Consider the following 69,171-nt stretch of genomic DNA (forward strand, 5'->3'; position numbering starts at 1 on the left):
CTGGCAAAATTCATTAGGCAAATGAGTTTATCCATGGGTACAAGCATCAATGTTCAAGGTAAATTCATCAACACTGGCTTTTAAAATTATTGTAGGCTACATTTCTATATTATAAAATTATTATTAGTTATGGAAGTAATGTTATGGTTTCATTATGTGGTATTGTATTCTAGTTTATTTATTATGAAATCTTGAAAATTATTTAACTATTAAAAAAATACATATGTCTAGCAAAATTTGGTGAACTATATGAGATTGCAGTGCTAAGGGTTTAAGATTTCTTGATGGGTGATGATAATAGTCTTCTTCCTCTTCTAAATGAGAATGAATCTTCAGATCTTAAATTGTCAACCAAAAGTTGTTATATAGAGATGAGTAAACTTTAAACAAATCATGTAATTCAATTCTTTGAATTTTAAAAATGATACCCTCTTCACCTTTTGAATGATAAGGAACCCTAGGATCTTCGATTCAAAAGTTATTGTATAGAAATAAGAATATTTTGTTTAACTATATTAATATTTTGAGATAAGAAAAAAACTACTTTTTAGAATTAGCAAATCAGATGGTTTTACAAAAATATAAATATCATATTACCTATAGCTATGTAACATTCAAAGTTTTGCTTTCTATTTTTAAAATAATCATCAATAAAACATAAAAATAATGCAGAAACAAAATAAACATTTTTCAAAAAATAATGTGAACACAAAATAAATGTGTCTCACAAAATTGACTTGTTAAAAAGAATATAATATTAGCAAGATGTTTTAAATTATTCAAAAAGTATATATGTTACAATTCATACTAATAGTAATTGAGACAACTTATATGTGTTCTTAAGAAGAAAGAATATATATATATATATATATATATACTCATTCAATTTTTTTTTTATTATTGATTATGTATGATCAAGCATTTTATTACGAGTAACAACTTACACACATTTAACATTTGTAATAAATTAAAATGATTATTGATTTTCAAAACCAAAATGTTAAAGGGATTAAATGAAATCAATATACTTCATATAAAGAGCAACACAAGAATATTTATGTGTGACATTCCACAATAATTTTTTTAACATAAGAAATCCTCAATACAATTATATATTCATTAAAACCTTAAATAAATAAAAAAATAAAATAAAAGGAGCTCCTTATATATTTTTCTTTCATTTTCATATATGTAGTTTTATTATTGAAGATTTTTGTCCATCTTTTATGTCGGCATAGGCTATAATAGACTATACACAACCATTATTGTATTGTTTTTTTTTTAAATTGTGGTTTGTTCAATGTTTACCCCTCCCCCTCTTTTTGTACTAAAAAGATAGATGCATGTAGAATGACGATGAATTTGATCTAAAACTGATTAAAATATATTCTAATTTGTAGTATTTCACGATCTACTATGGTCAATGCTTCTTATGTTTTTTTTCCTTCTCGAAACTAGTTATGTTTTTCCGTTTTATCAAGTTCTTAACAAACAATCTTATATTGAGAATAATATGCCAACCAAAAAAAAAATCAATTAATTTGTACAATTGCGAATTTGTTTGATTTTTCAATGGATCTTCATTTATTTATCTTAAAAAGTAGTTGTAAATAGCATAAACAATAAGATTACCATTTTATATTCTAAAATAATTTAATTAAAGAATTTTTTGTATTTCTAAATTAGAAATATCATGATTGTTTGAGATTTTATGATATCTTATCCTTTTTTAAGCTTTTATTTTAATGATTTCTAGATTTTATAATCGTAACTGACAATTCGGATGGAGATGATTCATCAAAAACTCATGGATTATCAAATGTTGCTGACAAAGAGGTTAGTATGTTGAAGCATTTACTTATATATTATCACTTGATATCTTAATATTAACGTAGTCTTATATGAAAAATATGTGTGCATAGTATTTACTTAATAATTGTGTGATAATTAAGTGAATGAAATGGATCTACATTTGACTTTTGAGTGTTTAGATTAAGGTGTCTTAACTATAGTTTGCAAAATGCTAAAAAATATTTTATACTAATATAGACATTGATCCATGGATTTGACGAGTTTAGTGAAGAAGTTGATGAAGAAGTCACAAGTCATTTGACCAAGACTTTGCAACCTGTAGAATCACATCATTTGGCATCATCGTCAAGGTAATTGTATCTGGCATGTTTAAAAATAATTAAGTTTAAGTTATCAACACATTTTAAATTGTTATTGTTGTTGTTAATTAGTTTGGTACTTTAATTTATAATAGGACAATTCGACTTAAAGATAAATCCTCACGAGCAGTAGCAAGAGGACCTGTGATATCAAGAGGGAGCAATGCAGTCATCATTAGAAAGCCTTATAGATCCCAACGAATGAGAGCGAGTAATGACCCCGAGGTCATAGAAGAAATGAGGAAGAGAACGACAAAGATGTGTGCAACTTCCAAAAGAAAGAAATTTGCTCCATGAGCGTCTTGAAAAATTCTCCAGATCAGAGAGCTATAATTATATCGTATACTCTTCATTTGATTTTTATAGAAATTGTTGGTTGTTTTGTTTGTTTTGACATATGATTATATCTAGTTCTCAACTTTGACAATATATTTTTTATGTGACTGTAAAATCGATGGAGGAGTTAAGATTTTAAGCATCTAAAAATTTTGTGTTCTCTTAAACTCGTCAGTTCAATTTGTGTGGGTGTGTGTTGGTCTTTTTTAGTATATATATACCATGGTTGAACTTTTATTTTCATCATCAAATGTAGTTTCAACAAGTATGTTCACACTTATAGTGTATTAATTTATGTTTAGCCTTATTGTTGATATATATATATATATAGAGAGAGAGAGAGAAAAATTGACGAGTTTTGAACCTTGTGTCTGCAACGAAAGTCATTGATTTTTCTATTTTAACATGATTGCTCCAAAGTCCTTCTTTGAATCACCAGGAAACAAAGTATGATTCACAAACTAAATGTGTTTATCTTCAGACAAAAAAGTTTTTCGAGTTTTCTTATTCTCTTCTGGTTTGTGTTCTCTTTTTTAATTGTTTTTTACGTTGTCTTTTAGTGTAAAGGCAGAAATCGTTTTATCAGGAAAGGTTGGGAAATTTTTTATTTACCAAACTGTTCGCCCTTTCATTTTTTAAATAAGAGATAATTAGTTTCTATCTCTTCTCAAAAAACTTCTTGGATCGGGTCAGGTCGGTCCACATGGGTGACCCACGACCCAAAATTACATCTCCCACTTCGTACATGGTGGACAAGACCCAAGCCAATACAATATCAACTAGACACACAATTCATAAAACAAATAGTTCATGCAATATGTGAGCGTCAAGAGTTTAACCTTAATGATTTCCAAACCTCACATAAGAATCTAATCACATTTGGAAGGAATTCACAACTTATTTGAGAATACTCTTACTCATAGTATTCCAGACTTCATTCATTACTTTAGTAGTTATTTATTCGGCCCCTCATACTCTAAAAGAGGTAAACTCGACTTTATGTTAAACTTTATACACACATTTACACTTAATGCCAATATGGTTAGTGCAATAGTCGTCTTGTGCATACAAGTTTATCATTCAATTAATCGTCTTTCCTTTGTACTCGAAAATATCTATTCAAATTCAATCGATTTCCTAGACATGCATTGTATTGTCGAATGGCTATGGAAATTTCATGCGTCTCCGAAATGTGGCTCTGGACTCAAATAGTTGGCAGATTTCTTTCTTCCTCTTCCAAACTCACTTTAATTAAAAATCCCAATGCAATTTAATTGAAATCCCACTCAGATTTTATCAACAAACACCACTCATTCGCAAGACCCTCACCTCAAGAACTCAAAACCTCTATTGTTAAAGAATGGGGTTAAAACTGAAGAACTTTTCAATAATACTTAACATAAACAATTTAATGAAAGATTGACATGATTGGGGTGAGGGTGAGAAAATCCATCACTATGAGAAAACTCACATCCCTGGAAGAACAATGTTCTTGAAGAGACTTGAAGGAAAAATCTTGGAAGATGAACGGGTTTTCAAGTTCTTGAGCGTAGAATTTTGAAGTCAATGAGAGGGTTTAATTTGGAAAATTATTTTTTCTAAGAGTTTAAGGTAATTTAGATTACTTGCCAAGGGTTTCTAGGAATAAAATACCCTTAAAAGATAAATAAAACTAGCTGGAAGTCAGGATAATTTTCCAGTAGGTAGTGAGGTACGTATTCGCTCCGTAACGCGAAGCCATCGCAGAGCTGCTGCCAGGTTAGAGCGTCTCTAGTAAATCAGTCATATGTTTTTACTCAAAATTCAGATTGAGCCAAACTTGGTGGCGTTGGAAAGAGATCTCAAAGACCTTCGATTTGATACTAACTCTTTATTTTCTAAAAGATATGGTTGTTTGAATCCGACCCAAAACTTGAAAACTGACCAATTTTCAATGTTTTACAATATCTCCTCCTTAGGAACGTTCGTTCTCGAATGAGATCGCACTAAGTTGAATAAGGGGGGAACGAATTTAACCACCCCAACTCAAGCACCCAACATGCAATTTACATAACTTAGTATATCAACTTAAAGACTACTTTACAAAGAGTAAGTACCATGGTTAGAAATTTGTTCTGAACGAAAGAGATGTGCGTATCTCCTCTTCATATCTTCCTCAGCCTCCCAAGTAGCTTCCTCAACATATTGATTCCTCCATAAGACCTTGGCTGATGCAACCTCTTTGGTTCTCAACTTATGAACCTGACGAACAATAATCTGAACGGGAAGCTTCTCATAAGATAGGGTGTCTTTGATACCAATATTTTCAGTAGGTACAATAAGTGAAGGATCTCTCAAACACTTCTTTAACATGGATACATGGAACAACAGATGAACTGCTGCTAACTCTGAAGGTAGCTCCAACTCATAACCTACCTTGTTAATTCTCTTGGATATCCTATAAGGACCAATATACCAGGGACTAAGTTTCCCCTTCTTACCAAATTTCATAACACCCTTCATAGGTGAAATATTTAAGTAGAACCAATCATTAACCTAAAATTCTAAGTCTCTTCTCCTATCATCTGTACAGGATTTCTGATGTCTCTGTGTTGTTTTTATCTTTTCCTAAATAATCTTCACCTTCTCCATGGCTTGATGAACCATGTTTGGCCGTATCAACTCAACTTACCAACTTCAAACCAACTAATAGGCGATCTACACTTTCACCCATAAAGAGCCTCATGAGGAGTCATTTGGATACTACAGTGATAACTATTGTTATATGCGAACTCTATAGAGGCAAGTGATCAACCCATTTACCTTTGAAGTCTATGACACATTCCCTCAACATATCTTCTAAGGTATGAATTGTGCACTCTGTTTTACCATTAGTGTTCCTTAGTGCAGGTGCACTAGTAGATGATAGAGTAGCTCCATTTAGCTTTTGTTGAAAAGATGACCGATTCACATTGCTCTTCTGCTGCCCGAACTCATTTCCTGTTGTCTTATCCTTCTAGTTCTGAAACTCTTCTCTATCTCTCAACTTAACCTCCTCAACCTGTTGCACATGGATTATAAGCCTTGCTATGTTTGTGTCTCCTATCAACATAGTTATCTTGCCCTCGTTACTTGCCAAGCGACAACCCAGATACAAATAGACTCATCCTGCTCCTCATGTCAACAAGCATCTTCGAAGCATAACAGGAAAATTGAGTGAACTTGAGGATATACTCATGTATTCCTACTTCAACTTAAGGAATTCTCTTACCTTTGCCTCCTTCAGCTCATGGGGTAAGAAATGGCGAATAAGGCCTCTTCGAACACAGCCCAGCTCACAATTGGTGCACCCTCAACTCTACTCTTCTTCCATTGGTCGTACCAGACTCTAGTAACACCCTTCAATTGGTATGCAACTAGTTCCACAAGTTCAACATCAGCAACATGCATCACCTCAAACACTTTCTGCAACTCTTCCACAAAGTTTTTCCGGATCCCAGTGAAACTTGAACCGATAAAGTATGGAGGATTCATCCTTAAGAACTCACGGATTCTAGATGTACCAGCCACATCCTGCCAAACCCCTCTCTGTTGCCCAGCTTGATTGGTCACAACTTGACTCGACATCCGGATATCATCCCAGAACTCAGCATTAGTGATCTCTACTTGAGGTTGCACTTTTGGTGCATTGGGGACCCTTTTATCATAACGATCAACATTCCTACTAGAAGGACGACCTCGAACAACTCTTCGTGGAGACATGATCTAAAATATATGCGCAAGCACCAATTAGAATGAAATTTTTATAGAGTTGAACTCTATCATACGAAAAGAATATGAAAGAAGTGAGATATTTCCTAAATGTCGTAGACTCTTAATTATAGATGTGGCGTGATTCTCACCGATAACTAAGACTCTATAGAAATAGCTTCATAAACTTCCTAGGACTCTTGAAATCTGTGTTTTGATACCAAGTTTTACACACCCCAAGCCTACACCCTGAACGTAACTGGCACTCTAGAAATATTGTTGGCCCAAACCGAACCATAGGTCTGGCTTAATACTCCACAAAAGACTTACTCAACAATATATGAACTCAATTGCAAAGATTTAACTCAATTGTCTTAAATAAATAACTCAGAATATATAAGAATATTTAACTAGCCAGAAATAGGCAACTCAAGTCTTTCAAACATTTAATAAAAGATATGGAAAAGACTCCTCAAAACACTACTATCTATGAAGCCTCTATTGATAACGATGGAAGTTGGGACAAGATCCATGACATACTAACAAAAATGAAAAGTAAATGGGAATCCTCCAGAAGAAAGGATGCTCACCAAAGCAACTCTGGAACTGCAGGTGGTATCAACAGTGCGCCAGTTGATGACCCTGAACTCCTATGTCTGCATCAAAAAAGATACAGGCCAAATGGCGTAAGTACCTGGAATGTACGAGCATGCAAGGGGAACTCTAAAACACAGACATAAGTTTGAACTTGATAAAAACGAAGAACGTACTCACCTCATCTCAACTCAACTCTACTCAAAGATAGTCAAGGATACTCAAAGGTACTCAAAGATACATTATAAAGAAAGATTTTAAAATAGTAGATAACAACTCAAACGTTTTTAAAAATACAATAATAAACCTTTTTACCCCTATTTGGGAGATTCTCTAATCGACAACCACTACTATAAGCTATGTGGTGATACAATATCTCGCCCATACTGCCAGAACTGTCCTATACCTTGCCGGAGTATAAGACATCTTCAACTAAGTTGATCCAATAAGCTATGCTAAAAAGCAATAAGGAATCATCTAAAAAGTAGTACCATTTACCCATGTTGTCATACAGGGTTTTAGAGGACTTTGAGTTGACTCAACTCGTCTCAATATCGGTGCTCAATACTACTCTCAATAATATAAATCATGTTAATATGTTTAAAAACATTTCCACATCCTCAAACTTTAAGATTATTACTCAAAAGGGTCTCTTAAAGAGATAGTGCTGAAATCCTCATAATGAACTCATTTGGATATCGAAGTTTCCTCCCATTTTAAATGTAAAGACATTTACTCTTGGGATTACTTAGTTCCCATATATTCATTTTGAAAAATGAAACTCAACTCTCGTCATCCTCATACACAAGTCTTAAAACAAGTTTTAAAAGTTGGTAAAGGACTTCTTAGAAAGACTCGAAAGACACTCTCAAACTTGACTCTTAATTTTCTATTAAATTTCAATTATAAATTCAAGAGTTACAATTCATGATATGATGGATCTCATGATGAGTAAATGTAGTTTATATCGCTGGGATTAAGAAAGGAATAAAAGCTCGACTCAAAGGAAAAAGTACGGAACAAAAACGATGAAGAAAGTGGTTTGACACTTTGTGGGGCAGGGGTGGGGCGCTGCGCTAGGCCTCCCCTTACTGGGGCTGGTTTCTGGCGCACAACTGGCACCCTACACCAGCCCTGTTGGTGCATCGGGGGGCGCAACGCCCCAACCTATTTCCAGAACATCCCGACAAATTTTTCTTCTCGACTTTTGGCCCTATTTTCCTAGAATAGGATGGTTTCTTCAAAACTCTATTAGATTCGAATATTCAACATAAGTACATGAAATTCTACTAAAAAAAACCTCAAACTCATAACATTCATCTCAAAAACTCATCAAAAACCCATCATTGACAATTTAAAAACGAAACTTCAAGAAACTCATTAAGAACTTTAATACATGGATTATCATGGATGAAACTAATTGAAGAAACTTATGATTGGTGTGAGGGTGAATGGACCCATCACTATGAAAGCTTACATACCTCGTAAGGATCAAATTAGCATTTAAACTAGCAATTATGGAGGTGAACGTGAGGGTGAACGGACCCATCAAAGGTCTACAAGAACTTGGAGGCTTGGCGCTCTGCTCCAACTATGGGCCAGGGTTGTCAGGCCCTTTTCTCATGCGTTCTTCGTCCAATGTGTGTTCTTTAAAATTGTGTTTTCGCTCTTTTCTTGATTTTAACTCTTAAAGTCTTGTTTACTTCTTGAGAGATCCTCCATATCATAATAACATCTCTTAATTTCATTTCAAATTAAATTAAAGTTAAGAGGAAAGTTTAAGAGGTCCTTTTGTGTGAAAGTTGAGAACTCTTTTGCTATTAACTATAGTTTTGAACTAAGTCCTTGAGTTTGAGTTGTCTATATTGTTATTGAGGTCCTTGAGTTGATTCGTTCATGTCTATAACTCAACATGAACTCTATTTTGAGTTATAAATCTTGAAAATCCTTTAAAGCCAAAATTTGTGATTTGAACTGAGTTCTTTGAGAAAAGTTTAAAGAGACAAATTTGAGTAAAGTTTAAGGAAACTATGTATTCCCAAATGTATCATTTTTCCATTGAGAAAAGAGAAACTTTGATTTCTAAAAAGAGTTTATGAGTTTAAAGATATTTCAAGAACATTTATTTATTTTTAGAGGATAATTTGAGCAATTATCTCAAACCAGAGAAAGAGTATGTTTTAATACATTGAGGATAAAGCAATATTGATTATTTTGGAAATAGTATTGAGCACCGAATTGGGTTAGAGTCTTTATAATTTGCAAGTTCCAGAAGATTACATAGCCACCGTAGGATAGGATAGCATTGATTCTTCGTGCAATTCCTTTTTGCCTCTAAGAAGGCCTATTAGATGGATCCATAGTCATAATATCAACCTGTATCTTGATAAGGTATAGGATGACCCTTGCAGCGTGGGTAAAATATTGTACATTGCTAGGACTATAGTAACGGTTGTCGGTTAGAGAAACTCCCCACAAGTACTGTATTATATTTTTTTATATTGTTTCTATATTTTATATTGTTGTAAAGTTAAATATTTTTACTTCATGTTCGTGTATTGATTGAGTTGAGTGATATCAGCATTTCAGTACAGTCATCTACGCTTTCAGGTCTCCTTGCATACTCGTACATTCAGTGTACTGATGTCATTCGACCTGCATCCTTTTATGATGCAGATACAAGTGTTTAGGATTATCAACAGGTGCTTAGTTGAGATCACTCTACACTCCAGTTAGCTTTTGGGTGAGCCTTCTTGTATTCTGGAGGACCTCGCATTTACTTTTAGTTAAGTAGCTTTGAGATGTCCTGTGTCTTCTCCTGATATCCTTCTTTAACAACAGAGGCTTCATAGATAGTTATAATTGAGGAGTAATTCTGTATTTACCTTCTTTTGAGTCATTTTAGAAACTATAAATATTGTTATTGAGTACTTTCCAGACTTCATGAAGTTTAGTATTTGAGTTTTAATGAATTTAATTCAATTTTATGCCTATTATTGCTCGAATTAATTTTTCGCTTGTAGTCAGCCAGGCTGAAGTTTTGCTTGTGGACCATCATTGATTTTTGAGTGCCGACCACGCTCAGGGTATAGGCTCAGATCGTGACATCAACCATATATGAGGTGAAGCAAAACTAAGGGCCCAAACATTTTCAAATCTTTGTGGTGCTTTGGGGGTGGGGTGGAGTTGTAAGCGCTTATGGTGAAAATATAGTGTTTAAAGTTTTTTACATGAATTATGGCATCACAAATCAAATATAAATTTTAGATATATACTATTTTTAAAGATTTTTGGTCAACTTTTATATTTTCTGATAAACTTTAATTATAAGAATTTGATATAATTTTTATGCCATAGATATCCAAATGTTTTATTGTGTGTTCATACCATAACACAATAACTAGAAATATTATAATCAATTTACCATATTTATCATGCAGTCCTTTTGGTTTGTTAGAATTAATGTTTAGATTAGATCGTCCTATATTTAATTTAAGACATTGATTAATAACTGAGTATTTTATAGTATTTTATTAATAATTAATTAAAACTATAAGTGAAATATGATGGAAATTATGGTAATCTCAATTTGACACAAATATTCATTATAAAATTTGTGAAAGATATAACTCATTTCAGTTTTTTCCATTTCAATACTTTCTTGTGAAAGGTATGAGTGTTTTAATTTAAATATCCTCATCTCTTTTTATGAACTGTAAAAATACAATAATTTATATATGTATACACATCGGTTTATATAGATCTTTCCTCTTAAATCATCAAAATTAATTTTTTTTCCTCAATTTTTTATCAGCCCATCAAAATTCATTTGGCAAATAAGTTTATCCATGGGTACAAGCAACACTGTTCAAGGTAAATTCATCAACACTGGCTTTTAAAATTATTGTAGGCTACATTTTTATATTATAAATTTATTATAAGTTATGGAACTAATGTTATGGTTTCAGTATGTGGTATTGTATTCTAATTTATTTCTTGTGAAATCTTGAAAATTATTTAACTATATTTTAAAAAATAAACATATGTCTAGCAAAATTTGGTCAACTATATGATATTGCAGTGGTAAGGGTTTAAGATTTCTTGATGGGTGATGATAATAGTATTCTCCCCCTTCTAAATGAGAATGAATCTTCAGATCTTAAATTGTCAACCAAATGTTGTTATATAGTGATGAGTAAACTTTAATCAAATCATGTAATTCAATTCTTTGAATTTTATAAATGATACCCTCTTTTCCTTTTGAATGATAAGGAACCCTTGGATCTTAGATTCAAAAGTTATTGTATAGAAATAAGAAAATTTAGTTTTACTATATTAATATTTTGAGAGAAGAAAAATAATACTTTTTAGAATTAGCAAATCAAATGGTTTTACAAAAATATAAATATCATATCACCTATAGCTATATAGCATTCAAAGTTATGCTTTCTATTTTTAAAATAATCTTCAATATAAGATAAAAATAATGCAGAAACAAAATAAACATTTTCAAAAAATAATGTGAACACAAAATAAATGTGTTTCACAAAATTGAGTAGTTAAAAAGAATATAACATTAGCAAGATGTTTTAAATTATTCAAAAAGTATATATGTTACAATTCATAATAATAGTAATTGAGACAACTTATATGTGTTCTTATGAAGAAAGACTATATATATATATACTCATCCAATTTTTTTTTTTTTATCATTGAATATGTATGATCAAGCATTTTATTACGAGTAACAACTTACACACATTTAACATTTGTAATAAATTAAAATGATTATTGATTTTCAAAACCAAAATGTTAAAGGGATTAAATGAAATCAATATACTTCATATAAAGAGCAACACAAGAATATTTATGTGTGACATTCCACAATAATATTTTTAACATAAGAAATTCTCAATACAATCATATATTCATCAAAAACTTAAATAAAAAAAATATAAAATAAAAGGAGCTCCTTATATATTTTTCTTTCATTTTCATATATGCAGTTTTATTATTGAATATTTTTGTTCATCTTGTATGTCGGCTTAGGCTATAGTAGACTATACACAACCGTCATTGTATTGTTTTTTTTTTTAAATTGTGGTTTGTTCAATGTTTACCCCTCCCCCTCTTTTTTGTACTAAAAAAATAGATGCATGTAGAACGACGATGAATTTGATCTAAAACTGATTAAAATAATATAGGCCAAACAAACAAAAACAATCAATTAATTTGTGCAATTGCAAATTTGTCAGATTTTTAAGTGGATCTTCATTTATTTATCATAAAAAGCAGTTGTAAATAGCATAAACAACAAGATTACCATTTTATATTCTAAAATCATTTAATTAAAGAATTTTTTGTATTTCTAAATTGGAAATATCATGATTGTTTGAGATTTTATGATATCTTATCCTTTTTTAAGCTTTTATTTTAATGATTTCTAGATTTTATAATCGTAACTGACAATTCAGATGGCGATGATTCATCAAAAACTCATGGATTATCAAGTGTTGCTGATACTGAGGTAGGTATGTTGAAGCATTTACTTATATATTATCACTTGATATCTTAATATTAACGTAGTCATTATGAAAAATATGTGTGCATAGTATTTACATAATAATTGTGTGATAATTAACTGAATGAAATGGATCTACATTTGACTTTTGAGTGTTTAGATTAAGGAGTCTTAACTAGAGTTTGCAAAATGCTAAAAATATTTTATATTTACTTTTATAGACATTGATCCATGGATTTGTCGAGTTTAGTCAAGAAGTTGATGAAGAAGTCACAGGTCATTTGACCAAGACTATGCAACCTGTAGAATCACATCATTTGGCATCATCGTCAAGGTAATTGCGTCTTGCATGTTTAAAGATAATTAAGTTTAATTTATCATCACATTTTAAATTGTTATTGTTGTTGTTAATTATTTTGGTACTTTAATTTATTATAGGACAATTCGACTTAAAGATAAATCCACACGAGCACTAGCAAGAGGACCTATGATATCAAGAGGGAGCAATGCAGTCATCCCTAGAAGGCCTTATAGATCCCAACGAATGGGAGCGAGTAATGAACCCGAGGTCATAGAAGAAAAGAGGAAGAGAACGACAAAGATGTGCGCATCTTCCAAAAGAAAGAAATTTGCTCCATGAGCGTCTTGAAAAATTCTCCAGATTAGAGAGCTATAATTATATCGTATACTCTTCATTTGATTTTTAAAGAAATTGTTGGTTGTTTTGTTTATTTTGACATATGATTATATCTATTTCTCAACTTTGAGTATATATTTTTTATGTGACTGTAAAATCGATAGAGGAGATAGGAGTTTAAGCATTTAAAACTTTTGTGTTCTCTTAAACTTGTAAGTTCAATTTGTGTGTGTGTGTCTTGGTCTTTTTTAGTATCAATTTATGTTTAGCCTTATTGTTGTGATATATATATATATATATATATATATATAGAGCAAAATTGACGAGTTTTGTACCTTGTATTTGCAGCGAAAGTCATTGATTTTGCTATTTTAACACGATTGCTCCAAAGTCCTTCTTTGAATCACTAGGAAACAAAGTATGATTCACAAACTAAATGTGTTTATCTTTTGAGTTTTCTTATTCTGTTCTGGTTTGTGTTCTCTTTTTTTATTATTTTTTACGTTGTGTTTTAGTGTAAAGGCAAAAATCGTTTTATCAGGAAAGGTTGGGAAATATTTTATTTACCAAAATGTTCCCCCTTTCTTTTTTTAAATAAGAGATAATTAGTTCCTATCTCTTCTCAAAAAACTTCTTGGATTGGGTCAGGTTGTTCACCATGGGCGACCCACAACCCAAAATTACATCTCGCACTTCGCACATGGTGGACAAGACCCAAGACAATACAATATCAACTAGACACATAATTCATAAAACAAATAGTTCATGCAATATGTCAAAATCATGAGTATAACCTTAAGGTTTTCCAAAACCCACATAAGAATCTAATCACATTTGGAAGGAATTCACTACTTATTTGAGAATACTATTACTCATAGTATCCCAGACTTCATTCATTACTTTAGTAGTTATTTATTCGGCCCCTCATACTCTAAAAGAGGTAAACTCGAGTTTATGTTTAACTTTATACACACATTTACACTTAATACCAATATGGTTAGTGCAATAGTCGGCTTGTGTATACAAGTTTATTATTAAATTAATCATCTTTCCTTTGTACTCGAATCTATCTATTCAAATTCAACCGATTTCCTAGACATGCATTGTATTTTCACATGGCTATGGAAATTTCATGCGTCTCCGCACGTGGCCCTGGACTCAAATAGTTGGCAGATTTCTTTCTTCCTCTTCCAAACTCACTTTAATTAAAAACCCCAATGCAATTTAATTGAAATCCCACTCAGATTTTATCAACAAACACCACTTATTCGTAAGACCCTCACCTCAAGAACTCAAAACCTACATTGTTAAAGAATGGGGTTAAAACTGAAGAACTTTTTAATAATACTTACATAAACAATTTAATGAAAGATTGACATGATTGGCGTGAGGGCGAGAAATTCCATTACTATGAGAAACCTCACATACCTGGAAGAACAATGTTCTTGATGAGACTTGAAGAAAAAATCTTGGAAGATGAACCCTAGCCTTAACGGATTTTGAAGTTCTTGAGCGTAGAATTTTGAAGTCAATGAGAGGGTTTAATTTGGAAATCTAATTTTTCTAAGAATTTTGGGTAATTTAGATGACTTGCCAAGGGTTTCTAGGAATAAAATATCCTTAAAAGATAAATAAAACTAGCTGGAAGTCGGGATGTTTTTCTAGTAGACAGTGAGGTATGTATTCCATCCGTAACGCGAAGCCATCGCAGAGCTGCTGCCAGGTTAGAGCGTCTCTAGTAAATCAGTCAAATCTTTTGAGCCAAAGTTGGTGGGGTTGGAAAGAGCTCTCAAGAACCTTCGATTTGATATCTCATGGTCCACCTAACTCTTTATTTTCTAAAAGATATGGTTGTTTGAAGTTGACCCAAAACTTGCAAACTGACCAAATTTCAAGCTTTTACACTATCTCCCCCTTAGGGACATTCGTCCTCGAATGAGATCGCACTAAGTTGAATAAGGGGGGAAAGCATTTAACCACTCCAACTCAAGCACCCAACATGCAATTTACATAACTCAGTATATCAACTTAAAGACTACTTTACAAAGAGTAAGTACCATGGTTAGAAATTTCTCCGGAACGAAAGATATGTAGGTGTCTCCTCTACATATCTTCCTCAGCCTCCCAAGTAGCTTCCTCAACATATTGATTCCTCCATAAGACCTTGGCTGGTGCAACCTCTTTGGTTCTCAACTTGTGAACCTGACGATCAAGAATCTGAACGAGAAGCTTCTCATAAGATAGGCTGTCCTGGATACCAATATTCTCAGTAGGTACATTGAGTGAAGGATGTCTCAAACAATTCTTTAACATGGATACATGGAATTTCAGATGAACTGCTGGTAACTCTGAATGTAGCTCCAACTCATATGCTACCTTCTCAACACTTTTAGATATCCTATAAGGACCAATATACCAGAGACTAAGTTTCCCCTTCTTACCAAATCTCATAACACCCTTCATGGGTGAAATATTTAAGTAGAACCAATCATAAACCTTGAATTCTAAGTCTCTTCTCCTAACATCTGTATAGGATTTCGGATGACTCTGTGTTGTTTTTATCATTTTCTAAATAATCTTCACTTTCTACATGGCTTGATGAACCAAGTTTGGCCTATCAACTCAACTCCACCAACTTCAAACCAACTAATAGGCGATCTACACTTTCTCTCATAAAGAGCCTCATGAGGAGCCATTTGGATACAAGAGTGATAACTATTGTTACATGCGGACTCTATGAGAGGCAAGTGATCAACCCATTTACCTTTGAAGTCTATGACACATTCCCTCAACATATCTTATAAGGTATGAATTGTGCACTATGTTTTACCATCAGTGTTCCTTGGCGCAGGTGCGCTGTAGATGATGGAGCTGGTCCATTTGGCTTTTGTTGAAAAAATGACCGGTTCGCAATCCACTTCTGCTGCCCGAACTCATTTCTTGTTTTCTTAGACTTCTTTTTCCGAAACTCTTCTCTATCTCTCAGTTTATCTTCCTCAACCTGTTGCACATGGATTATAAGCCTTTCTATGTTTATGTCTCCTATTAGCATAATTGTCTTGCCCTCGTTACTTGACAAGCGACACCCCAGATACAAATAGACTCATCCTGCTCCTCATGTTAACAACCATCTTCGGAGCATAGCGGGACAATTGAGTGAACTTGAGGCTATACTCATGTATTCCTACTTCAACTGAAGGAATTCTCTTACCTTTGCCTTCCTCAGCTCATGGGGAAAGAAATTGCCCAAGAAGGCCTTTTAGAACACAACCCAGCTCAGAATTAGTGCACCCTCAGCTCTACTCTTCTTCCATTGGTCGTACCAGACTCTAGAAACACCCTTCAGTTGGTATGCAACTAGTTCCACAAGCACAACATCTGCATCATGCATTACCTCAACCACTTTCTGCAACACTTCCACAAAGTTTTTTCGGATCCCAGTTAAACTTGAACCGATAAAGTCTGGAGGATTCATCCTTAAGAACTCACATACTCTAGATGTATCAGTCACATCCGATCGAACCCCTTTCTGTTGCCTAGCTTGGTTGGTCACAACTTTGCTCAACATCCGGATATCATTCCAGAACTCAACATTAGTGACCTCTCCTTGGGGTTGCACTTCTGGTGCATTGGGTACCCCTTGATCATAGGGATCAACATTCCTCCTAGCAGGACAACCTCGAATAACTATTCGTTGAGGCATGATCTAAAATATACGCTCAAGCACGAATTAGAAGGAAAAATTTATAGAGTTGAACTCTATCACACGAAAACAGTATGAAAGAAGTGAGATATTTCCTAAATGTCGTAACCTCTTAATTATAGATGTGACGCGCTTTACACTGATAACTAAGACTCTATAGAAATAGCTTCATAAAAACATTACGACTCTTGAAATTTGTGCTCTGATACAAAGTTTTATACATCCCGCGCCTACACCCTAAAGGTAACTGGCACTCGAGAAATATTGTTGGCCCCAACCGAAATATATGTCTGGCTTAATACTCTACGGAAGACTTATTCAACAATATATGAACTCAATTTCAAAGAATTAACTCAACTGTCTCAAATAAATAACTCAGAATAGATAAAAATATTCAGCTAGCCAGAAATAGGCAACTCAAGTCTTTGAAACATTTTACAAAAGAAATGGAAAAGACTCTTCAAAACACTACTATCTATGAAGCCGCTAATGATAACGATGGAAGTTTGGACAAGAACCACGACATCCTAACAAAATTGAAAAGTAAATGGGAATCCTCTAGAAGAAAGGATGCTCACTAGAGTAACTCTGGAACTGCACGTGGTATCAGTAGTGCGCCTGTTGAAGACCCTGAACTCCTATGTCTGCAGGCCAAATGGCGTCAGTACGTAGAAGGTACGAGCATGCAAGGGGAACTCTAAAACACAGACATAAGCTTGAACTTGATAAAAAAGAAGAACATACTCACCTCTTCTCAACTCAACTCAACTCAAAGATACTCAAGGATTCTCAAAGGTACTCAAAGATACATTATAAAGAACGCTTTTAAAATAGTAGATAACAACTCAGATGTATTTAAAAATACAATAATAAACCTTTTTACCCTTATTTGGGAGATTCTCTAATTGACAACCATTACTATAAGCTATGTTATAATACAACGTCTCACCTACATTGCCAGAAGTGTCCTATACCTTGCCGAAGTATAAGATATCTTCAACAAAGTGCATCCACTAAGCTATGCTAAAAAGCAATAAGGAATCATCTAAAAAGTAATACCTTTTACCCATGTTGTCATACAGGGTTTTAAAGGACTTTGAGCTGTCTCAACTCGTCTTAATATCGGTGCTCAATACTACTCCCAATAATATAAATCATGTTAATATGTTTAAAAACATATCCTCATCCTTAAACTATGAGATTATTACTCAAAAGGTTCCCTTAAAAGATATAGTCCTCAAAACCTCGTAATGAACTCATTTGGATATCGAAGTTTCCTTCCATTTTAAATGTTTACTCTTGGAATTACTTAGTTCCCATATATTCATTTTTAAAAATGTAACATAATACTCGTCATCCTCATACTCAAGTCTTAAAACAAGTCTTAAAGGTTGGTGAAGGTCTTCTTAGAAAGACTCGAAAGGCACTCTCAAACTTGACTCTTAGTCTTTTCTTGAATTTCAATTATAAATTCAATTGTTAGGATTCATGATATGAAGGATCTCGTGATGATTAAATGTAGTTTATATCGCTAGGATTAAGAAAGGAATGAAAGCTCGACTTAAAGGAACAAGTACAGAACGAAAATAATGAAGAAAGTGGTCTCACACTTTGAGGCACAGGGTGGTGCACCATGCTAGGCCTCCCCTTACTGGGGCTGGTTTCTTGCGCACAACTGGCACCCCATGCCAGCCCTACTGGTGCAGCGCCCCAACTTGTTTCCGGAACACCACGACAAATTTTTCTTCTCAATTTTTGGCCCTAATTTACCTAGAATCGGATCGTTTCTTCAAAACTCTGTTAGATTCGAATATTTAACATGAGTACACGAAATTCTACTCAAAACAACCCTCAAACTCATAACATTCATCTCAAGAACTCATCAAAAACCCATCATTGACAATTTAAGAACGAAACTTCAAGAAACTCATTAAGAACTTTAATACATGGATTGTCATGGATGAAATTAACTCAAGAAACTTATGATTGGCGTGAGGGTGAATGGACCCAACACTATGAAAGCTTACATACCTCGTAAGGATCAACTTAACATTTAAACTAGCAATTATCGAGATGAACATGAGGGTGAACGGACCCATCAAAGGTCTTCCAGTACTTGAAGGCCTGGCACTCTACTCCAACAATGGGCCAGGGTTATCAGGCCCTTTTCTCCGGCGTTCTTGGTCCAATATGTGTTCTTTAAAATTGTGTTTTCGCTCTTTTCTTGATATTAACTCTTAAAGTTTTCATTACTTCTTGAGAGATCCTCCATATCGTAATAACATCTCTTAATTTACATTTCAAATTAAATTAAAGTTAAGAGGGGAAAGTTTAAGAGGTCCTTTTGAGTGAAAGTTGAGAACTCTTTTGCAATTATCTATAGTTTTGAACTAAGTCTTTGAGTTTAGAGTTGTCTATTTTGTTATTGAGGTCCTTGAGTTGATTCGTTCATGTCTATAACTCAACATGAACTCTATTTTGAGTTATAAATCTTGAAAATCCTTTAAAGCCAAAATTTGTGTTTTAAACTGAGTTCTTTGAGGAAAGTTTAAAGAGACGAATTTGTGTAAAGTTTAAGGATACTATGTATTCCCAAATGTATCATTTTTCCATTGAGAAAAGAGAAACTTCGATTTCTAAAAAGAGTTTATGAGTTTAAAGATATTTCAAGAACAGTTACTTATTTTAGGAGGATAATTTGAAAAATTATCTCAAACCAGAGAAAGAGTATGTTTTAATACATTGAGGATAAAGTTATATTGATTATTTTTGGAGTAGTATTGAACACCGAATTGGGTTAGAGTCTTTTATAATTTGGAAGTCCCATAAGACTACGTAGCTCCCGTATGATAGGTTGGCATTGATTCTTTGTGCGACTCCTTTATGCCTCTAAGAAGGCCTATTAGATGGATCCATAGTCATAATATAACCCTGTATCTCGATAAAGTATAGGATGACCCTTGCAGCGTAGGCGAAATATTGCATCATTGCTAGGCCTATAGTAACGGTTGTCGGTTAGAGAAACTCCCCACAAGTACTGTATAATATTTTTTTATATTGTTTCTATATTTTATATTGTTGTAAAGTTAAATATTTATACTTCATGTTCATGTATTGATTGAGTTCGGTGCTATCAACATTTCAGTTCAGTCATCTACGTTTTTAGTTCTCCCTGCATACTCGTATATTCAATGTACTGATGTCATTCGACTTGTTTCCTTTTTTGATGCAGATACAAGTGTTTAGGATTATCAACAGGTGCTTCGTTGAGATCACTCTATACTCCAGTTAGCTTTTGGGTGAGCCTCTTTGTATTTTGGAGGACCGAGCATTTACTATCAGTTTCGTACTTTTGAGATGTCCTGGGTCCTGTCCCAATATCCTTCTTTAACAGCAGAGGCTTCATAGATAGTTATAGTAGAGGAGTTGTTCTGTATTTACTTTCTTTTGAGTCCTTTTAGAAACTATAAATATGGTTATTGAGTACTTTCCAGACTTCATGTAGTTTAGTATTTAAGTTTTAATGAATTTAATTTAATTTTAAGCCTATTATTGTTCGAATTAATTTTTCGTTTGTAGTCAGCCAGGATGAAGGTTTGCTTGGGGACCATCATTGAGTCTTGAGTGCCGGACATGCCCAGGGTGTAGGCTCGGATCGTGACATCAACCATATATGAAGAGAATCAGAACTAAGAGTCCAACCATTTTCTAATCTTTGTTTGTGGTGCTTTAGGGGTGGGGTGGAGTTGTAAGCGCTTATGGTGAAAATATAGTGTTTAAAGTTTTTTACATGAATTATGGCATCACAAATCAAATATAAATTTTAGATATATACTATTTTTGAAGAATTTTGGTCAACTTTTATATTTTCTGATAAACTTTAATTATAAGAATTTGATATATTTTTTATGCCATAGATATCCAAATGTTCTATTGTGTGTTCATACCATAACACAATAACTAGAAAGATTATAATCATTTTACCATATTTAGCATGCAGTCCTTTTGGTTTGTTAGAATTAATGTTTAGATTAGATCGTCCTATATTTAATTTAAGACACTGATTAATAACTATGTATTTTATAGTATTTTATTAATAATTAGTTAAAACTATAAGTGAAATATGATGGAAATTATGGTAATCTCAATTAGACACAAATATTCATTATAAAATTTGTGAAAGATGTAACTCATTTCACTTTTTTCCATTTCAAGACTTTCTTGTGAAAGGTATGAGTGTTTTAATTTAAATATCCTCATCTCTTTTTATTAACTGTAAAAATACAATAATTTATACATGTACACACATCTGTTTATATAGATCTTTCCTCTTAAAATCATCAAAATTAATTTGTTTTTTCATTATTTTTTATCAGCTCAGCAAAATTTATTTGGCAAATGAGTTTATCCATAGGTACAAGCAACAATGTTCAAGGTAAATTCTTCAACACTAGCTTTTAAAATTATTGCAGGCAACATTTTTATATTATAAAATTATTATAAGTTATGGAACTAATGTTATGGTTTCATTATGTGGTATTGTATTCTAGTTTATTTACTATGAAATCTTGAAAATTATTTCACTATTTTAAAATATAAACATATGTCTAGCAAAATTGGTCAACTATATGATATTGCAGTGCTAAGGGTTTACGATTTCTTGATGGGTGATGATAATAGTCTTCTCCCCCTTCTAAATGAGAATGAATCTTCTGATCTTAAATTGTCAACCAAAAGTTGTTATATAGAGATGAGTAAACTTTAATCAAATCATGTAATTCAATTTTTTGAATTTTAAAAATGATACCCTCTTCACCTTCTGAATGATAAGGAACCCTTGGATCTTAGATTCAAAAGTTATTGTATAGAAATAAGAAAATTTTGTTTAACTATATTAATATTTTGAGATAATACTTTTTAGAATTAGCAAATCAGATAGTTTTACAAAAAATATAATTATCGTATCACCTATAGCTATGTAACATTCAAAGTTATGCTTTTTATTTTTAAAATAATCATCAATATAAGATTTTTAAAAATAATTTGATTATTTTTAAGAATAATGTGGAAACAAAATAATCATTTTTCAAAAAATAATGTAAACACAAAATAAATGTGTTGCATAAAATTGACAAGTTAAAAAGAATATAACATTAGCAAGAAGTTTTAAATTATTCAAAAAGTATATATGTTACAATTCATACTAATAGTAATTGAGACAACTTATATGTGTTCATAAGAAAAAAAAATATATATATACACACTTATGTAATTCTTTTTTTTATCATTGAATATGTAAGATCAATCATTTTATTACGACTAACAATTTACACACATATAACATTTGTAATAAATTAAAATGATAATTGATTTTCAAAACCAAAATGTTAATGGGATTAAATGAAATCAATATACTTGATATAAAGAGCAACACAACAATATTTATGTGTGACATTCCACAATAATATTTTTAACATAAGAAATCATCAATACAATCATATATTCATTAAAAACCAAAATTAAAAAAATATAAAATAAAAGGAGCTCCTTATATATTTTTCTATCATTTCAAAAATGCAATTTTATTATTGAAGATTTTTGTTCATCTTGTATGCCGGCATAGGCAATAGTAGAGTATCCACAACCGTCATTGTATTGATTTTTTTTAAAAAAAATTGTGATTTTTTCAATGTTTACCCCTCCCCCCCTTTTTGTACTAAAAAAATTAGATGCATGTAGAGTGGCGATGAATTTGATCTAATACTAATTAAAATATATTCATATGTGTAGTATTTCACTATCTACTATGGTCAATGCTTGTTATGTTTTTTTTCCTTCTCGAAACTAGTTAAGTTTTACCGTTTTATACAAGTTCTTAACAAACAATCTTATATTGTGAATAATATAGGCCAAACAAAAAAAAAACAATCAATTAATTTGTGGAATTGCGGATTTGTTAGATTTTTCAATGGATCTTCATTTATTTATCATAAAAAGCAGTTGTAAAGAGCATAAACAACAAGATTACCATTTTATATTCTAAAATCATTTAATTAAAGAATTTTATGTATTTCTAAATTTGAAATATCATGATTGTTTGAAATTTTATGATAACTTATCCTTTTTTAAGATTTTATTTTAATGATTTCTAGATTTTATAATCATATTTGACGATTCGGATGGAGATGATTCATCAAAAACTTATGGATTATCAAGTGTTGCTGACAATGAGGTTAGTATGTTGAATCATTTACTTATATATTATCACTTGATATCTTAATATTAACGTAGTCTTATATGTAAAATATGTGTGCATAGTATTTACATTGTGATAATTAAGTGAATGAAATGGATCTACATTTGACTTTTGAGTGTTTAGATTAAGGAGTCTTAACTATAGTTTGCAAAATGCTAAAAATATTTTATATTTACATTTATAGACATTGATCCATGGAATTGTCGAGGTTAGTCAAGAAGTTGATGAAGAAGTCACAAGTCATTTGACCAAGACTTTGCAACATGTAGAATCACATCATTTGGCATCATCGCCAAGGTAATTGCGTCTTGCATGCTAAAAGATAATTAAGTTTAATTTATCATCACATTTTAAATTGTTATTGTTGTTGCTAATTATTTTGGTACTTTAATTTATTATAGGACAATTCGACTTAAAGATAAATCCACACGAGCACTAGCAAGAGGACTTGTGATATCAAGACGGAGCAATGCAGTCATCCCTAGAAGGCCTTATAGATCCCAACGAATGAGAGAGAGTAATGACCCCGAGGTCATAGAAGAAAAGAGGAAGAGAACGACAAAGATGTGCGCATCTTCCAAAAGAAAGAAATCTGCTCCATGAGCGTCTTGAAAAATTCTCCAGATCAGAGAGCTATAATTATATCGTATACTCTTAATTTGATTGTTAAATAAATTATTGGTTGTTTTGTTTGTTTTGACATATGATTATATCTATTTCTCAACTTTGACTATATATTTTTTATGTTACTGTAAAATCGATGGAGGAGTTAAGAGTTTAAGCATCTAAAATTGATGTGAAGGATCTCGTGATGATTAAATGTAGCTTATATCGCTAGGATTAAGAAAGGAATGAAAGATTGATTTAAAGGAACTAGTACGGAACGAAAACGATGAAGAAAGTGGTCTCACACTTTGAGGCGCAGGGGTGGTGCACCGTGCTAGGCCTCCCCTTACTGGGGCTGGTTTGTGGCGCACAACTGGCACCCAGGCCAGCACTGCCGACACAGCGCCCCAACTTGTTTCGAGAACATCACGACAAATTTTTCTTCTCAATATTTGGCCCTAATTTACCTAGAATCGGATAGTTTAAACTTCAAGATACTCATTAAGAACTTTAATACATGGATTGTCATGGATGATATTCCCTGAAGAAACTTATGATTGGCGTGAGGGTGAATGGACCCATCACTATGAAAGTTTACATACCTCATAAGGATCAAATTAGCATTTAAACTAGCAATTATGGAGGTGAACGTGAGGGTGAACGGACGCATCAAAGGTCTTCCAGTACTTGGAGGCCTGGCGCTCTGCTCCAACAACGGGCCAGGGTTGTGAGGCCCTTTTCTCCGGCTTTCTTCGTCCAATATGTGTTCTTTAAAATTGTGTTTTCGCTCTTTTCTTGATATTAACTCTTAAAATTTTCATTACTTCTTGCGAGATCCTCCATATCGTAATAACATCTCTTAATTTACATTTCAAATTAAATTAAAATTAAGAGGAAAGTTTAAGAGGTCCTTTTGAGTGAAAGTTGAGAACTCTTTTGCAATTAACTATAGTGTTGAACTAAGTCCTTGAGTTTAGAGTTGTCCATTTTGTTATTGAGGTCCTTGAGTTGATTCGTTCATTCTATAACTCAACATGAACTCTATTTTGAGTTATAAAACTTGAAAATCCTTTAAAGCCAACATTTGTGTTTTAAACTGAGTTCTTTGAGGAAATTTAAAGAGACAAATTTGAGTAAGGTTTAAGGAAACTACGTATTCCCAAATGTATCATTTTTCTATTGAGAAAAGAGAAACTTCGATTTCTAAAAAGAGTTTATGAGTTTAAAGATATTTCAAGAACAATTATTTATTTTTAGAGGATAATTTGAGCAATTATATCAAACCCGAGAAAGAGAATGTTTTAATACATTGAGGATAAAGTTATATTGATTATTTTGGGAAAAGTATTAGGCACCGAATTGGGTTAGAGTCTTTTATAATTTGGAAGTCCCATAGGACTACCTAGCCACCGTAGGATAGGATAGCATTTATTCTTCGTGCGACTCCTTTCTGCCTCTAAGAAGGCCTATTAGAAGGATCCATAGTACATTGCTAGGCTTATAGTAACGGTTGTCGGTTAGAGAAACTCCCTACAAGTACTGTATTATATTGTTTTATATTGTTTCTATATTTTATATAGTTGTAAAGTTAAATATTTTTACTTCATGTTCATGTATTGATTGAGTTGAGTGCCATCAACATTTCAGTACAGTCATGTAAGCTTTTAGTTCTCCTTGCATACTCGTACATTCAATGTACTGATGTCATTCGACCTGCATCCTTTTAGGATGCAGATACAAGTGTTTAGGATTATCAACAGGTGCTTAGTTGAGATCACTCTACACTCCAGTTACCTTTTGGGTGAGCCTCCTTGTATTCTGGAGGACCTCGCATTTACTTTTAGTTAAGTAGTTTTGAGATATCCTGGGTCTTGTCCCGATATCCTTCTTTAACAGTAGAGGCTTCATATATAGTTATATTTGAGGAGTAATTCTGTATTTACCTTCTTTTGAGTCATTTTAGAAACTATAAATATTGTTATTGAGTACTTTCCAGACTTCATGAAGTGTACTATTTGAGTTTTAATGAATTTAATTCAATTTTAAGCCTATTATTGCTCGAATTAGTTTTTCACTTGTAGTCAGCTAGACTGAAGTTTTACTTGTGGACCATCATTGATTCTTGAGTGTCGGCCACGCTCAGGGTGTAGGCTCAGATCGTGACATCAACCATATATGAGATGAATCAAAACTAAGAGCCCAAACATTTTCAAATCTTTGTGGTGCTTTGGGGGTGGGATGGAGTTGTAAGCGCTTATGGTGAAAATATAGTTTTTAAAGTTTTTTACATGAATTATGGCATCACAAATCAAATATAAATTTTAGATATGTACTATTTTTAAAGAATTTTGGTCAACTTTTATATTTTCTGATAAACTTTAATTATAAGAATTTGATATAATTTTTATGCCATAGATATCCAAATGTTCTATTGTGTGTTCATACCATAACACAATAACTAGAAATATTATAATCAATTTACTATATTTATCATGCAGTCCTTTTGGTTTGTTAGAATTAATGTTTAGATTAGTTCGTCCTATATTTAATTTAAGACATTGATTAATAACTAAGTATTTTATTAAAAGTTGATTAAAACTATAAGTGAAATATGATGGAAATGATGGTAATCTCAATTTGACACAAATATTCATTATAAAATTTGTGAAAGATGTAACTCATTTCAGTTTTTTCCTTTTCAAGACTTTCTTGTGAAAGGTATGAGTGTTTTAATTTAAATATCCTCATCTCTTTTTATGAACTGTAAAAATACAATAATTTATATATGTATACACATCGGTTTATATAGATCTTTCCTCTTAAATCATCAAAATTAATTTTTTTTTTCTCAATTTCTTATCAGCCCAGCAAAATTCATTTGCCAAATGAGTTTATCCACGGGTGCAAGCAACAATGTTCAAGGTAAATTCATCAACACTGGCTTTTAAAATTATGGTAGACTACATTTTTATATTATAAATTTGTTATAAGTTATGGAACTAATGTTATGGTTTCATTATGTGGTATTGCATTCTAGTTTATTTATTATGAAATGTTGAAAATTTTTAACTATTTTTTTAAAAAAAAATCATATGTCTAGCAAAATTTGGTCAACTATATGATATTGTGATGGTCAGGGTTTAATATTTCTTGATGGGTGATGATAATAGTATTCTCCCCCTTCTAAATGAGAATGAATCTTTAGATCTTAAATTGTCAACCAAAAGTTGTTATATAGAGATGAGTAATGTCACGACCCAAAAATGGACGTGATGACACTTGTCTTAACCCACCAAGGCAAGTCAGCCTAAAACTCAACCATTACAATAAAATGCGGAAATTTTTATAATAAACTCAAATATACCCCCAAAATCTGGTTGTCACGTGTACAAGCCTCTAAAGTATTACAATTGAATCAAAAGAAAAATACAAGTCTTATATGACATTGTTTCTAGAGTAGAACAAGATCATAAACATGAGTAAGAAGGATCTTTGAGAAGACAACCAACTACCACACAAATCTCCCAGAGGCCTCGAAAAAGAAGAGAATAACAAGTACCACAAAAATCCAGGCTCGTAACCTACAAAAAATTGTAAAAGCAAGGGGTGAGTACCAAACCACATGGTACTCAACAAGTAAACCTCTAAACACGAGTTAAGGGGATATAATACAAGTACTCCTTACACCCCAACCAAACTTTCACAACTACAATCCGTATAAAACCAGCCCAACCTAACAGTTCACAATTTACAAAGCACATAGCTCAACACAACACTCTAACAATTTTATATCCTCAACAACAACAATAGTTTCATATCCTCAACAACAACACTCTAACAATTGCCTACCTTCAACAACAAGCTCAATATTCATCAGTCACAAGTTCCATAGAAAGACACTCACAGGATCAACAACACACAAGGTCAAGTTCACCAATAATAAAGAAGTGCAATGTAATGAAATGCAATGTCAAGTATAGTGATGCATGTCTGACCTAATGATACACACCCGCTGTCTCTTAGTCCGGGACCCATGGGGGACATATCTGTCCATGCATCCATCGCGGCGCGCGATATGACCCTTGATAATAGTAACCATCGCGGCGCGCGATACGTCCCTCGAAATATCGTATCCGTCGCGGCGCGCGACACGTCCCTCGAAATATAGTATCTATCGCGGCGCGCGATACGTCCCTTGAAATGGTACATCCTCTTTATTTTCTTATTCTTTCTCAATGCACATAACACTTGTCACAACCATGTCTCAGAACAATGCAAATGACATGTTCACACAAATAATGAGGAGATGACCATTTTCATAACATTGCACAATTCACAACAAGACAATCAGGATACAACATCAACAATGATTCAACAAGCCTTTCAAACAATTCTCAACACATCACACAAACAATTGATCACATTGCCTTTTATTATCCCTTTTTCATCATTAGAATTAATCAATGTGGACAAGTCAACCCATCACCAAGCCTCATTACCCTAAACACATATTACAAGGAAATACATGAATTCCATACACTTAACAAGGGTTTAGAAATCCACTTGCCTGAAATAGTCGAACAATCACTCCGGGACTTGAACCTTCCCCTTTCGTTGAACTTCTAAATCAATTTGATCTATTCAAATAAATATTCACAATAAGTTTTCAAAACTAACAACACTCATATTACTATAGGTCTAGCCTAGATCCAAAAACTCACTCAAAATTATAATCAAGTTCTTAAACCTTGATGCCAATTAACATTTCAATTATCATATTTTCCAAATTTCAAGTCTAGGGTTAAATCCAATTTTTTTCAATATCATTATTCGAATGGTATTCATGTTATATAATATACTTAATACTTATTTATATGCACCCGATATTATATATAATAATTGAAGTTGCGACAGGATGTTCATAAGCGATTTCCAACATGAAACTAAAACACGGAAACTGTATCAATTCAGGTAGAAATCCTACATCCACTATCTATTGTATCCTAGACTCACAGAACAACACTAACAATGTTACAATATTTCTCTATAAAGAGTGAAAACTCAAAACTTACCAATATATTTTAGCATATAGTTGTTTCATATACATCAGTCACTGTACACTAAGAAATAACTAAACAAAACAACAATTATAGACTAGTCTAAGTACATTGTCCATTTTTCTTTCATAACATTATTATATTAATATATGTATGTAGCATCCTAACTTCAATATAAATGGAAAGAGTTGGAACTGTATTAGTTCTGACCTGGAGAAGTACGCCACCCATTTCCCATTCGTCTGACGCCGCTGCGAGTAAGTCCTTGCCTATTCCTTTTATCTCTTTTCTTTTCTAAATAAATTACTTCTGTACCAAAAAGTGACAAACCCTAATAGTTTATTTTAATAGGTATGAGTCAAATTGTATAGGTTCTTAAATGAATTTTCAGACTTGACCCATTTTTATCAATTACTAAATAAATACCAGCTAGTTAAATAACCATAGTTATTGAATAGTTTAAAATTCTCAAACCAATTTCACCGACTAATCATAAATGACTCAAAGCAACTATCGGGAGGGATAAAACGGTAATTTTTATTCTTATTATTATTTTTTATGAAAGTTTTTCTAAATGATCTTTCGGGTCATTACAAGTAAACTTTAATCAAATCATGTAATTCAATTCTTTGAATTTTATAAATGATACCCTCTTCACCTTTTGAATGATAAGGAACCCTTGGATCTTAGATTCAAAAGTTATTGTATAGAAATAAGAAAATTTTGTTTAACTATATTAATATTTTGAGAGAAGAAAAATAATACTTTTTAGAATTAGCAAATCAGTTGGTTTTACAAAAATATAAATATCATATCACCTATAGCTATGTAACATTCAAAGTTATGCTTTTTATTTTTAAACTAATCATCAATATAAGATAAAAATAATGCGGAAACAAAATAAACATTTTTCAAAAAATAATGTGAACACAAAATAAATGTGTTGCACAAAATTGACTAGTTAAAAAGAATATAACATTAACAAGAAGTTTTAAATTATTCAAAAAGTATATATGTTACAATTCATACTAATAGTAAGTGAGACAACTTATATTTGGTCATAAGAAGAAAAAAAAAATTAAAAAAAATAAAATGTATATATATATACACACTTATTCAATTTTTTTTTATCATTGAATATGTAAGATCAAGCATTTTATTACGACTAACATCTTGCACACATATAACATTTGTAATAAATTAAAATGATTATAGATTTTCAAAACCAAAATGTTAATGGGATTAAATGAAATCAATATACTTGATATAAAGAGTTACACAACAACATTTATGTGTGACATTCCACAATAATATTTTTAACATAAGAAATCATCAATACAATCATATATTCATCAAAAACCAAAATAAAAATATATATAAAATAAAAGGAGCTCCTTATATATTTTTCTATCATTTTCATATATGCAGTTTTATTATTGAAGATTTTTGTTCATCTTGTATGTCGGCATAGGCTATAGTAGACTATACACAACCGTCATTGTATTGTTTTTTTTAAAAAAAATTGTGGTTTGGTCAATGTCTACCCTTCCCCCCCTTTTTGTCTTAAAATAATTAGATGCATGTAGAGTGACGATGAAATTGATCTAATACTGATTAAAATAAATTCATATTTGTAGTATTTCACGATCTACTATGGTCAATGCTTGTTATGTTTTTTTTCCTTCTCGAAACTAGTTAAGTTTTACCGTTTTATACAAGTTCTTAACAAACAATCTTATATTGTGAAAAATATAGGCCAAAAAAAAACAATCAATTAATTTGTGCAATTGCGGATTTGTTAGATTATTCAATGGATCTTCATTTATTTATCATAAAAAGCAGTTGTAAAGAGCATAAACAACAAGATTACCATTTTATATTCTAAAATCATTTAATTAAAGAATTTTATGTATTTCTAAATTTGAAATATCATTATTGTTTGAAAATTTATGATAACTTATCCTTTTTTAAGATTTTATTTTAATGATTTCTAGATTTTATAATCATATCTGACGATTCGGATGGAGATGATTCATCAAAAACTTATGGATTATCAAGTGTTGCTGACAATGAGGTTAGTATGTTGAATCATTTACTTATATATTATCACTTGATATCTTAATATTAACGTAATTTTATATGAAAAATATGTGTGCATAGTATTTACATAATAATTGTGATAATTAAGTGAATGAAATGGATCTACATTTGACTTTTGAGTGTTTAGATTAAGGAGTCTTAACTATAGTTTGCAAAATGCTAAAAATATTTTATATTTACTTTTATAGACATTGATCCATGGAATTGTCGAGGTTAGTCAAGAAGTTGATCAAGAAGTCACAAGTCATTTGACCAAGACTTTGCAACCTCTAGAATCACATCATTTGGCATCATCGTCAAGGTAATTGCGTCTTGCATGCTAAAAGATAATTAAGTTTAATTTATCATCACATTTTAAAATGTTATTGTTGTTGTTAATTATTTTGGTACTTTAATTCATTATAGGACAATTTGACTTAAAGATAAATCCACACGAGCACTAGCAAGAGGACCCATGATATCAAGAGGGAGCAATGCAGTCATCCCTAGATGGCCTTATAGATCTCAACGAATGAGAGTGAGTAATGACCCCGAGGTCATAGAAGAAAAGAGGAAGAGAACGACAAAGATGTGCGCATCTTCCAAAAGAAAAAATCTGCACCATGAGTGTATTGAAAAATTCTCTAGATCATAGAGCTATAATTATATCGTATACTCTTACTTTGATTTTTAAAGAAATTATTGGTTGTTTTGATTATTTTGACATATGATTATATCTATTTCTTAACTTTGACTATATATTTTTTATGTGACTGTAAAATCGATGGAGGAGTTAAGAGTTAAAGCATCTAAAACTTTTGTGTTCTCTTAAGCTCGTAAGTTCAATTTGTGTGTGTTTGTTGGTCTTTGAAACATTTAACAAAAGAAATGGAAAAGACTCCTCAAAATACTACTATCTATGAAACCGCTAATGCTAACGATGGAAGTTGGCACAATATCCACGACATCCTAACAAAATTGAAAAGTAAATGGGAATCCTCTGGAAGAAAGGATGCTCACCAAAGCAACTCTGGAAATGTACGTGGTATCAGCAGTGCGCCTGTTGAAGACCCTGAACTCCTATGTCTGCATCATAAAAGATGCAAGCCAAATGGTGTCAGTACCTGGAATGTACGAGCATGCAAGGGGAACTCTAAAACACAGACATAAGCTTGAACTTGATAAAGAAGAAGAACATACTCACCTCATCCCAACTCAACTCAACTCAACTCAAAGATACTCAAGGATGCTCAAAGGTACTCAAAGATACATTATAAAGAACGCTTTTAAAATAGTAGATAACAACTCAGATGTATTTAAAAATACAATAATAAACCTTTTTACCCTTATTTGGGAGATTCTCTAATTGACAACCATTACTATAAGCTATGTTATAATACAACGTCTCACCTACATTGCCAGAAGTGTCCTATACCTTGCCGAAGTATAAGATATCTTCAACAAAGTGCATCCACTAAGCTATGCTAAAAAGCAATAAGGAATCATCTAAAAAGTAATACCTTTTACCCATGTTGTCATACAGGGTTTTAAAGGACTTTGAGCTGTCTCAACTCGTCTTAATATCGGTGCTCAATACTACTCCCAATAATATAAATCATGTTAATATGTTTAAAAACATATCCTCATCCTTAAACTATGAGATTATTACTCAAAAGGTTCCCTTAAAAGATATAGTCCTCAAAACCTCGTAATGAACTCATTTGGATATCGAAGTTTCCTTCCATTTTAAATGTTTACTTTTGGAATTACTTAGTTCCCATATATTCATTTTTAAAAATGTAACATAATACTCGTCATCCTCATACTCAAGTCTTAAAACAAGTCTTAAAGGTTGGTGAAGGTCTTCTTAGAAAGACTCGAAAGGCACTCTCAAACTTGACTCTTAGTCTTTTCTTGAATTTCAATTATAAATTCAATTGTTAGGATTCATGATATGAAGGATCTCGTGATGATTAAATGTAGTTTATATCGCTAGGATTAAGAAAGGAATGAAAGCTCGACTTAAAGGAACAAGTACAGAACGAAAATAATGAAGAAAGTGGTCTCACACTTTGAGGCACAGGGGTGGTGCACCATGCTAGGCCTCCCCTTACTGGGGCTGGTTTCTTGCGCACAACTGGCACCCCATGCCAACCCTACTGGTGCAGCGCCCCAACTTGTTTCCGGAACACCACGACAAATTTTTCTTCTCAATTTTTGATCCTAATTTACCTAGAATCGGATCGTTTCTTCAAAACTCTGTTAGATTCGAATATTCAACATAAGTACATGAAATTCTACTCAAAACAACCCTCAAACTCATAACATTCATCTCAAGAACTCATCAAAAATCCATCATTGACAATTTGAGAACGAAACTTCAAGAAAATCATTAAGAAATTTAATACATGGATTGTCATGCATGAAATTAACTCAAGAAATTTATGATTGGCGTGAGGGTGAATGAACCCATCACTTGAAAGCTTACATACCTCGTAAGGATCAAATTAGCACTTAAACTAGAAATTATAGAGGTGAACGTGAGGGTGAACGGACCCATCAAAGGTCTACAAGAACTTGGAGGCTTGGCGCTCTGCTCCAACTATGGGCCAGGGTTGTCAGGCCCTTTTCTCCTACGTTCTTCGTCCAATATGTGTTCTTTAAAATTGTGTTTTCGCTCTTTTCTTGATTTTAACTCTTAAAGTCTTGTTTACTTCTTGAAAGATCCTGCATATCGTAATAAAATCTCTTAATTTAATTTCAAATTAAATTAAAGTTAAGAGGAAAGTTTAAGAGGTCCTTTTGAGTGAAAGTTGAGAACTCTTCTGCAATTAACTATAGTTTTAAACTAAGTCCTTGAGTTTAGAGTTGTCTATATTGTTATTGAAGTCCTTGAGTTGATTCGTTCAAGTCTATAACTCAACATGAACTCTATTTTGAGTTATAAAGCTTGAAAATCCTTTAAAGCCAAAATTTGTGTTTTGAACTGAGTTCTTTGAGGAAAGTTTAAATAGACAAATTTGAGTAAAGTTTAAGGAAACTATGTATTCCCAAATGTATCATTTTTCCCTTGAGAAAAGAGAAACATCGATTTCTAAAAAGAGTTTATGAATTTAAAGATATTTCAAGAACAGTTATTTATTTTTAGAGGATAATTTGAGCAATTATCTCAAACCAGAGAAAGAGTATGTTTTAATATATTGAGGATAAAGTTATATTGATTATTTTGGGAATAGTATTGAGAACCGAATTGGGTTAGAATCTTTTATATTTTGGAAGTCCCATAAGACTACGTAGCCACCGTAGGATAGGATAGTGTTGATTCTTCGTGCGACTCCTTTCTGCCTCTAAGAAGGCCTATTAGATGGATCCATAGTCATAATATCAACCTATATCTCGATTAGGTATAGGATGACCCTTGCAGCGTAGGTAAAATATCGTACATTGCTAGGGCTATAGTAACGGTTGTCGGTTAGAGAAACTCCCCACTAGTACTGTATTATATTTTTTTATATTGTTTCTATATTTTATATTGTTGTAAAGTTAAATATTTTTACTTCATGTTAATGTATTGATTGAGTTGAGTGCTATCAGCATTTCAGTACCGTCATCTACGCTTTCAGTTCTCCTTGCATACTCGTACAATTAATGTGCTGATGTCATTCGACTTGCATCCTTTTATGATGCAGATACAAGTGTTTAGGATTATCAACAGGTGCTTAGTTGAGATCACTCTACACTCCAGTTAGCTTTTGGGTGAGCCTCCTTGTATTCTGGAGGACCTCGCATTTACTTTTAGTTAAGTAGTTTTGAAATGTCTTGGGTCTTGTCCCGATATCGTTCTTTAACAGCAGAGGCTTCATAGATAGTTATATTTGAGGAGTAATTCTGTATTTACCTTCTTTTGAGTCATTTTAGAAACTATAAATATTGTTATTGAGTAGTTTCTAGACTTCATGAAGTTTAGTATTTGAGTTTTAATGAATTTAATTCAATTTTAAGCCTATTATTGCTCGAATTAGTTTTTCGCTTGTAGTCAGCCAGACTGATGTTTTGCTTTTAGACCATCATTGATTCTTGAGTGCCGGCCACGCTCAGGGTGTAGGCTCAGATCATGACATCAACCATATATGAGGTGAATCAAAACTAAGAACCCAAACATTTTCAAATCTTTGTGGTGCTTTGGGGGTGGGGTGGAGTTGTAAGCGCTTATGGTGAAATTATGGTGTTTAAAGTTTTTTACATGAATTATGGCATCACAAATAAAATATAAATTTTAGATATATACTATTTTTAAAGAATTTTGGTCAACTTTTATATTTTCTGATAAACTTTAATTATAAGAATTTGATATAAGTTTTATGCCATAGATATCCAAATGTTCTATTGTGTGTTCATACCATAACACAATAACTAGAAATATTAAAATCAATTTGCTATATTTATCATGCAGTCCTTTTGGTTTGTTAGAATTAATGTTTAGATTAGATCGTCCTATATTTAATTTAAGACATTGATTAATAACTATGTATTTTATAGTATTTTATTAATAATTAATTAAAACTATAAGTGAAATATGATGGAAATTATGGTAATCTCAATTTGACACAAATATTCATTATAAAATTTGTGAAAGATGTAACTCATTTCAATTTTTTCCATTTCAAGACTTTCTTGTGAAAGGTATGAGTGTTTTAATTTAAATATCCTCATCTATTTTTATGAACTGTAAAAATACAATAATTTATATATGTATCACATCGGTTTATATAGATCTTTCCTCTTAAATCATCAAAATTAATTTTTTTTCTAAATTTTTTATCAGCCCAGCAAAATTCATTTGGCAAATGAGTTTATCTATGGTTACAAGCAATAATGTTCAAGGTAAATTGTCACACCCCAAATCCGGATGTGATGGCACGTGTCCATTTCCCACCGGACACGTCAGCCTAACCCAACCACAACGATAAAGAAGTAGAAATACGAGAATAAAAGATAATAAATAAGCGAAAGACTTTAATTAAGATTCAACACTACCCAGAATTTGGTTGTCACATGTACAAACCTCTAAATACAGAATTCGAATAAAAATATACAAGTCTCAGAGTATAGTTCTCGAATAGAACAAAACTGAAAGTAAAGATAACTCAAGGGCACGTCTGGAATGAACCGCTACCTCTCGATTATGTCCCGAAGCTCAATCTGCTAAAGAAAATACTAAGCCGAATCTGAGAGAGCTGTCAACCTACACAATTACCTACACAATTGTGTAGAAGCAAGGGTGAGTATCGAAAACCACAGGTACTCGCAAGTAACTCTAAACTAAGCAAAACTAGAAGCTACAAACAACTCCTTTCAATCCCAACCGAACCACCGAAACTTCAATCTAGCAGCAAACCAACCAATCTATACTAAACAGATCATATTCAACAGCCAGAACCAACAATATATCCTCATCAACCTCAGATCAACAAATAAGAGCAAGTAGATCAAATTCCACATAAGAAGGGTAAACCGATACAATCCCAACATCACAGACAAAGATAAGGCAAATGCGATGCAAAATGCAATAATGATGTCATGTAGTCGTGATGCATGTCTGTCCTACGATACACATCTGTTGACGTAATCAGTCCGCGCTGAATACTCAAATCAGAACCCATGGGGGCCACACATGGACCATGTATCACCGCCGGAACCAGATCCCATCGGCATCCAAATCGCTAGCCGGAGCTAGTCCATCTCATATATCTCTAGCCGGAGCTAGTCTCAACTGTGTCTCATATCCATCCATCCTCATATCAGTGTCTCAGAACTCATGCAACAGATAGTTCACACGTGGGATGAATAATGAATATGCACATGTCATCAATCACAATCATATCACGATCACATCATAGTATTACACATCATCTGTCTCAATCACAACCATATCACGACCACATCATAGTATTACACATCACTTGTCTCAATCACAACCATATCACGACCACATCATAGTATTACACATCACCTGTCTCAATCACAACCATAGCATGGCCACATCATAGTATTACACATCACATGTCTCAATCACAACCATATCACGACCACATCATAATATTACACATCATCTGTCTCAACATCAATGTCTGTATCAGTCATAGCCTACTCATGCTCTTCTATCCCCTCAATATCAGTTATCATATGACTTATTCAACAAATTCAAGTCACATATAACACATATAGCTCGTTTTATTCCCCATTTTTCATTTACAACAATTTCAATCAACAATAAAACCCATCCTCAGTCCCCATTACTCCCCAACACAATTAGGAAAGTAGTCATGCGTAGTCTAAGAGTTTTACAAAGTTTGGAAGCCACTTGCCTTAAAACGAACTCAAAAAGTTACTTGACTTGAGCCTTTCCTTTCCGAGTATAATCCGGATCACGATAATCAATTCAAACAATTATTCACAATCACAATTCGAGTTCAATGACACCAAAATCAAGAAATTTAGGGAAATAGGGCAAAACGGTACAAAAGTCTCATACCGGAAAACGATACCCAAATCTGAAAATTTTTGATGTAAGATGATCCTTAAAGTATTTGGAAGCTAATGGTGAAAACCAATTTGAAAACGGAGTTGAAATCAATTCACAAACTAAATTTGAAGGAAAATCCACGTTTTTGAAGAAGCCTAAAATATTCGCATCCGAAACCCTGATTCGAAAATGAAATATCTCTTGAAAAACATCTTACCCATGCTTAGATAAGTTCAAATATGAAATTTCAACAAAAACGGAGTTAAGATCGACCCTGAAATTCTCAATTTATCAAACTTTAACTTTACTAGGAAAATCCAAATTGTACGCGGTTAATATGATGAAAATAATCGATAAATCAATAATTTTATGTTAAAATCAGTTTACCCATAACATAAGCATCATAAATATACCTTTTTCATCAAAAAGGGAGTCCAAATCGATAAAACCTCAATTTTTACCAAGAGATTTACGGATAGAAAAAAAAACCAGATAAAGAAATTATGAGAAAATGTCGAATTGAAGATTGAATACTAACCCTCATATTAATTCAAGAAGAAACCCGTAAGAATCACTCCATTCCGATCTCTAGAACTCCCGATATGCTCAAAATACCAAATGAACACAGTTTGAGATTTTTATAACAGTACATGGCTGTTATGCACCAGAAAAACAGCTGTTAGTCTTTCACTAAAAATGCCGTAATTTCCTCATACGATAGTGAAATGACCCGATTCTTTTTTGTAAATGTCTTAAATAATGATACGGACCTGCTCGTTCAATCGAAGCTCAATTTCATGCTCGTTTGCCCAGTCAAATATCATTTCTTCTTGGTAAACAATTATTTCTTATTTGCGATAAAAGTCCAATTTCGGGTTAGCGAAAATGCACCAAAATTTGCAGATAAATCCTACAATTCATGCTCAAAATTTCAGAACCTTCAAAATAATTTTTCGACCTTTAAAACTAATAATGAATCCTTTAGTTGCCACAATTTGCTGAAATAGTGTCAAAGCATCCAAGAAGCTTAAAAGTTCACCCAAAACTCATTTGACACTTCCCAAACACAAACCAAATATGCTACTAGCTTGAAAATGACATTTCGGACTCAATGAAATCGTCGGAATTTGAATTCGAGGTATCCTTGACCCGATATCCGATAAGGCGTAAAGAAACTAACTTTAGGCTCAAAAACTCGAAATGCACTCGGGGCCTCTAAAAATTCAACCAAGACTCATTTTAGACTTAGAATCACCCCCTGAATCCAACGGTGCCCTCGGAATTCCATTTCGAGCACCGAAATTTGCTGAAATAGTGTCAAAGCATCCAAGAAGCTTAAAAGTTCACCCAAAACTCATTTGACACTTCCCAAACACAAACCAAATATGCTACTAGCTTGAAAATGACATTTCGGACTCAATGAAATCGTCGGAATTTGAATTCGAGGTATCCTTGACCCGATATCCGATAAGGCGTAAAGAAACTAACTTTAGGCTCAAAAACTCGAAACGCACTCGGGGCCTCTAAAAATTCAACCAAGACTCATTCTAGACTTAGAATCACCCCTGAATCCAACGGTGCCCTCGGAATTCCATTTCGAGCACCGGAACCTCGTTTGTTGACCAAAGTCAACTCTTGATCAAAATTTCACAATTTTTGCAACTTAGGACCTCAAATCTTCGTTTTAACTCCAAATTTGACTCCGTAAATTCTTATAGACCCGTTTCGACATTCTAAAACCGCTGGAACCGACGGAAATTCGATTCGAGTCTCAAAACTCCAAATGACTCGAAATAGCACTTTTAACCAAACTTTAACTCTTAAAAACTCAACTTTCCAAAAACTCCACTTTTCATCAATTTTTCCTTCAAATCAACTTCGAAAATACAACAATTAGGACTCGGAGCAACTATCGGGAGGGGTAAAATGGTCATTTTATGAAAATTTCCAAAAATGACCTTTAGGGTCATTACATTATTCACCACTAAAAATCACGTTCGTCCTCGAACATATAGTAGAAGAAGGCAAAAATACTCGACGCTATCAACCCCGAGGTGAAGTTCCGAACTCAATAATTACTACTCCAAACGAACCCATTCTTAAACCTTATCCCAAAAATCCATAAAAAGGATTCCCAAATCAATCTTGACAACTTAACCCTCAAAGGGTTATTTCAAACCACCAACTAACTCAAAGATTGAATCTGAATCTAAGATCTCAAAACCACAACATATTTACCATGACAAACCCCTAATCATGTAACCACGAGAGAAATTTCGGAATCAATAACCACAGAAAAATCAAGGATGAACCTAAATCAGTCACCAAACTCTCACAACACACAAACCATCACCGACTCTAGAAAAAATTCCATTCTCATTACCACATTTCCACAAGTCTGAGTCATACTAATCTGATGCATATCCATCGAGCACCCATCTTGGAATAATCACGCTTATCTAACCCACAGATAGAAATGATCAAGTATCCAACTGATGATCGACCCATCCAAGCATATAAAACCTCTAAGGATGCCACCAAAACACTGAAGTAGGATCCGTAATTGTAGACAATTCCAGCAACGGAAGAACTAGGCCCACGGGCCACCTAAGCATCGAACCACACCTAGCTAAACCATACATACAGAGGCAAGATAAATACCAAAATAGCCAAAAACTGTAGCCACATACGGTAGCCTCTCTATACCTTTCCAAAAGCAAGATGACACTTGTAGAACTTCCGAAAACCTTCCACCACCCCAATACCACATCAAACCCACTATCTCTGAATCGGCCCACCCACACAAGTATTCTATTCTGCCAAGAGAGCATGAATCGGTCCATCCGATTCACCACTAGGCATCTACCCTCAAAAGTAAAAACACGTCTGAACATAGACAGAGAATCATAATCCAAAACCATGTCTGAAATGAGGTAGGTGGTCACATAAGAATATACAAAACCAAAATTGAACAACCCAAGATATCCCTTCCACGATGTCCATAACACACCTTCCCATTCGTCTGACTTCACAATCAGCCAGTCCGGCCTCATAACAATCATAGACATACTCAATTTATCCATTTTCTCATACTTTTTACAATAATCCATTAAAGCCAACAATATCAATACTACCAGAACATCATAGTCACACCGGCCAATTACTTTACCCTCAGACGGCCACTAGTATCTATTCATTCTTAGAAACACATCGTTGCTTCCAAAATTTTGAATTATGGTCCTTCCTCCTTCCATTGAAGCATTCCACGATCGATATGGGTCTCACCAAATCACTAATAATCCAAGTTCTAAATGTCATAGTATATTTTCATTGAGATAGAACTATTGAATCACGACCAATATCGATTACACGCGATCCTTTACTTACCCAGCTTCAACTATTATTCAAACCATCATATATCTCATGCCGAAACTTGAAGCAGTTCTTGGTCAGTCCAATAATTTCGTATACTATGAGCACACAACCTCTATTTACCATCAAGGATCTATGTAACACGTTACAATAGTCTGGATAATTCCATAAATAGAGTTATCAACCCAGTTCAAAATCCTCAATAACTATGTAGAGCTATAAGTCCTTCCGGTTGGACACTCATAAGTCACTTACCATAAGTTGAACAATTCAAACCAATTCAAAAACTGCAGAATTCCTCATACAACAACGTTTACCACCAACACTAATACCAAGTGTTCAGAAAGTAGCTGATAACACATCATACATTTGTGCTGAACCAGTCCACCTTGCATTGTCATATCTAACATAAAAGCAGAAATTTACACAATCCTCAACTTCAAACTAAGGATCCACACGTGATGTCTTATTCCTTCACATCTCTTAACTTATATCCATCGCGCAAGACTCTTGTTCTTCCCGTAAATCATTTATCATTATAGTTTCTTGGCCAAACATCCACCGCATATTACCTTTTACCTTAAGTCAAACTTCTCAAATGAAACTTCATCGAACTCTTCTACAATCACAAGTATTTAACTGCTACCACTCAAACCATGCAAAAGTCCTTCCAATGGCTAAAAAGTTGATACAACCAATCATCTCTTACCTTGCCAACCCACATATTGACAAAACCAACCCGATTCCTTTTTAATCGTACCTTTTCGCTAAAATCCTTAATTGCCTTTACACGAGTATACTTGTTAGAACTTTCTTCATCCATGGCTTATTGTTGCCCATTTCTTTTGACTCATCATGAAGTCATTAGTTCCCCATATAATCATGACCACCCAAGGGTCGTACCTTGTCTTAGAAACAAGACAGGATCGATTCACTCGATCCACCACTATAACTTTCCTTATAATTAATGCTTAACTCAAGCGTTCATAGTAGCAACCACTTGATTTCTCAATCGAGAATGCAACATCAACCTTCTGGCCCGATTAGGTGAAACAACTGACAACTCAGATTTATCCGCTTCCATATATCACTAGTACCACATCATGAACAACCGCTAAATCCACCACTAGAAGACATCAGATCCATTGAGAAGGTCGTACTCAAACAACCTGTTCATCTACACTCATTAAATAGTTGCCAAACATTACCAAAGCACTTCAGTCTCCGGCTGAAAATGATATGCACAATTTCGTAAGCTCGATCGATGGCAGAAGCAACATAGCCCATAACCCTAACCAAGATAACACGACTACCGTCGTAATTGCCATACAATGACCCTGTAATGATATACACCCACACTATAAAACCATCGTAGAACTTATGATTTTTGGTTGATGCAACTTCATTATCATAATATACTACGCAATCCATTCCCTTATGACGAACTTCACAAACTGTAGTTTCCAAAGTCGCAGCACTCTCAACATAGTCATTCTCTTACTTACACCATTCTTTATTGTCTAGCCACTTCTGTCGTATAAGTCACACAAGCACTATTCTCGTTGTTGAATAAATGACCGGAGAACTAAGATGTTCCTGAAGTCTCTTAATAAATGTTCATCTTCCAATACAATAAACTCAAAGCACATCCCTTGGCCACAACATTACTCACTCGTCTCGAAGAGAATTCCATGTCTGATCACACTTCCTTTCCACAAGCCTGTCACCTCCGCATCAAAACCATATCTAACATTAAAATCACGCGATGACACCTAAACTCGCACCCACGCAGGACCAACCACGAGTTATTACAATGAGAGAGAGAACAGAGTGAAGTGATAAGAATTAGATCAGACCAATGACGCACGATAGAGAATCAAGTGATAAAGATCTTTCCTAAAAGTCACCATAGCCTCTCGAAGATAAGTACAGACATCTCTGTACCGATCCTTGAGACGCTACTTAGACTTGGCTTGTACATGTGAGACCTATGAACCTGGGGCTCTGACACCATTTTGTCACACCCCACATTCGGATGTGATGGCACGTGTAAAAGAACACGTCAGCCTAACCCAACGACAACGATAGAGAAGTAGAAATACGAGAATAAAAGATAATAAATAAGCGGAAGACTTTAATTAAGACTCAACACTACCCAGAATTTGGTTGTCAAATATACAAACCTCTAAATACAGAATTCGAATAAAAATATACAAGTCTCAGAGTATAGTTCTCGAATAGAACAAAACTGAAAGTAAAGATAACTCAAGGGCACGTCTGGAATGAACCACTACCTCTCGAGTATGTCCCGAAGCTCAATTTGCTAAAGAAAATACTAAGCCGAATCTTAGAGAGCTGTCAACCTACACAATTGTGTAGAACCAAGGGTGAGTACCGAAAACCACAGGTACTTGCAAGTAACTCTAAACTAAGCAAAACTAGCAGCTACAAACAACTCCTTTCAATCCCAACCGAATCACCGAAACTTCAATCTAGCAGCAAACCAACCAACCTATGCTAAACAGATCATATTCAATAGCCAGAATCAACAGTATATCCTCATCAACCTCAGATCAACAAATAAGAGCAAGTAGATCAAATTCCACATAAGAAGGGTAAACCGATACAATCTCAACATCACAGACAAAGATAAGGCAAATATGATGCAAAATGCAATAATGATGTCATGTAGTCGTGATGTATGTCTGTCCTACGATACACATCTGTTGACGTAATCAGTTCGCGCTGAATACTCAAATCAGAACCCATGGGGGCCACACATGGACCATGTATCACCGCCGAAACCAGATCTCATCGGCATCCAAATTGCTAGCCGGAGCTAGTCCATCTCATATATCTCTAGCCGGAGCTAGTCTCAACTGTGTCTCATATCCATCCATCCTCATATCTGTGTCTCAGAACTCATGCAACAGATAGTTCACACATGGGATGAATAATGAATATGCACATGTCATCAATCACAATCATATCACGATCACATCATAGTATTACACATCATTTGTCTCAATCACAACCATATCACGACCACATCATAGTATTACACATCATCTGTCTCAATCACAACCATATCACGACCACATCATAGTATTACACATCACCTGTCTCAATCACAACCATATCACGACCACATCATAGTATTACACATCACCTGTCTCAATCACAACCATATCACGACCACATCATAGTATTACACATCACCTGTCTCAATCACAACCATATCACGACCACATCATAGTATTACACATCACCTGTCTCAATCACAACCATATCACGACCACATCATAGTATTACACATCACCTGTCTCAATCACAACCATATCACGACCACATCATAGTATTACACATCACCTGTCTCAATCACAACCATATCACGACCACATCATAGTATTACACATCATCTGTCTCAATCACAACCATATCACGACCACATCATAGTATTACACATCACCTGTCTCAATCACAACCATATCACGACCACATCATAGTATTACACATCACCTGTCTCAATCACAACCATATCACGACCACATCATAGTATTACACATCACCTGTCTCAATCACAACCATATCACGACCACATCATAGTATTACACATCACCTGTCTCAATCACAACCATATCACGACCACATCATAGTATTACACATCACCTGTCTCAATCACAACCATATCACGACCACATCATAGTATTACACATCACCTGTCTCAATCACAACCATATCACGACCACATCATAGTATTACACATCACCTGTCTCAATCACAACCATATCACGACCACATCATAGTATTACACATCACCTGTCTCAACATCAATGTCTGTATCAATCATAGCCTACTCATGCTCTTCTATCCCCTCAATATCAGTTATCACATGACTTATTCAACAAATTCAAGTCACATATAACACATTTAGCTCGTTTTATTCCCCATCTTTCATTTACAACAATTTCAATCAACAAATAAAACCCATCCTCAATCCCCATTACTCCCCAACACAATTAGGAAAGTAGTCATGCGTAGTCTAAGAGTTTTACAAAGTTTGGAAGCCACTTGCCTTAAAACGAACTCCAAAAGTTACTTGACTTGAGCCTTTCCTTTCCGAGTATAATCCGGATCACGATAATCTATTCAAACAATTATTCACAATCACAATTCGAGTCCAATGACACCAAAATCAAGAAATTTAGGGAAAAAGGGCAAAACGGTCCAAAAGTCTCATATCGGAAAACGATACCCAAATCTGGAAATTTTTGATGTAAAATGATCCTTAAAGTATTTGGAAGCTAATGGTGAAAACCAATTTGAAAACGGAGTTGAAATCAATTCACAAACTCAATTTGAAGGAAAATCCACGTTCTTGAAGAAGCCTAAAATATTCGGATCCGAAACCCCGACTCGAAAATGAAATATCTCTTGAAAAACATCTTACCCATGCTTAGATAAGTTCAAATATGAAATTTCATCAAAAACGGAGTTAAGATCGACCTTGAAATTCTCAATTTATCAAACTTTAACTTTACCGGGAAAGTCCAAATTGTACGCGGTTAATATGATGAAAATAATCGATGAATCAATAATTTTATGTTAAAATCAGTTTACCCATAACATAAGGATCGTAAATATACCTTTTTCATCAAAAAGGGAGTCCAAATCGATAAAACCCCAATTTTTCCCAAGAGATTTACGGATAGGAAAAAAAACCAGATAAAGAAATTATGAGAAAATGTCGAATTGAAGATTGAATACTAACCCTCATATTAATTCAAGAAGAAACCCGTAAGAATCACTCCATTCCGATCTCTAGAACTCCCGATATGCTCAAAATACCAAATGAACACAGTCTGAGATTTTTATAACAGTACATGGCTGTTATGCACCAGAAAAACAGCAGTTAATCTTTCACTAAAAAGGCCGTAATTTCCTCATACGATAGTGAAATGACCCGATTCTTTTTTGTAAATGTCTTAAATAATGATACGGACCTGCTCGTTCAATCGGAGCTCAATTTCATGCTCGTTTGCCCAGTCAAATATCATTTCTACTCGGTAAACAATTATTTCTTATTTGCGATAAAAGTCCAATCTCGGGTTAGCGAAAATGCACCAAAATTTGCAGATAAGTCCTATAATTCATGCTCAAAATTTCAGAACCTTCGGAATAATTTTTCGACCTTTAAAACTAATAATGAACCCTTTAGTTGCCACAATTTGCTGAAATAGTGTCAAAGCATCCAAGAAGCTTAAAAGCTCATCCAAAACTCATTTGATACTTCCCGAACACAAACCAAATATGCTATTAGCATGAAAATGACATTTCCGACTCAATGAAATCGTCGAAATTTGAATTCGAGGTCTCCTTGACCCGGTATCCGATAAGGCGTCAAGAAACTAACTTTAGGCTCAAAAACTCGAAACGCACTCGGGGCCTCTAAAAATTCAACCAAGACTCATTCTAGACTTAGAATCACCCCCTGAATCCAACGGTGCCCTCAGAATTCTATTTCGAGCACCGGAACCTCGTTTGTTGACCAAAGTCAACTCTTGATCAAAATTTCACAATTTTTGCAACTTAGGACCTCAAATCTTCGTTTTAACTCCAAATTCGACTCCGTAAATTCCCATAGACCCGTTTCAACATTCTAAAACTGCTGGAACCGACGGAAATCCGATTAGAGTCTCAAAACTCCAAATGACTCGAAATAGCACTTTTAACCAAACTTTAACTCGTAAAAACTCAACTTTCCAAAAACTCCACTTTTCATCAATTTTTCCTTCAAACCAAGTTCGAAAATACAACAATTAGGACTCGGGGCAACTATCGGGAGGGGTAAAACGGTCATTTTATAAAAATTTCCAAAAATGACCTTTAGGGTCATTACATAAATTCATCAACACTGGCTTTTAAAATTATGGTAGGCTACATTTTTATATTATAAATTTATTATAAGTTATGGAACTAATGTTATGGTTTCATTATGTGGTATTGTATTCTAGTTTATTTATTATGAAATCTTGAAAATTATTTAACTATTTTTTTTTTTTAAAAAACATATGTCTAGTTAAATTTGGTCAACTATATGATATTGCAGTGGTAAGGGTTTAATATTTCTTGATGGGTGATGATAATAGTATTCTCCCCCTTCTAAATGAGAATGAATCTTCAAATCTTAAATTGTCAACCAAAAGTTGTTATATAGAGATTAGTAAACTTTAATCAAATCATGTAATTCAATTCTTTGAATTTTATAAATGATACCCTCTTCACCTTTTGAATGATAAGGAACCCTTGGATCTTAGATTCAAAAGTTATTGTATAGAAATAAGAAAATTTTGTTTAACTATATTAATATTTTGAGAGAAGAAAAATAATACTTTTTAGAATTAGCAAATCAGATGGTTTTACAAAAATATAAATATCATATCACCTATAGCTATGTAACATTCAAAGTTATGCTTTTTATTTTTAAAATAATAATCAATATAAGATAAAAATAATGCGGAAACAAAATAAACATTTTTCAAAAAATAATGTGAACACAAAATAAATGTGTTGCACAAAATTGACTAGTTAAAAAGAATATAACATTAGCAAGAAGTTTTAAATCATACAAGAAGTATATATGTTACAATTCATACTAATAGTAAGTGAGACAACTTATATGTTTTCATAAGAAGAAAAAAAATAAAGTAAAAATTAAAAAAAAAATATATATATATATACACACTTATTCAATTCTTTTATTTTATCATTGAATATGTAAGATCTAACATTTTATTACGACTAACAACTTACACACATATAACATTTGTAATAAATTAAAATGATTATTGATTTTCAAAACCAAAATGTTAATGGGATTAAATGAAATCAATATACTTGATAGAAAGAGCAACACAACAATATTTATGTGTGACATTCCACAATAATATTTTTAACATAAGAAATCATCAATACAATCATATATTCATCAAAAACCAAAATAAAAAAAATATAAAATAAAATGAGCTCCTTATATATTTTTCTATCATTTTCATATATGCAGTTTTATTATTGAAGATTTTTGTTCATCTTGTATGTCGGCATAGGCTATAGTAGACTATACACAACCGTCATTTTATTGTTTTTTTTTTAAAAAATTGTGGTTTGTTCAATGTTTACCCCTCCCCCCCTTTTTGTATTAAAATAATTAGATGCATGTAGAGTGACGATGAATTTGATCTAATACTGATTAAAATATATTCATATTTGTAGTATTTCACGATCTACTATGGTCAATGCTTGTTATGTTTTTTTTGCTTCTCGAAACTAGTTAAGTTTTACCGTTTTATACAAGTTCTTAACAAACAATCTTATATTGTGAAAGATATAGGCCAAAAAAAAAAATCAATCAATTAATTTGTGCAATTGCGGATTTGTTAGATTTTTCAATGGATCTTCATTTATTTATCATAATAAGCAGTTGTAAAGAGCATAAACAACAAGATTACCATTTTATATTCTAAAATCATTTAATTAAAGAATTTATGTTTTTCTAAATTTGAAATATCATGATTGTTTGAAATTTTATGATAACTTATCCTTTTTTAAGATTTTATTATAATGATTTCTAGATTTTATAATCATATCTAACGATTCGGATGGAGATGATTCATCAAAAACTCATGGATTATCAAGTGTTGCTGACAATGAGGTTAGTATGTTGAATCATTTACTTATATATTATCACTTGATATCTTAATATTAACGTAATCTTATATGAAAAATATGTGTGCATAGTATTTACATAATAATTGTGATAATTAAGTGAATGAAATGGATCTACATTTGACTTTTGAGTGTTTAGATTAAGGAGTCTTAACTATAGTTTGCAAAATGCTAAAAATATTTTATATTTACTTTTATAGACATTGATCCATGGAATTGTCGAGGTTAGTCAAGAAGTTGATCAAGAAGTCACAAGTCATTTGACCAAGACTTTGCAACCTCTAGAATCACATCATTTGGCATCATCGTCAAGGTAATTGCGTCTTGCATGCTAAAAGATAATCAAGTTTAATTTATCGTCACATTTTAAATTGTTATTGTTGTTGTTAATTATTTTGGTACTTTAATTCATTATAGGCCAATTCGACTTAAAGATAAATCCACACGAGCACTAGCAAGACGACCCGTGATATCAAGAGGGAGCAATGCATTCATCCCTAGAAGGCCTTATAGATCCCAACGAATGAGAGTGAGTAATGACCCCGAGGTCATAGAAGAAAAGAGGAAGAGAACGACAAAGATGTGCGCATCTTCCAAAAGAAAGAAATCTGCTCCATGAGCGTCTTGAAAAATTCTCTAGATCAGAGAGCCATAATTATATCGTATACTCTTAATTTTATTTTAAAAGAAATTATTGGTTGTTTTGTTTGTTTTGACATATGATTATATCTATTTCTTAACTTTGACTATATATTTTTTTTGTGACTGTAAAATCGATGGAGGAGTTAAGAGTTAAAGCATCTAAAACTTTTGTGTTCTCTTAAGCTCGTAAGTTCAATTTGTGTGTGTTGGTTGGTCTTTGAAACATTTAGCTAAAGAAATGGAAAAGACTCATCAAAACACTACTATCTATGAAACTGCTAATGCTAACGATGGAAGTTGGCACAATATCCACGACATCCTAACATAATTGAAAAGTAAATGGGAATCCTCCAGAAGAAAGGATGCTCACCAAAGCAACTCTGGAACTGCACGTGGTATCAGCAGTACGCCTGTTGAAGACCTTGAACTCCTATGTCTGCATCATAAAAGATGCAGGCCAAATGGCGTCAGTACCTGAAATGTACGAGCATGCAAGGGGAACTCTAAAACACAGACATAAGCTAGAACTTGATAAAGAAGAAGAACATACTCAACTCAACTCAACTCAACTCAAAGATACTCAAGGATGCTCAAAGGTACTCAAAGATACATTATAAATAACACTTTTAAAACAGTAGATAACAACTCAGATGTATTTAAAAATACAATAATAAACCTTTTTACCCTTATTTGGGAGATTCTCAAATCGACAACCATTACTATAAGCTATGTTATGATACAACGTCTCACCCACGCTATCAGAAGTGTCCTATACCTTGCCAAAGTATAAGATATCTTCAACAAAGTGGATCTACTAGGCTATGCTAAAAAGCAATAAGGAATCTTCTAAAAAGTAATAACTTTTACCCATGTTGTCATAAAGGGTTTTAAAGGACTTTAAGTTGTCTCAACTCCTCTTAATATCGGTGCTCAATATTACTCTCAATAATATAAATCAAATTAATATGTTTAAAAACATTTCCTCATCCTCAAACTTTGAGATTATTACTCAAAAGGTTCTCTTAAAAGATATAGTCCTCAAAACCTCGTAATGAACTCATTTGGATATCGAAGTTTCCTCCCATTTTAAATGTTTACTCTTGGGATTACTTAGTTCCCATATATTCATTTTTAAAAATGAAACATAACACTCGTCATCCTCATACTCAAGTCTTAAAACAAGTCTTAAAGGTTGGTGAAGGACTTCTTAGAAAGACTCGAAAGGCACTCTCAAACTTGACTCTTAGTCTTTTCTTGAATTTCAATTATAAATTCGATTGTTAGGATTCATAATGTGAAGGATCTCGTGATGATTAAATGTAGTTTATATCGCTAGGATTAAGAAAGGGATGAAATCTCCATTTAAAGGACCAAGTACGGAACGAAAACGATGAAGAAAGTGGTCTCACAATTTGAGGCACAGGGGTTGTGCACCGTGCTAGACCTCTCCTTACTGGGGCTGGTTTCTGGCGCACAACTGGAATCCATGCCAGTCCTGCTGGCGCAGCGCCCCAACTTGTTTCGAGAACATCACGACAAAATTTTCTTCTTAATTTTTGGCCCTAATTTACCTAGAATCGGATGGTTTCTTCAAAACTTTGTTTGATTCAAATATTCAACAGAAGTACATGAAATTCTACTCAAAACAACCCTCAAACTCATAACATTCATCTCAAGAACTCATCAAAAACCTATCATTGACAATTTGAGAATGAAACTTCAAGAAACTCATTAAGAACTTTAATACATGGATTGTCATGGATGAAATTAACTCAAGAAATTTATGATTGGCGTGAGGGTGAATGGACCTATCACTATGAAAGCTTACATACCTCGTAAGGATCAAATTAGCATTTAAACTAGCAATTATAGAGGTGAACGTGAGGGTGAACGGACCTATCAAAGGTCTACAAGAACTTGGAGGCTTGGCGCTCTGCTCCAACTATCGGCCAGGGTTGTCAAGCCCTTTTCTCCTGCGTTCTTCGTCCAATATGTGTTCTTTAAAATTATGTTTTCGCTCTTTTCTTGATTTTAACTCTTAAAGTCTTGTTTACTTGTTGAGAGATCCTCCATATCGTAATAACATCTCTTAATTTCATTTCAAATTAAATTAAAGTTAAGAGGAAAGTTTAAGAAATCCTTTTGAGTGAAAGTTGAGAACTCTTTTGCAATTAACTATAGTTTTGAACTAAGTCCTTGAGTTTAGAGTTGTCTATATTGTTATTGAGGTCTTTGAGTTGATTCGTTCATATCTATAACTCAACATGAATTCTATTTTGAGTTATAAATCTTGAAAATCCTTTAAAGCCAAAATTTGTGTTTTGAACTGAGTTCTTTGAGGAAAATTTAAAGATACAAATTTGAGTAAAGTTTAAAGAAACTATGTATTCCCAAATGTATCATTTTTCCATTGAGAAAAGAGAAACTTCGATTTCTAAAAAGAGTTTATGAGTTTAAAGATATTTCATGAACAATTATTTATTTTTAGAGGATAATTGGAGCAATTATCTCAAACCAGAGAAAGAGTATGTTTTAATACATTGAGGATAAAGTTATATTCATTAATTTGGGAATAGTATTGAGCACCGAATTGGGTTAGAGTCTTTTATAATTTGGAAGTCCCATAAGGCTACGTAGCCACCGTAGGATAGGATAACATTGATTCTTCGTGCGACTCCTTTCTGCCTCTAAGAAGGCCTATTAGATGGATCCATATTCATAATATCAACCTATATCTCGATAAGGTATAGGATGACCCTTGCAGCGTAGGTAAAATACTGTACATTGCTAGGCCTATAGTAACGATTGTCGGTTAGAGAAACTCCCCACAAGTACTGTATTATTTTTTGTTATATTGTTTCTATACTTTATATTGTTGTAAAGTTAAATATTTTTACTTCATGTTCATGTATTGATTGAGTTGAGTGCTATCAACATTTCAGTACATTAATCTACGCTTTCAGTTCTCCTTGCATTCTCGTACATTTAATGTACTGATGTCATTCGACCTGCATCCTTTTATGATGTAGATACAAATGTTTAGGATTATCAACATGTGCTTAGTTGAGATCACTCTACACTCCAGTTAGCTTTTGGGTGAGCCTCATTGTATTCTGGAGGACCTCGCATTTACTTTTAGTTAAGTAGTTTTGAGATGTCCTGGGTCTTGTCCCGATATCCTTCTTTAACAGTAGAGGCTTCATAGATAGTTATATTTGAGGAGTAATTCTGTATTTACCTTCTTTTGAGTCATTTTAAAAACTATAAATATTGTTATTGAGTACTTTCCAGACTTCATGAAGTTTAGTATTTGAGTTTTAATGAATTTAATTCAATTTTAAGCCTATTATTGCTCGAATTAGTTTTTCGCTTGTAGTCAGCCAGACTGAAGTTTTGCTTGTGGACCATCATTGATTCTTGAGTGCCGGCCACGCTCAGGGTGTAGGCTCAGATCGTGACATCAACCATATATGAGGTGAATCAAAACTAAGAACCCAAACATTTTCAAATCTTTGTGGTGCTTTGGGTGTGGGGTGGAGTTGTAAGCGCTTATGGTAATAATAGAGTGTTTAAAGTTATTTGCATGAATTATGGCCTCACAAATCAAATATAAATTTTAGATATGAACTATTTTTAAAGAATTTTGGTCAACTTTAATATTTTCTGATAAACTTTAATTATAAGAATTTGATATAATTTTTACGCCATAGATATCCAAATGTTCTATTGTGTGTTCATACCATAACACAATAACTAGAAATATTATAATCAATTTACTATATTTATCATGCAATGCTTTTGGTTTGTTAGAATTAATGTTTAGATTAGATTGTCCTATATTTAATTTAAGACATTGATTAATAACTATGTATTTTATAGTAATTTATTAATAATTAATTAAAACTATAGGTGAAATATGATGGAAATTATGGTAATCTCAATTTGACACAAATATTCATTATAAAATTTGTGAAAGATGTAATTCATTTCAATTTTTTCCATTTCAAGACTTTCTTGTGAAAGGTATGAGTGTTTTAATTTAAATATCCTCGTCTCTTTTTATGAACTGTATAAATACAATAATTTATATATGTATACACATCGGTATATATAGACCTTTCCTCTTAAATCATCAAAATTAATTTTTTATTCTCAATTTTTTATCAGCCCAGCAAAATTCATTTGGCAAATGAGTTTATCCATGGGTACAAGCAACAATGTTCAAGGTAAATTCATCAACACTGGCTTTTAAAATTATGGTAGGCTACATTTTTATATTATAAATTTATTGTAAGTTATGGAACTAATGTTATGGTTTCATTATGTTGTATTGTATTCTAGTTAATTTAGTATGAAATCTTGAAAATTATTTAACTATTTTTTTTAAAAAAAAAATACATATGTCTAGCAAAATTTGGTCAACTATATGATATTGCAGTGGTAAGGGTTTAAGATTTCTTGATGGGTGATGATAATAGTATTCTCCCCCTTCTAAATGAGAATGAATCTTCAGATCTTAAATTGTCAGCCAAAAGTTGTTATATAGAGATGAGTAAACTTTAATCAAATCATGTAATTCAATTCTTTGAATTTTATAAATGATACCCTCTTCACCTTTTGAATTATAAGGAACCCTTGGATCTTAGATTCAAAAGTTATTGTATAGAAATAAGAAAATTTTGTTTAACTATATTAATATTTTGAGAGAAGAAAAATAATACTTTTTAGTATTAGCAAATCAGATGGTTTTACAAAAATATAAATATCATATCACCTATAGCTATGTAACATTCAAAGTTATGCTTTTTATTTTTAAAATAGTCATCAATATAAGATAAAAATAATGCGGAAACAAAATAAACATTTTTCAAAAAATAATGTGAACACAAAATAAATGTGTTGCACAAAATTGACTAGTTAAAAAGAATATAACATTAGCAAGAAGTTTTAAATTATACAAAAAGTATATATGTTACAATTCATACTAATAGTAAGTGAGACAACTTATATGTTTTCACAATAATATTTTTAACATAAGAAATCATCAATACAATCATATATTCATCAAAAATCAAAATAAAAAAAAATATTAAATAAAAGGAGCTCCTTATATATTTTTCTATCATTTTCATATACGCAGTTTTATTATTGAAGATTTTTGTTCATCTTGTATGTTGGCATAGGCTATAGTAGACTATACACAACCGTCATTTTATTGTTTTTTTTTAAAAAATTTGTGGTTTGTTCAATGTTTACCCCTCCCTCCCTTTTTGTACTAAAATAATTAGATGCATGTAGAGTGACGATGAATTTAATCTAATACTGATTAAAATATATTCATATTTGTAGTATTTCACGATCTACTATGGTTAATGCTTGTTATGTTTTTTTTGCTTCTCGAAACTAGTTAAGTTTTACCGTTTTATACAAGTTCTTAACAAACAATCTCATATTGTGAAAAATATGGGCCAAAAAAAAAAACAATCAATTAATTTGTGCAATTGCGGATTTGTTAGATTTTTCAATGGATCTTCATTTATTTATCATAAAAAGCAGTTGTAAAGAGCATAAACAACAAGATTACCATTTTATATTCTAAAATCATTTAATTAAAGAATTTTATGTATTTCTAAATTTGAAATATCATGATTGTTTGAAATTTTATGATAACTTATCCTTTTTTAAGATTTTATTTTAATGATTTCTAGATTTTATAATCATATTTGACGATTCGGATGGAGATGATTCATCAAAAACTCATGGATTATCCATTGTTGCTGACAATGAGGTTAGTATGTTGAAGCATTTACTTATATATTATCACTTGATATCTTAATATTAACGTAATCTTATATGAAAAATATGTGTGCATAGTATTTACATAATAATTGTGATAATTAAGTGAATGAAATGGATCTTGTTATCTCCTGTATTTAGGTTAGTCAAAAATACAGAAACAGAAAAAAGATGAAATTGACAGAATGATTTTTAATCCGAGTCCACAGAAACCACTGTGTTTCCTTAAGAAATTTAATCCCCTCACTGTACCCGAGGTTGCAGTTTAATTCCTCCCAAGATAAATCGGATTAACCTGTTAAAGAAGTATCGGTACCTCAAACTTCAATAACTTCAACGAACGCAAGAACAGCAACAAGAACACACACAGACTCAGTCGATCGACAATTTTATTTATGTAAGAAAATGTATGCAGAGAGGAAAAATTTCAGTGTTTGAAAAAATGAAAAAGACCTCTTATTTATAGCCATTTGAAGCAAGGAACGCGTCTGTTCAGAAAATCTGTTTAGACCTGTTTTTTCCAGAACATTGTGTCCTTTGGGAAAAGTAACGACTTTTTGGAAGGATTACTGTTTGGGAAAAGTAACGACTTTTTGGAAGGATTACCGTTACACGTGAATTTCAAATAAATTCAGATGCGCCAAATTAATTCTGTTATTTAATTAACATTCTGAATTAATTTATAAGAGAAAGGAAATGATTTAACAAGATTGATTAAATAAATTTTGTCCAAAAATATTATCAATCAATCACTTGCCAAATCCAAATCTGAAGCCGAAGCCGAGCGAGCGACGACGACGACGACGCGAGGGGGCACCTTCTTCTTAACCCTTTAAGAACTAAAGGAAGTGTTTCCTAATATAAGGACAACAATTTCCTTTCTTCTACCGATATGGTAAAAATGACCTTTCATTTGCACTTTTGCAATGATGACTTTTCATTTTCCCTCCAAAATTGGTTCCCCCACTTTCATTGCTTCTTCCACTTTCCATTTTCTCTTTTTATTTCCCATTCACACCTTGCTAAACCCAACAATCCCCCACATGAATGGGGAATGGCTATTGTTAAAACATATGCATGAAAAACTTGTGTGTCTCGTAAGTAAGGGTTAATCGCATTTGGATAAGTAGGTTTCCCTTTAAACTTTCCGTAGTGAACATATATCGGATATACTCGGTCAATCGGTAGATTTGGTATCTTTGAACCGTCGAGCTTTAGTGTATACCTAGACAACATAAGTCACACAATCAACCCTTGAACTGATTTTGGTTCTCATTGTTTTGTTCGTTTCTTCCATGAACACATCTCGGTTAATAAGTGCTTAGAGAACTGGCCTTACCGGGTTCTCCTTGAAGCGGCTTACACTTCACACTTACATAGGTGGTTTCTAGCTGTGTTATCCCGTAGATACACTATTTGATATACCCTGTATCAGACTTAGAAACCATTAAAAAGTCCTTATGCCTTTATCCTGGTTACTGAACATTGTCTCATCATGGGAATGGACCATCAAGTATGTTTTGACAATGTTGAACCGTCATCTATGACTTTGTTTATCTCCTTGAACCTAGATCTTGGGATCTCCAGTCTTCTAGGTAGAGATACCGCCACGATGACTTGTTCTCGGCCATAGTCCCATTCCCGTTGATGATCTCTTAACTCCCTCTCTAGTTAGGCCTTTTGTAAGTGGATCCGACACATTATCCTTTGACTTTACATAGTCAATTGTGATAATTCCACTAGAGAGTAGTTGTCTAACAGAGTTATGTCTTCGTCTTATGTGACGAGACTTCCCGTTATACATAACGTTTCCAGCCTTTCCTATTGCAGCTTGACTATCGCAGTGTATGCATATTGGGGCCATTGGTTTGGGCCAAAACGAAATATCTTCTAAGAAATTCCGGAGCCATTCAACTTCTTCACCTGCCTTGTCTAAGGCGATGAATTCTGACTCCATTGTAGAGCGAGCTATACATGTTTGTTTGGATGATTTTCAAGAAATTGCTCCTTCACCAATAGTGAAAACATATCCACTCGTGGATTTCATTTCAGTTGACCCAGTAATCCAATTTGCATCACTATATCTTTCAAGAACTGCTGGATATTTGTTGTAATGCAAAGCATAGTTTTGAGTATCTTCTAAGTACCCCAAAACTCTCTTCATTGCCAACCAATGATTTTGATTGGGATTACTTGTGTATCGATTCAGTTTACTTATAGCGCAAGCTATGTCTGGTCGTGTACAATTCATGACATACATCAAACATCCCAATACTCTGGCATAATCCAATTGAGACTGACTTTCACCTTTATTCTTAGCAAGATTAAGATTCACATAAATTGGGGTCTTTGCCATTTTGAAATTCAAATACTTGAACTTTTCAAGTACCTTTTGAATATAATGAGATTGAGACAATGCTAGACCGTTAGGAGTTTGGTGAATCTTTATTCCCAATATCAAATCGGCTACTCCTAGATCTTTCATATCAAACTTACTAGCAAGCATACGCTTAGTAGCTTTTATATTGGCAATGTCCTTGCTCATTATCAGCATGTCATCCACATATAGGCATACAATGACTTCCTGACCCGTAGTGTCTTAATGTAAACACATTTATCACACTCATTGATCGTAGATCCGTTTGACAACATGGTTTGATCAAACTTTGCATGCCATTGTTTCAGTGCTTGTTTTAGTCCATAAAGTGACTTAACAAGTTTGCATACTTTCTTTCCTTTGCCGGGAACTACGAAACCCTCTCGCTGTTCCATGTAGATTTCTTCCTCCAACTCTCCATTTAAGAATGCAGTTTTCACATCCATTTGATGGATTTCAAGACCGTATACTGCAGCTAGGGCAATTAACATCCGAATTGATGTAATCCTAGTCACTGGCGAGTATGTGTCAAAATAATCAAGACCTTGTTTCTGTCTAAAGCCTTTTACAACAAGTCTTGCTTTATATATGCCAATAGTTCCATCATCTTTCATCTTCATTTTGAAGATCCATTTAGAACCCAAAGGTTTGTTCCCTGGAGGAAGATCAACCAACTCCCCGGCATGATTGCTTAAGATTGATTCAATCTCACTATTGACAGCCTCCTTCCAAGAGGTTGAGTCGCTAGACAACATCGCTTCCTTGAATGTTTGAGGCTCACTTTCAAGAAGGAATGTTACAAAATCAGATCCAAATGAAGTAGCTGTCCTTTGACGTTTACTGCGCCTTGGACTCTCTTCATTGGTTTCATTCTCTTTTGGTTCTTCTCGAGGTTGTTTAGACCCTCCACTAGATGACTCAAGTCTAGTTTTATACGGATAGATATGTTCAAAAAATCCAGCATTATCTGATTCCATTACCGTATTATCATGAATATCAGGATGTTCGGATTTATGAACCAAAAATCGACATGCCTTACTATTTGTGGCATATCCAATGAATACACAATCCACAGTCTTAGACCCTATTTTCACCCTCTTAGGTATAGGAACCTGGACTTTGGCAAGACACCCCCACACTTTGAAATATTTCAAGTTGGGTTTTCTACCTTTCCATTTCTCATATGGAATAACATGTGTCTTCGTATGAGGCACTCTATTGAGTATTCGATTTGCTGTAAGGATAGCCTCCCCCTACAAGTTTTGTGGTAAACCTGAATTTATAAGTAAGGCATTCATCATTTCCTTTAAAGTTCGGTTTTTTCTTTCTGCAATTCCATTAGATTGTGGAGAGTAAGGAGCAGTAGTTTGATAGATTATTCCATTTTCCAAACATATTTCCGCAAATGGAGATTCATATTCTCCACCTCTATCACTTCTGATCATTTTGATCTTTCTATCCAACTGATTTTCAACTTCAGTCTTATATTGCCTAAATGCATCTATTGCTTCATCCTTACCATTTAGCAAATAGACATAACAATATTTAGTGCAATCGTCAATAAAAGTTATGCAATACTTTTTCCCACCACGTGTTGGTGTTGACTTCATGTCACAAATGTCAGTGTGAATCAGTTCTAAGGGATATGAACTCCTTGCAACAAATTTATAAGGATGCTTAGCATACTTAGATTCAACGCAATCTTGACATTTTGATTTATTGCACTCAAATTTAGGCAAAACATTTAAGTTAATCAGTTTTCGCAAGGTTTTGTTATTAACGTGTCCCAAGCGTTCATGCCATAAACATTTAGACTCAAGCAAGTAAGAAGAAGCAGAATCTTTATTCATATCAAGTACAATTACATTGAGTTTAAAAAGGCCCTCAGTGAGGTAACGTTTTCCTACATACATCTCATTCTTACTTACTACAACTTTATCAGAAACAAATACACATTTGAATCCATTGTTAGTCAGAACTGGTATAGAAACTAGGTTCTTTCGCAATTCCGAAACATACGAGACCATGTTCAAAGTCTCCACCTTGCCTGATGTCATCTTTAGAAGGATCTTGCCAGTTCCTTCCACCTTTGCAACAACGGAATTTGCCATAAACAACTTCTCGTCTGTAGGTGCTGGAGTATATGATGAAAATAATTCTTTGTTGGCACAAACATGGCATGAGGCACCAGAATCTATCCACCATTCTCTTGGATTTCCAACCAAGTTGCATTCTGAAAGCATTGCACAAAGATCGACCATCTCTCCTTTGGATTCTGCCAAATTTGCTTGATCCTTCTTCTTGTCCTTCTTGGGACCCCTACATTCATTAGCCTTATGACCACGTTTGCCACAGTTGAAGCAGCTTCCATTGAATTTCTTCTTAGGAGGATTGCTCTTTGGACCAGATGCTTTCTTTCTTTTCTTTGATTTTGTGGGATCTTCTTCAACAATATTTACTCTAGATATTGTTGAATTACCACGCGATCTCTTTTCTGCGGCCTTGTTATCCTCTTCGATTCTCAGCCTTACCATGAGATCTTCAACAGTCATCTCCTTGCATTTATGTTTCAAGTAGTTTTTGAAGTCCTTTCACAATGGAGGTAACTTCTCAATAATTGCAGTCTTTTGAAACGCATCATTCACATTACTGTACAAATCGTACAGATCATCCTGCAGGCCACTCAAAATATAATTTTTACACAAAAAATCAGAATGTGTCCATGCTTCTGTTACCAAGAATCGTTCTTCAGGCAGAGTTTCATCCGACATAATAGGAACGTTCTCAATAATGAACCTCTGCAGACTCAACATAGTCAGATAGAAGAACATCTTTTGCTGCCATCTCTTGAAGTCGACTCCAGAAAACTTTGCAGGTTTCTCAGCCGGTGCTAGGGCAGCATTTGAACGATTGTGTGCAACTGATGTTGTTTCAGCACTTACTGTTCCAGCATTTAATTGACTTGAATTAGTCATTTTTTTGTCACAAATGGCAGACAATTTAGTATGTGAAATACTACCAGTAAAGAATAAATCCTTACACAAACTGTTTCTGATTTAACGATAAAGTTTTTTTGTTCTTTTAATTGTTAACCGAATGAATTTTAAAAATTCAAACAGAGTAGAAAACCATAAAGGTTTTTATCTCAAGAAACCTCAAATACAGAAACTATATAAATTTCTTAAGATTGTTATCTCCTATATTCAGGTTAGTCAAAAATACAGAAACAGAAAAAAGATGAAATTGACAGAATGATTTTTAATCCGAGTCCACAGAAACCACTGTGTTTCCTTAAGAAATTAAATCCCCTCACTGTACCCGAGGTTGCAGATTAATTCCTCCCAAGATAAAATGGATTAACCTGTTAAAGAAGCAACGGTACCTCAAACTTCAATAACTTCAGCGAACGCAAGAACAGCAACAAGAGCACACACAGACTCAGTCGATCGACAATTTTATTTATGTAAGAAAATGTATGCAGAGAGGGAAAATTTCAGTGTTTGAAAAAATGAAAAAGACCTCTTATTTATAGCATTTGCAGCAAGGAACGCGTCTGTTCAGAAAATCTGTTCAGACCCATTTTTTCCAGAACATTGTGTCCTTTGGAAAAAGTAACGACTTTTCGGAAGGATTACCATTTGGGAAAAGTAACGACTTTTTGGAAGGATTACCGTTACACGTGAATTTCCAAATCCAAATCCAAATCCGAAGCCCAAGTTGAGCCGAGCGAGCGACGACGACGGCGCGAGGGGGCACCTTCTTCTTAACCCTTTAAGAACTAAAGGAAGTGTTTCCTAATATAAGGACAACAATTTCCTTTCTTCTACCGATATGGTAAAAATGACATTTCATTTGCACTTTTGCAATGATGACTTTTCATTTTCCCTCCAAAATTGGTTCCCCCACTTTCATTGGTTCTTCCACTTTCCATTTTCTCTTTTTATTTCACATTCACACGTTGCTAAACCCAACAGATCTACATTTGACTTTTGAGTGTTTAGATTAAGGAGTCTTAACTATAGTTTGCAAAATGCTAAAAATATTTTATATTTACTTTTGTAGACATTGATCCATGGAATTGTCGAGGTTAGTTAAGAAGTTGATCAAGAAGTCACAATTCATTTGACCAAAACTTTGCAACCTGTAGAATCACATCATTTGGCATCATCGTCAAGGTAATTGCGTCTTGCAAGCTAAAATATAATTAAGTTTAATTTATCATCACATTTTAAATTGTTATTGTTGTTGTTAATTATTTTGGTACTTTAATTCATTATAGGACAATTCTACTTAAAGATAAATCCACACGAGCACAAGCAAGAGGACCTGTGATATCAAGAAGGAGCAATGCAGTCATCCCTAGAAGGACTTATAGATCCCAACGAATGAGAGCGAGTAATGACCCCGAGGTCATAGAAGAAAAGAGGAAGAGAATGACAAAGATGTGCGCATCTTCCAAAAGAAAGAAATCTGCTCCATGAGCGTCTTGAAAAATTCTCCAGATCAGAGAGCTATAATTATATCGTATACTCTTAATTTGATTTTTAAAAAAATTATTGGTTGTTTTGTTTGTTTTGACATATGATTATATCTATTTCTTAACTTTGACTATATATTTTATCTGTGATTGTAAAATCGATGGAGGAGTTAAGAGTTAAACCGTCTAAAACTTTTGTGTTCTCTTAAACTCGTAAGTTCTATTTGTGTGTGTGTGTTGGTCTTTGAAACATTTAACAAAAGAAATGGAAAAGACTCCTTAAAACAATACTATCAATGAAACCGCTGATGCTAACGATGGAAGTTAGCACAAGATCCACCACATCCTAACAAAATTGAAAAGTAAATGGGAATCCTCCAGAAGAAAGGATGCTCACCAAAGCAACTCTGGAACTGGACATGGTATTAGTAGTGCGCCTGTTGAAGACCCTGAACTCCTATGTCTGCATCATAAAAGATGCAGGCCAAATGACGTCAGTACCTGGAATGTACGAACATGCAAGGGGAACTTTAAAACACAACATAAGCTTGATCTTGAAGAAGAACATACTCACCTCATCTCAACTCAACTCAACTCAAAGATACTCAAGGATGCTCAAAGGTACTCAAAGATACATTATAAAGAACGCTTTTAAAACAGTAGATAACAGCTCAGATGTATTTAAAAATACAATAATAAACCTTTTTACCCTTATTTGGGAAATTCTCTAATCGACAACCATTACTATAAGCTATGTTATGAAACAACGTCTCACCCACGCTACCATAAGTGTCCTATACCTTGCCGAAGCATAAGATATCTTCAACAAAGTGGATCTACTAGGCTATGCTAAAAAGCAATAAGGAATCATCTAAAAAGTAATAACTTTTACCCATGTTGTCATACAGGGTTTTAAAGGACTCTGAGTTGTCTCAGCTACTCTTTAAATCGGTGCTCAATACTACTCCCAATAATATAAATCATGTTAATATGTTTAAAAACATTTCCTCATCCTCAAACTTTGAGATTATTACTCAAAAGGTTCTCTTAAAAGATATAGTCCTCAAAACCTCGTAATGAACTAATTTGGATATCGAAGTTTCCTCCCATTTTAAATGTTTACTCTTGGGATTACTTAGTTCCCATATATTCATTTTTAAAAATGAAACATAACACTCCTCATCCTCATACACAAGTCTTAAAACAAGTCTTAAAGGTTGGTGAAGGACTTCTTAGAAAGACTCGAAAGGCACTCTCAAACTTGACTCTTAGTCTTTTCTTGAATTTCAATTATAAATTCGATTGTTAGGATTCATGATGTGAAGGATCTCGTGATGTTTAAATGTAGTTTATATCGCTAGGATTAAGAAAGGGATGAAAGCTCAATTTAAAGGAACAAGTACGGAACGAAAACGATGAAGAAAGTGGTCTCACACTTTGAGGCACAGGGGTTGTGCACCTTGCTAGGCCTCCCCTTACTGGGGCTGGTTTCTGGCACACAACTGGCACCCATGCCAGCCCTGCTGGCGCAGCGCCCCAACTTGTTTCGAGAACATCACGACAAAATTTTCTTCTTAATTTTTGGCCCTAATTTACCTAGAATCGGATGGTTTCTTCAAAACTTTGTTAGATTCGAATATTAAACATAAGTACATGAAATTCTACTCAAAACAACCCTCAAACTCATAACATTCATCTCAAGAACTCATCAAAAACCCATCATTGACAATTTGAGAACGAAACTTCAAGAAACCCATTAAGAACTTTAATACATGGATTGTCATGGATGAATTTAACTCAAGAAACTTATGATTGGAGTGAGGGTGAATGGACCCATCACTATGAAAGCTTACATACCTCATAAGGACCAAATTAGAATTTAAACTAGCCATTATGCAGGTGAACGTGAGGGTGAACGGACCCATCATAGGTTTCCCAGTACTTGGAGGCCTGACGCTCTGCTCCATCAATGGGCCAGGGTTGTCTGGCCCTTTTCTCCGGCGTTTTTCGTCCAATATGTGTTCTTTAAAATTGTGTTTTCGATCTTTTTTGATATTAACTCTTTAAATCTTCATTACTTCTTGAGAGATCCTCCATATCGTAATAACATCTCTTAATTTACCTTTCAAATTAAATTAAAGTTAGGAGGTCCTTTTGAGTGAAAGTTGAGAACTCTTTTGCAATTAACTATAGTTTTGAACTAAGTCCTTGAGTTTAGAGTTGTCTATTTTGTTATTGAGGTCCTTGAGTTGATTCGTTCCTGTCTATAACTCAACATGAACTCTATTTTGAGTTATAAATCTTGAAAATCCTTTAAAGACAAAATTTGTGTTTTAAACTGAGTTCTGTGAGGAAAGTTTAAAGAGACAAATTTGAGTAAAGTTTAAGGAAACAATGTATTCCCAAATGTATCATTTTTCCATTGAGAAAAGAGAAACTTCGATTTCTAAAAAGAGTTTATGAGTTTAAAGATATTTCAAGAACAACTATTTATTTTTAGAGGATAATTTGAGAAATTATTTCAAACCAGAGAAAGAGTACGTTTTATTACATTGAGGATAAAGCTATATTGATTATTTTGGGAATAGTATTGAGCACCGAATTGGGTTAGAGTCTTTTATAATTTAGAAGTCCCATAAGACTACGTAGCCACCGTAGGATAGGATAGCATTGATTCTTCGTGCGACTCCTTTCAGCCTCTAAGAAAGCCTATTAGATGGATCCATAGTCAAAAGATCAACCTGTATCTCGATAAGGTATAGGATTACCCTTGTAGCGTGGGTAAAATATCGTACATTGCTAGGCCTATAATAACGGTTGTCGGTTAGAGAAACTCCCCACAAGTACTGTATAATATTCTTTTATAATGTTTCTATATTTTATATTGTTGTAAAGTTAAATATTTTTACTTCGTGTTCATGTATTGATTGATTTGAGTGTTATCAGCATTTCAGTACAGTCATTTACGCTTTCAGTTCTCCTTGCATACTCGTACATTTAATGTACTGATGTCATTCGACTTGCATCCTTTTATGATGCAAATACAAGTGTTTAGGATTATCAACAGGTGTTTATTTGACATCACTCTACACTCCAGTTAGCTTTTGGGTGAGCCTCCTTGTATTCTGGAGGACCTCACATTTAGTTTTAGTTAAGTAGTTTTGAGATGTCCTGGGTCTTGTCCCGATATCCTTCTTTAACAGCAGAGGCTTCATAGATAGTTATATTTGAGGAGTAATTCTGTATTTACCTTCTTTTGAGTCATTTTAGAAACTATAAATATTGTTATTGAGTACTATCCAGACATCATGAAGTTAGTATTTGAGTTTTAATGAATTTAATTCAATTTTAAGCCTATTATTGCTCGAATTAGTTTTTCGCTTGTAGTCAGCCAGACTGAAGTTTTGCTTGTGGACCATCATTGATTCTTGAGTGTCGGCCACGCTCAAGGTGTAGGCTCAGATCGTGACATCAACCATATATGAGGTGAATCAAAACTAAGAGCCCAAACATTTTCAAATCTTCGTGGTGGTTTGGGGGTGGGGTGGAGTTGTAAGAGCTTATGGTGAAAATATAGTGTTTAAATTTTTACATGAATTATGGCATCACAAATCAAATATAAATTTTAGATATATACTGTTTTTAAAGAATTTTGGTCAACTTTTATATTTTCTGATAAACTTTAATTATAAGAATTTGATATATTTTTTATGCCATAGATATCCAAATGTTCTATTGTGTGTTCATACCATAACACAATAACTAGAAATATTATAATCAATTTACCATATTTATCATGCAGTCCTTTGGGTTTGTTAGAATTAATGTTTAGATTAGATCGTCCTATATTTAATTTAAGACATTGATTAATAACTATGTATTTTATAGTATTTTATTAATAATTAATTAAAACTATAAGTGAAATATGACGGAAATTATGGTAATCTCAATTTGACACAAATATTCATTATAAAATTTGTGAAAGATGTAACTCATTTCGATTTTTCCCATTTCAAGACTTTCTTGGGAAAGATATGAGTGTTTTAATTTAAATATCCTCGTCTCTTTTTATGAACTGTAAAATACAATAATTTATATATGTTACACATCGGTTTGTATAGATATTTCCTCTTAAATCATCAAAATTAATTTTTTTTTTCACAATTTTTTATCAGCCCAGCAAAATTCATTTGGCAAATGAGTTCATCCATGGGTACAAGCAACAATGTTCAAGGTAAATTCATCAACACTGGCTTTTAAAATTATGGTAGGCTACATTTTTATATTATAAATTTATTGTAAGTTATGGAACTAATGTTATGGTTTCATTATGTGGTATTGTATTCTAGTTTATTTATTATGAAATTTTGAAAATTATTCAACTATTATTTTTAAAAAAAAACATATGTCTAGAAAAATTTGGTCAACTATATGATATTGCAGTGGTAAGGGTTTAAGATTTTTTGATGGGTGATGATAATAGTATTCTCCCCCTTCTAAATGAGAATGAATCTTCATATCTTAAATTGTCAATCAAAAGTTGTTATATAGAGATGAGTAAACTTTAATCAAATCATGTAATTCAATTATTTGAATTTTATAAATGATACCCTCTTCACGTTTTGAATGATAAGGAACGCTTGGATCTTAGATTCAAAAGTTATTGTATAGAAATAAGAAAATTTTGTTTAACTATATTAATATTTTGAGAGAAGAAAAATAATACGTTATAGAATTAGCAAATCAGATGGTTTTACAAAAATATAAATATCATATCACCTATCGCTATGTAACATTCAAAGTTATGCTTTTTATTTTTAAAATAATCATCAATATAAGATAAAAATAATGCGGAAACAAAATAAACATTTTTCAAAAAATAATGTGAACACAAAATAAATGTGTTGCACAAAATTGACTAGTCTAAAAGAATATAACATTAGCAAGAAGTTTTAAATTATTCAAAAAGTATATATTTACAATTCATACTAATAGTAAGTGAGACAACTTATATGTGTTCATAAGAAGAAAAAAAATAAAATTATTTTTTTTAAAAAAAAAAAATATATATATATACACACTTATTCAATTCTTTTTTTTTTATTATTGAATATGTAAGATCAAGCATTTTATTACGACTAACAACTTACACACATACAACATTCGTAATAAATTAAAATGATTATTTATTTTCAAAACCAAAATGTTAATGGGATTAAATGAAATCAATATACTTGATATAAAGAGCAACACAACAATATTTATGAGTGACATTCCACAATAATATTTTTAACATAAGAAATCATCAATACAACCGTCATTGTATTGTTTTTTTAAAAAAAATTTATGGTTTGTTCAATGTTTACCCCTCCCCCCCTTTTTGTCTTAAAATAATTAGATGCATGTAGAGTGACGATGAATTTGATCTAATACTGATTAAAATGTATTCATATTTGTAGTATTTCACGATCTACTATGGTCAATGCTTGTTATGTTTTTTTTGCTTCTCGAAACTAGTTAAGTTTTACCGTTTTATACAAGTTCTTAACAAACAATCTTATATTGTGAAAAATATAGCCCAAAAAAAAAGCAATCAATTAATTTGTGCAATTGCGGATTTGTTAGATTTTTCAATGGATCTTCATTTATTTATCATAAAAAGCAGTTGTAAAGAGCATAAACAACAAGATTACCATTTTATATTCTAAAATCATTTAATTAAAGAATTTTATGTATTTCTAAATTTGAAATATCATGATTGTTTGAAATTTTATGATAACTTATCCTTTTTAAAGATTTTATTTTAATGATTTCTAGATTTTATAATCATATCTAACGATTCGGATGGAGATGATTCATCAAAAACTCATGGATTATCAAGTGTTGCTGACAATGAGGTTAGTATGTTGAAGCATTTACTTATATATTATCACTTGATATCTTCATATTAACGTAATCTTATATGAAAAATATGTGTGCATAGTATTTACATAATAATTGTGCGATAATTAAGTGAATGAAATGGATCTACATTTGACTTTTGAGTGTTTAGATTAAGGAGTCTTAACTATAGTTTGCAAAATGCTAAAAATATTTTATATTTACTTTTATAGACATTGATCCATGGAATTGTAGAGGTTAGTCAAGAAGTTGATCAAGAAGTCACAAGTCATTTGACCAAGACTTTGCAACCTGTAGAATCACATCATTTGGCATCATCGTCAAGGTAATTGCGTCTTGCATGCTAAAAGATAATTAAGTTTAATTTATCATCACAGTTCAAATTGTTATTGTTGTTGTTAATTATTTTGGTACTTTAATTCATTATAGGACTATTCGACTTAAAGATAAATCCACACGAGCACTAGCAAGAGGACCTGTGATATCAAGAGGGAGCAATGCAGTCATCCCTACAAGGCCTTATGGATCCCAACGAATGAGAGCGAGTAATGACCCCGAGGTCATAGAAGAAAAGAGGAAGAGAACAACAAGATGTGCACATCTTCCAAAAGAAAGAAATATGCTCCATGAGCGTCTTGAAAAATTCTCCAGATCAGAGAGCTATAATTATATCGTATACTCTTAATTTGATTGTTAAAGAAATTTTTGGTTGTTTTGACATATGATTATATCTATTTCTTAACTTTGACTATATATTTTTTATGTGACTGTAAAATCGATGGAGGAGTTAAGAGTTTAAGCATCTAAAACTTTTGTGTTCTCTTAAACTCGTAAGTTCAATTTGTGTGTGTGTGTTGGTCTTTGAAACATTTAACAAAAAAATGGAAAAGACTCCTCAAAACACTATTATCTATGAAACCGCTAATGCTAACCATGGAAGTTGGCACTAGATCCACGACATCCTAACAAAATTGAAAATTAATGGGAATCCTCCAGAAGAAAGGATTCTCACCAAAGCAACTCTGGAACTGCATGTGGTATCAACAGTGCGGCTGTTGAAGACCCTGAACTCCTATGTCTGCATCATAAAATATGCAGGGCAAATGGTGTGAGTACCTGGAATGTACAAGCATGCAAGAGGAACTCTAAAACACAAACATAAGCTTGAACTTGATAAAAAAGAAGAACATACTCACCTCATCTCAACTCAACTCAACTCAACTAAAAGATACTCAAGGATGCTCAAAGCTACTGTAATGACCCTCCAGGTCATTTTTTTAAATTAAAGAATTCTTTCCCTCGTATAGAGCATTCCTGTAGCGACCCCAAGTCATTTATGACTTGCTGGCACTGACTGTTCGGTCGCCTGGTCGTTCGTTTGGGTTTTAGGCCCGTTTCCCTGTTTTTGAGATTTTTATAACTTGAAAAGTTGACTTTGGTCAACCTTCTTGGAAGACGTGCTCAGATGAAAATTCTGGCAGCTAGGTTAGTTTCGGAAGATCGATTTTGGTCTAGAACGACCCTTTGTTCACTTCTCGAGACTTTAGATAGCAATTGTGGAATCTGGTTCAAATGATACTGGGTGTGGGACCCACTTTTCATCGAAGCGAGCTCCAAATGGAAATTCCGCCTTCAATGCTGAGTCCGAAATATCGTTTCCAATCAG

General features: G+C 33.1%; 1 protein-coding gene across 1 annotated transcript; it reads right to left on the reverse strand.

Moving 5' to 3' along the window:
* Positions 1 to 39,618: 39,618 nt before the first annotated feature.
* LOC125854839 (uncharacterized) lies at positions 39,619 to 59,679 on the reverse strand. Its single transcript, XM_049534426.1, has 4 exons — positions 59,587 to 59,679; positions 59,147 to 59,460; positions 39,906 to 40,101; positions 39,619 to 39,822 (listed from the first exon to the last, which is right to left on the reverse strand). The coding sequence occupies exons 1-4, from the start codon at positions 59,677 to 59,679 to the stop codon at positions 39,619 to 39,621; spliced, it is 807 nt and encodes a 268-aa protein (XP_049390383.1).
* Positions 59,680 to 69,171: the final 9,492 nt, after the last annotated feature.

This window comes from Solanum stenotomum, chromosome 1 (genome assembly GCF_019186545.1).
Source record: "Solanum stenotomum isolate F172 chromosome 1, ASM1918654v1, whole genome shotgun sequence".
In the NCBI taxonomy this organism is placed as follows: domain Eukaryota; kingdom Viridiplantae; phylum Streptophyta; class Magnoliopsida; order Solanales; family Solanaceae; genus Solanum; species Solanum stenotomum.

Coding starts and splice junctions, on each gene's coding strand:
- LOC125854839 (XM_049534426.1), bottom strand. CDS start 59,679: ATGACTGTTGAAGATCTCATGGTAAGGCTGAGAATCGAAGAGGATAAC. Junction 40,102..59,146: donor GAGACTTTGAACATGGTCTC/GTATGTTTCGGA, acceptor GTCTATGTTCAG/ACGTGTTTTTACTTTTGAGG. Junction 39,823..39,905: donor AAAGGTATAGAGAGGCTACC/GTATGTGGCTAC, acceptor TTCGATGCTTAG/GTGGCCCGTGGGCCTAGTTC.